General features: G+C 51.8%; 6 protein-coding genes across 19 annotated transcripts; 3 read left to right on the top strand and 3 right to left on the bottom strand.

Moving 5' to 3' along the window:
* Positions 1-18,843: 18,843 nt before the first annotated feature.
* Rpl29 (ribosomal protein L29) lies at positions 18,844-20,947 on the top strand. The gene is made up of 4 exons (XM_087905509.1): positions 18,844-18,860; positions 18,972-19,016; positions 19,750-19,814; positions 20,487-20,947. The coding sequence occupies exons 2-4, from the start codon at positions 18,980-18,982 to the stop codon at positions 20,829-20,831; spliced, it is 447 nt and encodes a 148-aa protein (XP_087761635.1). The 5' UTR covers positions 18,844-18,860; positions 18,972-18,979; the 3' UTR covers positions 20,832-20,947.
* A 1,325-nt stretch (positions 20,948-22,272) lies between these two features.
* Positions 22,273-27,840, bottom strand: Acy1 (aminoacylase 1). Of its 2 annotated transcripts, none has more exons than XM_048417353.3 (15): positions 27,643-27,840; positions 27,149-27,257; positions 26,461-26,525; positions 26,261-26,365; positions 25,686-25,780; positions 25,323-25,399; positions 25,146-25,235; positions 25,001-25,057; positions 24,354-24,427; positions 24,223-24,272; positions 23,941-24,085; positions 23,789-23,857; positions 22,779-22,858; positions 22,616-22,676; positions 22,273-22,529 (listed from the first exon to the last, which is right to left on the bottom strand). In XM_048417353.3, the coding sequence occupies exons 2-15, from the start codon at positions 27,240-27,242 to the stop codon at positions 22,365-22,367; spliced, it is 1,227 nt and encodes a 408-aa protein (XP_048273310.1). In that variant the 5' UTR covers positions 27,243-27,257; positions 27,643-27,840; the 3' UTR covers positions 22,273-22,364. The 2 variants fall into 2 exon arrangements, with proteins under 2 accessions (XP_048273310.1, XP_048273309.1); XM_048417352.3 differs by having other exon boundaries at positions 27,149-27,253; positions 27,643-27,839.
* Positions 27,841-29,171: 1,331 nt separating this feature from the next.
* On the bottom strand, positions 29,172-39,828 carry Abhd14a (abhydrolase domain containing 14A). 8 transcript variants are annotated; one of them, XM_087905514.1, is made up of 6 exons: positions 39,690-39,828; positions 36,129-36,329; positions 33,960-34,173; positions 33,700-33,815; positions 29,686-29,921; positions 29,172-29,515 (listed from the first exon to the last, which is right to left on the bottom strand). In XM_087905514.1, exons 3-6 carry the CDS (start codon positions 34,151-34,153, stop codon positions 29,333-29,335), a joined length of 729 nt encoding a protein of 242 aa, XP_087761640.1. In that variant the 5' UTR covers positions 34,154-34,173; positions 36,129-36,329; positions 39,690-39,828; the 3' UTR covers positions 29,172-29,332. The 8 variants fall into 8 exon arrangements, with proteins under 8 accessions (XP_087761640.1, XP_087761639.1, XP_087761637.1 ...); XM_087905513.1 differs by having other exon boundaries at positions 36,129-36,376; positions 39,690-39,820; XM_087905511.1 differs by lacking the exon at positions 39,690-39,828 and adding an exon at positions 38,488-38,636.
* Abhd14b (abhydrolase domain containing 14B) lies at positions 39,288-44,104 on the top strand. Of its 5 annotated transcripts, none has more exons than XM_085689677.1 (5): positions 39,288-39,306; positions 39,599-39,638; positions 40,968-41,195; positions 42,378-42,619; positions 42,966-44,104. In XM_085689677.1, exons 3-5 carry the CDS (start codon positions 40,985-40,987, stop codon positions 43,143-43,145), a joined length of 633 nt encoding a protein of 210 aa, XP_085545803.1. In that variant the 5' UTR covers positions 39,288-39,306; positions 39,599-39,638; positions 40,968-40,984; the 3' UTR covers positions 43,146-44,104. The 5 variants fall into 5 exon arrangements, 4 of the variants coding, with proteins under 4 accessions (XP_085545803.1, XP_048273323.1, XP_048273322.1 ...); XR_015001874.2 differs by lacking the exon at positions 39,288-39,306 and having other exon boundaries at positions 39,351-39,638; positions 40,919-41,195; positions 42,966-43,225; positions 43,596-44,104; XM_048417366.3 differs by lacking the exon at positions 39,288-39,306 and having other exon boundaries at positions 39,351-39,638.
* Positions 44,105-44,615: 511 nt separating this feature from the next.
* Positions 44,616-54,795, top strand: Pcbp4 (poly(rC) binding protein 4). Of its 2 annotated transcripts, XM_048417355.3 has the most exons (14): positions 44,616-44,816; positions 45,083-45,191; positions 51,013-51,157; positions 51,292-51,315; positions 51,414-51,446; positions 51,663-51,779; positions 52,007-52,138; positions 52,282-52,410; positions 52,678-52,752; positions 52,913-52,957; positions 53,032-53,095; positions 53,205-53,257; positions 53,344-53,513; positions 53,923-54,795. In XM_048417355.3, exons 3-14 carry the CDS (start codon positions 51,077-51,079, stop codon positions 54,209-54,211), a joined length of 1,212 nt encoding a protein of 403 aa, XP_048273312.1. In that variant the 5' UTR covers positions 44,616-44,816; positions 45,083-45,191; positions 51,013-51,076; the 3' UTR covers positions 54,212-54,795. The 2 variants fall into 2 exon arrangements, with proteins under 2 accessions (XP_048273312.1, XP_048273313.1); XM_048417356.3 differs by lacking the exon at positions 44,616-44,816 and having other exon boundaries at positions 45,012-45,191; positions 54,120-54,795.
* Gpr62 (G protein-coupled receptor 62) lies at positions 54,796-56,873 on the bottom strand. The gene has a single exon (XM_085689668.2). The coding sequence runs from the start codon at positions 56,540-56,542 to the stop codon at positions 55,466-55,468; it is 1,077 nt and encodes a 358-aa protein (XP_085545794.1). The 5' UTR covers positions 56,543-56,873; the 3' UTR covers positions 54,796-55,465.
* Positions 56,874-57,427: the final 554 nt, after the last annotated feature.

Consider the following 57,427-nt stretch of genomic DNA (forward strand, 5'->3'; position numbering starts at 1 on the left):
CCAGAAACTCCCATGTGATGTCACTTTTAGGGTCCAGAGCTAGCAGGGAGCAAAACTGGGAGAAGGGCTGTATAGTGAGAGGGTGAAGGGAGGGAGTCAGACAGAGCCGGACCCAGACAGCATGATGGTTTCAGCGCCAACAAACACCCACCCCAGCTCCATTTCCACCTTCTCCATGCCTCAGCTCACAGCCAGCTGGGCCTAGGTACAGCGTGCCTCTGCCAATCACTGACTCTGCCTGCACTCAGGCAGCCTGCTTCCTGTTGAATCCTCAGCTGACTCACCCAGAATCAGGGGAGGGAAGTTCTCTGGTCTTGTAGGTGGCCCACCAGCGATGGCTACTGTGTATACAAAAGATCTCTGGGCACAGACTCCAGGCGTTGGAGCTGTTCACGAATGATGGCCACTCTGTATTGCCCCATTTTCTAGAAGGAAAAACAGAAGCTGGAGACGTAGGGTAATATCCTGAGGACCATGGCAGGGCTAGGACTGACACTCAGGCTCTCTTGTACATGTGGCGGCATGCTGACCACAGTGACCCCTGCTCTGAGAAAGGCCCAGGGAGGCCCAGCAGCTGAAATCGACAGACTGTCCCACACACGGTTTGTCTGCAGCTCTACCTGGGGCAGCCATTGCTGAACCCTGCCCCACCTCTGCCCACCAGGCCTTCCAGATCAGTTTCTCAGAAGCTATCTTGGGCCCTACTCTTGGCCTAAAGCATCTGCTGGATGTGGCTAGACACACGTCTTGCCTTTGAGGACACTGGACCAGGATGGACAACACCTTCTTGGCTCATTCTCAGAGCCGCACCAAGGTACAGGCTGTTCCTGGAAGGACTATAACACGAGCCGGGCCTGGTGGGGACTGTGCCCATGGCCCACAGGGCCCAAGGCAGTTCTCAGGCGAGTGACTGCAGGCTGCGTTGTGATTTAGGTTCTGCAAAATTGTACCCTGGCAAGTCAAGGCCTGGGCTGCAGGGATGGTATTAGAACCTTACTCTTTGCTCACAAAAGGGGCTAAATGCCACTAAGCCTACCCCTCAGCTTCTTGGAGCATGGCAACTATGGGTATCTCCCTTTCAGTCTCCAGTATCACCTTTTCCAAGTGAGGAGTTGTATACGGCAGGGCCTGAGTATATGGGCTTCAGGAGTGGTTTCTCTCTGCCTGGGCTGTGACCCTGGGAGAAGGGCCATGCCATCCTTAGTCTCCTTCCATGGATCAGGTTGTGAAAACTCAAGAGAGGATGGTCCATAGTCTACAATCACACATACTTCCAATCAAGCTTAGCCTGACCCCCTGAATTGGCAGGTACCCTAGCCACCACCAAGGATACAGAAGGCATAGCCACTGCTAGCAGATGGGCTAGAAGCCCAGAGAACCAGGCGGAGTGACAGGGTAGCCGGGGACCTTGCACTATGGAGAAGGAGGTAGAGGTAACCCCAGGAAGACATCCTGGTTGGACCTATCTCTTTGCCTACTCAGTGGACAGGGATAAGAGCTCTACATTCTTGTGGGGTGATGGCAGAGGCAACAAGACAGTAGCTATTAGCAGACGGCCCTCAGGAATGATGTTGGCTGCACAGACCCACAACTGTCTTGTAATGATCTGAGTCTTGTTCCTGTCACTAGATTATTGACAAGCCGTGGATGCGCCCATCATCCTTTCCAAATGCCTCACTTCTACTGTCAAAGCAGAAGAGATTCCCCAACCGGAAACCCTGTGTCCGCCTCCCACTGGGTGGAGAGCTTGAGGCAGGGAGTCACTGTTCTCTTCCACGGCTTGGCAGCTAGCACGGAGACACTCAATATATGTGTTTGTTAAATGCATGGGTGGATGGCTCCGCCATGGGCTGAATGAATCGATGGTGTGTGTGGCTCCTACAGCTGCTGGAAGAGATTACCACAAATTTAGTGGCTTGAAACAATGCAAATTTATCCTGAAAATGGGTGTCTCCATGGGCTGAATTCTCCCAGGGCTGCAATCAGAGGCTCTCAGGGAATATCCACTTCCGTGCCTTTCCAAGCTTCCCATTTGCTTCGTCTTCTGATCCTATTCCTTCATCTTTAGACTCAGACATGCCAGTCAAATCCTTTCTACACTGTCATCTCCCTGGACCCCTCTTTTGAGGCCCTCTTCTCTTCAAGACCCTCGTGATTACATTAGGCCCACTTGGAAAATCCAAGATAATCTCCCTATTTTGACTCCAGATAATGAGCAGCCCACATTCCAACTGCAACCTTAATCCCCTTTTGCCATTGTTAAGTAACAGTCTGGGTTCTGAGGATTAGGACATCTTTGGGGAGCCATCATTCTGCCGCTCACACGTTAGCTGTGTGGACGTGTGCAGGGTGGGTTGACGGACCAATGGAATGATGGCTGAGTGAGGATGAGCAGCTGGAGACAGGCCGCTTCCTCCTGTCTTCTGCTCTCTGTTCAAGCAGCTAAAGAGCCTTAGGCTGCCGAGGAGCGACCAGGTGATCAGACCCTGCTTCTCTTCCCTTGCATTTTATCTCCCCACCTGACCCTGGCCCCTCAGACAGAGAATTCTAGTCCACCTACTATCCTGACACTCAAAAATGTATACTAGTGACCTACTAGTGAGTGAAAGAATGACTTTGCAGAACATTCAGCTAGGGTAGGGTACTGGGGAGTGCGGTGGTTTAGCTGAGAATGCTCCCCATAGGCTCAGACGTTTGAGCACTTGCTTCCGGGCCGGTGGCACAGCTTGGGGAGGTCGTGCGGCTTTCATTCTCTCTGCTTTAAGCAAGAGCTGAGATAACTCAGGTGGCTGCCCTGCCTCACCACCACCACAGATGCTCCTTCCTCCGGAACTGCAAGCCCAAACAACCGCTTTCTTCTGTAAGCTGTCTTGGTCTGGTTGTAGTGTTTCATGGCAGCAGCAGCAGCAACGTGACCAATACAGTCTGAAGCTGGAGCTCCCCGTGAACGTGAGGGAGTATGCTGAGCTCAGGTCTCAGGACCAACTCAGTTGTGCGGCACTTCGGGCTGGGGTGAAGGAAGTCAATTAACTATGTGTCTCTACCTTGTTTAACCGTTTAAATGTAGTGGGCTTGACATTAAGGAACACCTGTAAGGAGCAGGGGATAACAGTATAACCGACACTTGTCATCCTCCATAGACCTAAACAAAGACAAGGCAGGAGCCTGCCCTGCCGGGCGCAAGCTCCCTAAGGTCTAGGACTAGCTCTGTCTTGCTCACACCTGTGTCTCCCCAGTATTATGAAGGGTTCTTGGCATCTATGGGCCCTGATAAATGTCCATGGATGGAAGCTTCTTGGTGTGCCTCCTTCACCCATCCAGAGTGTCACGAATTGCCATCTGTCACTTCCTGGCCTTTGAATAGGCCTATCGTGTTTATATCAACCCCTCAAACTGTATTTAGTTTTGTTGGGCGCTCTGAACTGAATGTAGCCCCTTGCAATTGACCTGTTTCATCCCCGCTAATATGGTTTGGGATTTACCCATGTGGCTAGGGGAGCTGCAGCTGATTTCGGAATTCAGCCACTGCTATTCCTGGAGTTTCTTCTTTCTGCTTAGGAACAGTGCTGCTAAAAATGTCCCCAGGGCTGGGCTGGGTTACTGTTCTTAGAGTTATCCCTGGTTCCCATTCAGGTAGACATGCACCTCCTCTCCCTTTCCCCGGACCCCTTGTCTGCACTACCTGGCCCAAGCCACGGTGGGTGCTGGGGGTGGGGCAGGAGGGCAGTCTGGGTGGAGACACAGAAGCAGGTACTCCCTCTTATCAGAATCCATACCTAGCCGGGCAGCCTTTTTTCCCAGCACTCAGGAGACAAAGGCAGGTGATCTCTGCAGGTGGAGCGGGAGGCAAGCCTGGTCTACAGAGCTAGCTTCAGGACAGTCAGGGCTACACAAAGAAACCTTGTTTTTTTAAAAAATAATAATAATAATAAAACAAATAAGTATATAAATAAGAAAAAAATCGGTACTCAGGCACTCCACCTCCAGTCCTCCATAAACACATCAGATTTCACTGGTCCTAAGTTCAGAACAGGAGGAAATAGTAAAAGGATACTTGATCTCGGGTGGTGTTGGGTTCAGATGTCCAGCCATCAGGTCAGGTGAGTTCCTCTTCACCAGCTCCAGTGTCCTCAAGAAGTGAGGACAGATAACCTCAGGACTGTCCCCTGGGGCAGTTCCAGAGCACCAGTGAGTGCTGGAGAGCGGATGTTAGCTTGTTGATTTCCTCCCTCATGCTTCAACTCCTTCATTCCAGTCAGCCCTGGAGTGCTTCGGTGACCCATCTCTTTTCCAGACGACTGCCAGACTGGGCTCGCCTTCCAGCCACTTGTGTTCCTTCCCCCTGATCTGTCCCAGTGGACCTGGCATATGGAGCTGGAGATGGCAGCTAAGGACGCACTGAGAGCATCACTCAGGTAGACCAGTCTCAGCAGCCGCCATGTACCACAAAGGTCCCAGTCTCCAGCCATCCCCATCTCCCTTCCACAAACCCCTGCCCTCCCCCACACTCTGCATCATGCTTCTCTAGCTGGAGAACTCCGGGTCTGACAAAGCCCCCACTATCTTGGAAGGGTGACCACAGGGCAGCCCCTTCAGCTGGCACCAAGGTTCGGGCAGTAATCAGGAGCCTGATACATTATAGACAGGTGAGATATGACCTGCACTACGGGGACGGAGTCCAGTGCTTGGTTTCATAGTCGCACCTAATTTTCGGATGAGGATGCTGGCTTCAGTGTCACACACAAGGAACAAGACCTAAGTCCAGATGCACGCCTCTGCCTGATGCTGGTAGGCCTGCATTCCGGGCAGAAAGCCAAGGAAAGAGCAGGGGGGAGGGGGCTCCTGCTTGGAGGGAGGGGGGGAGGGAGGGAGGGGAGGAGGGACGGGGCGGGGGAGAGGGAGAGAGAGATCTTGTCCAGTCTGTGTTATTGGAAAGAGCCCCCATGCCACACCTCAGCCAGGCCAGTCATCCCCCCACCCCCATACAAAAGAGCAGGGGTTAAAGCTGCCTGCCTCTGGCCCTGCACCGGGGAGTAGACCTGGAGGTAGGAGGGAAATGAGAAGGGCTCAGCTCCCTTCTGCAAACTACACCCTTTCCCACCTGCCAGCACTCACTCTTCTCTGCTTCCTTTCAGGGAACCCCCTCCTGGCTGCTGCCACATTCCCTCCAATACCGCCCACGCACCCCCAGGCCCCTCCTCTGCGCCAGGGTGGGAGCCGCAGCGATTCAAGTTATTTTTAGCCAAACTGCCTCCTCCAGGAGATTCAAGTCAAGGGGAAGCCGCCCCCGCGCCTCCAGGAGCTGCTTGCGGAAAGCGACCGATTAAAACCAGTGCTGCACGGGCTGGGTGCCAGGCGGGCAGCAGGCGGTGAGACAGTCCTCCCCCCCACGCTGACTCCGAGTGCTAGTGTACGTTGTTAAGAGTGTGTCGGGGGTCCCCAAATGCCCTTTATTGCCACCCCTCAGCGTCTGGTCTTCAGGCCAACCCATAGGTCCTGCTCCAGCACCCTCCCCTCCCGCGCCCACTCCAAACCACACCCACATCCCTATCCATTTATAAAGCAGGCAATCTCTCCTCCGATCAGAGGAGATTTGGGGGTAGGGCAGGGGAACCTTATTTTGCCTTTCTGGTTTTCTACTCCTTCCTTCCTTCATTCCTTCCTTCCTACCTTCCTTCCTTTTTTCCTTCCTTCCTTTCTTCTTTCCCTTCTTTCCCTCCCTCCTTTCTTCCTTCCTTCCCTCCTTTTTCACCCTCTCCTTGTCTCTCTTCTCTTTCAATAGGGTCTTCTGTAGCCCAGGCTGTATCAGACCTACTGATAAGGCTAGACTCCTTGACTTCTCATCTTCCTGCCCTTAGCTCCCCAGCATTCTGGGGTTACAGGTAAAGGGCTCTAGCAGGCCCGAACATGCCATCGACAGATTTTGCCTTTTACCCTTCTCCCCCATCCCCTCTATCTTGCTAAACTGTTAGATTACATTTCTAAAGCTAGGCAGCAAGGTCTATTCCCTTATTTGGCCACTTCCTCCTCCTGAGGCTGACTACCAATGTCCAGTTATCAAAGTATTGAAGTCCAGCAATCAAAAGCCCCCTTTTGGTCACCCTCACTAACATGACCAATGGAATTAACTAACTCATCCTAATACTGGGTTTCCCCTTTTCCCTTTATAAACTGCCATTTGCCTAGAGGTCAAGTCTGTCTCCTCCCTATCCAGAGGTAGACCTTTGTCCCTCATGGGCAAATATCCCTTCTCCCTCCCTTGTTCCCTTTCCCTTTTCCCTCATCCTCTATCTCCTGTCTTTGTCCCTTATTTCCTCTCTCTGTCCCTTTGGGACAAATAAATCTCCTTTGTGCTGAGCACTTGGTCTTGGGGTGTCTTGTCCCGATACTTTTCCTTTCTTTCAACAGGTACATCGCACCACGTATGGCTCATGTCACCCTTTGAGAAGCAGGCTGCCAAGAGTTACCAAGAGGCAAAGGCCAAAGTGGCAGTCAAACATAAGAAGAGAGTAGCCTTGGGATTAACCATGGCCAGAAAGCACCATAGGTCACTGGGTCAGGATCCTATGGGTGCTTGGAATGAATGGATCTGGAGACCTCACCACAACCCGCCATGGTGGGGTGGGGCTGTCTGCTCAAGCTGACAAGCTACCTGAGAAGGATTCTGGCAATCTTGAGAATATGGAGATGTTCCTAATGAGGGGAATGGGAGAACATTTTAGGGTTGAGGGGGCCCTGGATCTCCTGCTGGTGCCTCAGCTCCCTTCTACCTGGGAGCCATTCCACAAGAAAGGCATCAGCTTCCTTCCTCAAGCTGGCATCAGTGTCCAAGCCCAGATGAGCACCCAGGAAGAATTTGACAGGGGGAAGGCTCAGTTCGCTTTCCTCAACCTCAGTCTTCTGCATCATGGGATTATCGAGAGGTCTTGGTGAGAATTGACAAAGTCAAATCATAGCCAGGCGAAGCTCTCCAGCACCTGTCCCACAGGAAGACTCTTTTCCTTGTCTGACCCTGGGTTAGGGTTGAGCTCAGGAGAAGTATGACCCCACCCCCACCACACACACACAAGGCCAGGTCTCTGGAGTTTCAGAAGCTTCTGAAGTGCGGTGACAGTTCAAGGAGGTCCGGATCAGCTGGGAGAGCTGTGGGACACACTTGGCCCTGGACCTGCTCAGTCCGCTATGTCCTTCCTTCCTGTCTGACCCCACAAGGCCTGCCTTTTCACAAGAGGGTTCCCAGGCCTCTCCTCCATCCCCTGTGGTTCCTTTCTTTTCAACCTCTCCATTCTGGGTGTTGTGTTCCCCAGTCCCCAGCCTCTGCACCACCCTGGGTGGTGGCAGCAGTGACCCTAACGTAACCAATACAAGTTTGGGACTTGAGCTGTGCAAGGACAGTCACCTCACCCATCCGACTGGTGAAGCCTGAAGGTCTCCCCCTGTGTCTATAGCGTCACAGGAATCTCCCAGCCTGTGTGGAGCAGAATGGAGAAGCAAGAAGGGAGGTTTAGCAACCCTTGGGCAGCGTGTCTTACCCAATGTCACCCAGCGAGAAAAAACGTGTGCTGGGATGGGAGCCCAAGGCTCACTGCCACATCCCTTTTGTCAGGGGACACATGAGCTGTTTCGGGGCATTCCCACAGATCCCCAGCTCTTCCTGTAACAGCAAGTAGCCTCTGTGACTAGAGGCAGGCTTAATTCTCCTTTCCCCAGTCCCTGTTGCCTTGGGCTGATGGTGGAGGCAGGGCAGGCTTTCTGGGGACACTGCTTCCCCCTGCTATGTTCCTCCTGTGGCCTTCCTTGCGTGGCATGCCTCAACCCTTTCTTCCCTGCCTAACTTTGCCTCATACTTCCCTCCTACCGCTTGCCTACGTCCTTCTCCCCAGCCTTAGTTTCCCCACCGATAAGCCTGTTGGTCTTGACAAGGGGGACTTGCAAGCCTCAGACTACTGGAAGAGGGTGGGGGACCCAGAGAGTCAGGGCTTGAAGGCTTTGGGCCATGATAGTCCCTCTCATCCATTCAGAGGAATTCTTTGAAAGGTCACGTCATCCTGCCCTCTCTCCCCCTTCAAGAGCCTTCCAGAAGATCCCCAGGGAGGGGCGGTCCTGGGAGGCCGGCAGAGCTTTAACCCCAGGGCTGCTTGGTGAGCAGAGTCCTCCCTTCCCAACCCCCAGGCCTGTCTTTAGCCTAGGCTGGGGTGGGGGGGCAGGCAGGAAGGGAATCCAGGCAAGAAGGGGTTACAGGAGAAAGGGGAACTGGAGGGGGTTGTGGTTGCCAAGGCAACAGCATTGCTGGGGCCAGTGGAGGCTGCCGGGGAGGGAAGAGAGGGGTGTCCCTCTTAGCCCTCTGCTTCATTCTTCCTGTTCTGATGCTCTTTGTGAAGAGTCGCCTTAGCCTCCCTTTGTGTCTGGGGGTGGGAGTGGGGGGCCACTGCAGGGATCCGTTCTGCCTAGCGGTGCTCACCTTCCCTCCCTCCCACCTTCCTATCTGCTGTTCATTTCCTTACTCCCAGCTTTTTGCATCTCACCTGCCGTTCTGTCTTCCCAGACCAGCAACATAGCCCTGACCTGTGCTGACAGGGACCTGTCCCCCTCCCACCCTCCCAGAGACACACATATCTCCTTCCTGGGTCTGCTGAAGGTTGACAAGAGGGCCTGAGTAAGTTACCCCCCCCCCCCCCAGACATTCCAAGCGTCTGTTGGCCAGAGAAGCAAGGGACTTTTATGTCATCTGGATGCTATTGCTGTTGGGATCCTTCATAGTCTCATGGAGGACAAACCATCCCATGTCCCCCTGAATCCTAGTGTGACCATGGACCACAGTACCTTTCCTCGGGGGTGTGGGACCTCTGAAAGGAGCCTGTTTTCCACACTGTGACCCCAGCTACTGTGCTGTCTCCAGAGTCCACCCTCGGCCTCCGTGGCACACAGTCTGGGCTCTGGCAGACTTCCTGTTCGTTCAGTGTGGGGTGCTGCAAACTGAGGTTCAATGAGGGGAAACGCTCTTCCAGTCAGTGGAAGTCAAAATTTAAACCTAAGTGCGCTGGTCTGTCCCTTTAATCGCTGGAAGGCATGGCCTTGGCTGCCTAGTGGTGCCCAGAGTCCCCTTTTCTTCTCTAGGGAACACATCGCAACACCATCCTAGAAGTCGTTAGTCCAGGGTGACCTGACACAAGAACTAACCTAAAACCCAGGGGCCTTATCTGCAGGTTTGTCAGCCGGAAAGGAATGAGAAGCGGCCTCAGCCCAGGTGGCTATAGAATCTTCCCTAGGGAGGGAGCCGAGCAGCCTGCTGTAACTGAACTTTATCTATGGTCCCATGCTGCCCCCTTGTGGACAATTTCACATTCCTCATTTGGGACACATTAGCCCTGAGCAGGCGGGGGGGGGGGGGGGGGGGGGGGGGGGGGGCGGGGGGGGAGGATTTGAGGTAGATGGGAGAGGGGGTGGAATTCAGCGGCCAGGAGCTGCAGGGGTCTGGGATGACCTAGCGATGGACTGGCCTGCACCTTCCCCTTCCGCTGGAACTGACAGATCCCGGGAATGCAGCACTTCTTTCTCTTGCCCAGGAGCTTTGAAATCCAGGTTCTTGACAGAAAGTAAACTTAAGAATTGTATTTTTTGAAAAAAAAATGTACTTTTGGGGCTGCAGGAACGGCTTAGTGGTAACAGTGAGTGCTATTCTTCCAGGGACCCAAGCTGGATTCTCAGGGCCCAAGAACCTAGTGATTCACAGCTACCTGTAATGCTAGCTTCAAGGCATCTGATGCCTCTGGTTAGCACACCCACACAGAGATTCATATGCATTCACATTATTAAAAATAATAAAATAGTTTTGGAGAGGGCTGGAGAGATGGCTCAGTGGTTAAGAGCATTGCCTGCTCTTCCAACGGTCCTGAGTTCAATTCCCGGCAACCATATGATGGCTCACAACCATCTGTAATGAGGTCTGGTGCCCTCTTCTGGCCTGCAGACATACACACAGACAGAATATTGTATACATAATAAATAAATAAATATTTAAAAAAAAAAGACAAGTGCTTAAAAAAAATAGTTTTGGAGAGATGGTTCAGTAGTTAAGAGCCCTGGCTCTTAATTTCCAGAGGTTCTGAGTTCAATTCCCAGAAACCACATAGTGGCTCAAAATAAATTATAATGAAATCTGGTGCCCTCTTCTGGCATGCAGGTAGAACACTGTATACATAATAAATAAATCTTTTTAAAAATTATAAAATAATTCCAGCCCTCAGGAGCAGAGGCAGGCGGATGTCAGCGAGTTGGAGGCTAGACTGGACAGTCAGAACTGTTACACAGAGAAACCTTGTCTCGAAAAACAACAAAAATAATAATAGCAAAATAAAATAATAATAAAATAAGGAGCTGAAGAGCTGGTTCAGTGGTTAAAAGCATTGACTGCTCTTTGAGAGGATATGGATTCAATTCCCAGCACCCACATAGCAGCTCACAACTGTCTGTGACTCCAGTTCCAGGGGACCTAACAGCCTCACACAGACAGACATAAAGGCACAAACTCCAATGCATTAAAAAAAAAAAAAAGCTAGGCAGGGTGGCACACACCTTTAATCCCAGCACTCGGGAGGCAGAGGCAGGAGGATCTCTGTGAGCTCGAGGTCAGCCTGGTCTACAGAGTGAGTTCCAGGACAGGCTCCAAAGCTACAGAGAGAAACCCTGTCTTGAAAAGCCATAAATAAACAAATAGGGTTTTTTTTTTTTTGTTTTTGCTGTTGTTCTTTTTTTGTTTTGTTTTGTTTTTTAGAAAGAATTGTATCTTTTAGCCCTTCATTCCCTGTTCCTGATTTTTTCCTCCAGTCTCAACTGCTGTTTGAACACCCTTTGTATCAGGAAGTCCCTAGCCCTGGGAACAGACAGTGGCTTGGAAACAATTTGGGAGTGGGGGTGGGGTGTCAGGGTCTTTCCTATCCTAAGCTAACTTGGAGTCCCACATGTAGTCAAGGATGACTCTGCAGTTGTGTAGTGTGTGGATTTAATTCTTCAGACATTTATTGGGCTCCCACAGACACCCGGCACCGTGAAAGGTATCACTAACATAACCCCAGCTGCCTCCAACCATGTTACTCTGCCGAGCTGACTCCGCTGAACCCCATTTAGATTGGGATGTGGATCTGGAGAGGCCAAAGACGAATGTGTGGTTCAGATAGTTGACATGCGGATCTTTTTTAAAACTTTATTTATTATGTATACAACATTCTGCCTCCATGTATACCTGCAGGCCAGAAGAGGGCGCCAGATCTCATTACCGATGATTGTGAACCACCATGTGGTTGCCGGGAATCGAACTTAGGACCTCAGGAAGAGCAACCAGTGCTCTTAACCACTGAGCCATCTCTCCAGCCCCCATGCAGATTGTTCAGTCCAAGTTTGTCTTGTCAGTTAGGCTCCCATCCTTCTCCATCCGCATGCAGAACGAGACTGGCTGAGCCATGCTCTGCTAAGTCAGCAAGCGTTCTGCTTGAAGACTCAAAAAGGTGAAATGGTTTAGGCCTCTCCATGGACTAGAGTCAAATCAAAAAACACTTATTCAAAAATAATTCTGGACTTGGTAGCACACTTGAATTGCAGCCCTTGGAAGGCAGAGACAGGTCTGTCTGTGTGAGTTTGAAGCCAGTCTGGTCTAAATACTGAGTTGTAAGCCAGCTAGGGTTACATAGAGAAACCCTGTCTCCAAATCAAACAAACAAAACAAAAAACGAACAAACCCACAAAACAAGACAAAAGTAGAAATGGAAGGATGTTGACATCCTAGAGGACCCTAGAGGAAGGACAAAGGTCTTCATTGCTGTCTTTGTGCCTAATGATCCTTTGGCATTTGGTATTGTTCAGTCACCTCTTCTCAGAATCAATGTAGTTTTTATGTATTTTTTCTTTCTTCAAAAAAAATCTTTTCTAGAGGCTGGAGAAGATGGCTCAGTGGTTAAAAGCATTGCCTGCTCTTCCAAAGGTTCTGAGTTCAATTCCCGGCAACCACATGGTGGCTCACAACCATCTCTAATGAGGTCTGGTGCCCTCTTCTGGCCTGCAGACATACACACATAGACAGAATATTGTATACATAATAAAATAAATAAATATTTTTTAAAAGCCTTTTAAAAAAATCTTTTCTTGATTCGCATCAGTATTTTGCCTGTATGTGCACCTTATGTGTGCCTGGTACCCAACAGAAGTCAGAAGAGGTCATTGGATTCCCCTAAAGCTGGAATTACAGATGGTTGTGAACTACTATATGGGTGCTGGGAACAAAATTCTCTGCAAGAGCAGCCAGTGCTCTTAAACAGCCGAGCCATCTCACTAGAATTGTTACAAAGGATCTTCATGGCATAGAAAAACGTGTACAAATTGCACACATTGTAACAAGATGTAACAAATTGAATGACAGAGAGAGAGAGAGAGAGAGAGAGAGAGAGAGAGAGAGAGAGAGCGAGCGAGCAGCCTGGCCTGGCTGTCTGGTGGCTCCAGGTCATGGATCCCCTTGGACAGGCCTCACTGAGTTATAGTCAGAGAGAAAGGTCTTGACTGTGCCTCCTTCCCGGGCTGGTAGCTGGTCTTTCAAGCCCAGTCTCTTTGTCCCACAGCCCAGGGGTATTGATTGCAGAGCCATCCACCATCTTTGAATCTGCCTTTCCATCAGAGTGTGGCCTTTCCATACTGTTCATTCTACAACTGCCAATTTTTAAAAATGATTTTTTTTATTTTATACACATTGATGTTTTATCTGCATATATATGAGGGCATCAGATCGCCTGGGATTAGAGTTACAGACAGCTGTGAGCTACCATGTGGGTGCTGGGAATTGAACCCGGGTCTTCTGGAAGAACAGCCAGTGCTCTTAACTACTGAGCCATCTCATCAGCCCCCAACATTTACTTTTTAAAGAGCTATTGGAGGAACAACTGCTCACCTGAAAGGTGAGTGTGGATGTGCACATGCCAGAGGGCATAAGTGGGAGCCAGAGACAAGAGTGGGAGCCAGAGGTCAATTTTGGGAAGTTAGTTCTTTCTTTCATCATGGGATATGGGGTTGGACCTTAGGTCACTGGGTTTGGGTTATGAGGGATTTTACCTGCTGGGGCAACTTGCCTGTTCCAGCCTGGTCCCTTTAAAGTTATCACAATTCCCTTTGCTAAACCACACCAAAAATAGTTACCTTTCGTTCCTCTGTTCCAATGTCACCACTCCTGTTGATGCTGGTTTCTGTTTGTGCTGGCTGTTTCAGTGTTCTGTCCTGTTTAAAGAATTAAAACCCAGGAGCTGCTGGTTACTGCTCAGGGCATTCTTTTGTGGCCCAGCAGTAGAAGCTGGCAGCTAGGGGCAAGGGTAAGGTATAGGTGGTACAGGATGTCCTTCTGTCCTGTTTCATGGAAAGATACTATGGGCATTGATGGATGCCTCAATGGTACAGAAGATCTTTGGGTGACTATCCAGGCAGTGAGATGTCTCTGTCAATTCTAGAGTTTTGGAAGTTGCTTACAATGTAGTTCCTGTTTACTTAAGTAATCTATCCATCTGGAGTATTTGATGGGGTTGAAGAAGAGATAATTATAATTATAGTTTTCTGTAGTTATGAGAAAAGATAAAGTAGATATAAATATTGTAGTTGTAATCTTGCTTGATACCTGTTTTTTATATATAATCTTGCTATGTTAAAGTTAAAACCTTTACATTTAGATAGAAAAGGTGAAATGGTGTGGGGAGTCCTTCTGTATATGTTTTTGCTTTTATTGGTTAATGATTAAAGCTGTTTTGGCCAGTGGCTTAGCAGACTAGAGCTAGGCTAGAAAACTAAACTGAATGCTGGGAGAAAGAAGGTGGAGTGAATGAGAATCCATGTAGCCACCACAGGAGATAGATGCCTCCACCAGAGCCCACCGAAACTTTGCCAGTAGGCCACAACCTTGTGGTGATGCACAGATTAATGGAGATGGGTTAGTTTAGGGTATAAGAGCAAGCTAGAAATATGCTTAAGCTATTGGCCAAACAATATTGGAAATAATATAAACTATAATAATAATATAAAACAAACGAGTAGCCTCTGCCATCATATAGGTGCTCCTTTAAAAAAATGTTGAGCCGGGTGGTGGTGACACACACTTTTAATCGCAGCACTCGAGAGGCAGAGGCCAGCTTAATCTATAAAGCAGATGCCAGGACAGTCAGCACTGTTACATAGAGAATCCCTGTCTCAAAAAAATGAAAAATAAACAAAGAAACAAACAAATATTGATTAAAACAACAACAAACAAACAAAAAAGGGCTGGGCAGTGGCAGAACACTTTTTAATCCAAGCACTCAGAGGCAGAGGCAGGCAGATCTCTTAGTTCAAGGCTAGCCTGGTCTACAGAGTTCCAGGACAGTCAGAGTTACATAGAGAAACTATCTTGAAAAAACAAAATGAAACAAACAGGCAAGCAACAAAACAAAATAAAACAAAACATAGCTGTTGATGTCCAGGTATGATGGCACATACTTTTAACCTCTTAGCACTTGGTAGATAGAGGCAGATGAATTTCTATGAATCTGAAGTCAGCCTGTTCAACATAGTGAATTCTAGGACATCCAGGATTACATAGAGAGACTCTGTCTCAAAAAATTAAATAAATTAATTAAAAGTATTTATTTAATGCATATTGGTGTGTTGCCTGCATGTAAGTATGTGTGTGTACTACATGAGTGCAGTACCTGCTGAGACCAGAATTCGATTCCTGGGTATCAGATCCCCTGGGACTGAAGTTACAGATGGTTCTGAGACAAAATGTGGGTCTGCGGAATTGAACTCAGGTCCTCTGGAAGAGTAGCAATCATCTCTCTAGCACCTATTTGGTTTTTCGTTTGTTTCTTTTGTGTTGATTGATAGGGTTGGGTCATGGATGTCTTTATGCATGGCATATGACCTTTTCCATGATGTATTTGTTCTTCATTATATGCATATCCCATCATGCATAGGCATAAGATAAGAAATAGGAGTGTTCCCTAAAAATCCACTTAGAGGACATCGTTTACCGTATTGCTTGTGCCTTCAAAACTAGCTCATTCATTGCCTCTAGTACTAGAACATGTTTCCAGATGTTTTTACCACAAAAGAGGAGTTACTGAGTTTAGTTTAGTGAGAAGTGTATGTGTAACTGATGCGGGTTAAGTGCTCGCCTAGTGTACACGTTGCTCTGGATCCTGATCCCCAGCACTGTATAAGATCAGATATGGAGGCTCATTCTGAAATGTTAGCATTCAGGAGGCAGAGGCAGGAGTATCAGACATTTAAGGTCGCCCTTAGCTACGTATCAAGTTTGAGGCCAGCCTGAAACACTTAAGGCCCATGAGATGAGATGGTTCCGTGGATAAAGGCACTTGGCACCATGCCCGACAACCTGAATTTGTTCCCCAGGATCCGCATGATGGGAAGGAGAGAACTGATTCCTGTAAGTTGTCCTCTTTCTTCCATATGCGTGACTTGCCATATTTTTTTTCTCTCTCTCTCTCTGTCTCTCCTCTCCCCCTCTCTCTTTCTCAATTATATTGGCTCAGTGCTTAAGAGCACCGGATGCTCTCCCAGAGTGGCTCGCAGCAGCCTTCTGTAAAGAGATCTGGCGTCCTCTTCTGGTCTGTAGGCATACATGCAGAGAGAATATTGCATAAATAATAAATAAGTCTTTTTTAAAAAGTTACATCAGGACCTGGAGAGATGGCTCAGTGGTTAAGAGCTTTGCCTGCTCTTCCAAAGGTCCTGAGTTCAATTCCCAGCAACCTGCAGGGATACATGCAGGCAGAACACTGTATAATAATAATAATAATAATAATAATAATAATAATAATAATATTACATCGGTTAAAGAGATGACTTGGTGGGTACTCAGTGTTCTTCCAGAGGACCCAAATTCAATTCCCAATTTTGGCCTCCCTGGGAGTCAGACATGCACATGATACAAACATACATACAAAATATTCATATACATAAACCAACACAATTTAAAAACAGGTCTCACTACAATATGGGGTCTGAACTGTACAACAAAGAAGCAAAGGGCCACTGAGTCACTGGGAAGCAACACTTACCTGATTTTGGTCTCTCCCTCTCTCTCTGTTTCTCCCCCTGGTACAGGGAGTGAATTTAGGGCCTCCTATATATTATACAAATGTACCATGTTACCATAGTTATATTACCACTGTAAGGAAAAGTATCATCTCAGGACCCCCAAGATCAAGTTCTCAGCACAAAAAAGATTTATTTGTCCCAGAAGACCAGAGGGCAGGGATAAGGGACAAAGACAGGAGATAGAGGAAGAAGGGGAAGGGACAAGAAAAAGGGGGCAGGGGTATTTGTCCCAGAGGGACAAAGTACTGCTTCTGGATAGAGGGGAGGCAGATGTGGTACACAGGCAAATGACAGTTTATAAAGGTAAAGAAAGGATGAAACCACGTGTTAGGATGAGGTGGTTAATTTTAATTGGACATGCTAACTAGGTGAACCAAAGGGGGCTTTTGATTGCTGGACTTCAATACTTTGATAGCTGGATCTTGATAGTCAGTCTCAGAAGGATCTGGCCAAATAAATGAATAGACCTTGGATGTAATCTAATGGCTTTAAGCAAGACAGAGAGAATGGGAGAAGGGCAAGGCCTGCCAGAGCCACACACTCAAGTGGCTAGTGTCCCTTCAACCTCCATAACTTGTCCTGTCTTTAACTCCCCCCCTCCCCCAGACAGGGTTTCTCTGTGTAACAGCCCTAGCTCTCCTGAAACTAGCTCTGTAGACTGGGCTGGCCTCGAACTCACAAAGATCCACCTGCCTCTACCTCCTGAGTGCTGGGATTAAAGGCGTGGGCCACCACCGACCAGCTAGCTTTAAAATGTTTAACTTTGTTTTCTTTAAAAAATAATTTGTTGGGGGCTGGAGAGATGGCTCAGTGGTTAAGAGCATTGCCTGCTCTTCCAAAGGTCCTGAGTTCAATTTCCAGCAACCACATGGTGGCTCACAACCATCTGTAATGGGGTCTGGTGCCCTCTTCTGGCCTGGAAATAAACACACAGACAGAATATTGTATACATAATAAATAAATATTTAAAAAAAATAATTTGTTGCTGGGCGGTGGTGGTGCGTGCCTTTAATCCCAGCACTCAGGAGGCAGAGGCAGGCGGATCTCTGTGAGTTCGAGGCCAGCCTGGTTTACAAGAGCTAGTTCCAGGACAGACTCCAAAGCTACAGAGAAACCCTGTCTTGAAAAAAAAAATTTTTTTTTTGTTAATTACTATAGTTGAGAGTCTGTATGTGGGTGTTTAAGGCAATCAGAGGATAACTTCCAGAAGGCTGGTCTACCCTTCCACAATCTGACCGGGGTCCCTTCGAATTCAGACTTGAGCAGCAAGCATTCCTACCTGCTGAGCTATCTACCTCACTAGCACGTTGTTTTTGCATTTAGAGACAAGGTAGAACGCTCCCCAGCCTGGTCTCAGCTATATAGTTGAAGATGACCTCAAACTCCTGATCCTCCTGCTTCTGCCTCAGACTTAGACCCTAGGTGCTGGGTGGATGTGAGAAAAAAAAATTATTTTTGAGACAGGGTCTTTCTACATAGCCCTGGTTGTTCTGGAACTCACTACGTAGACCAGACAGGCTGTCCTTGAACCCACAGAATCTGCCTGCCTCTTCTTCCTGAGTGCTGGGATTAAAGACATAAACCAACAAGCACGGCAGGATATTTTCTTTTTTTTTGAGGCAAAAATCTAGCTGAGTTACTCGGGCAGACGTCAAAACTTGCAATTCCCCAGCCTCCAAGTGGCTGCTAGTACAAGCCTATATCACCTTACCTAGCTTCATCCCACATCTAATGCATCTATCTACAAAGAAACCACAAAACTGCCTCTTGTCCTGATCTGTAATCGGCACCACCATGCACCTAGACTTTTGAACCAGACTTGGCCTATCGTTGCCTCTTTTTCCTCCCTCATCTTCTGCACCCCAAGTTCAGTCTATTCTCTTTCCTAGTTTATTTCTCAGCAGTTGCAGGCACCCTTGTGTGGTGTCTGCACAAATCTCACAGCTCTTTCTCCTCTTTCCAGCCCTCTTCACTTTACACAGGGTACACACAGGAGCCAAGTGAGGTTTTTAAGAACACAGATTCGTCGCTCCCTAACATCCATCCCTCAAAGACTCCCTTGGCTTTTGGGTCTTTTATTGAAGAGTAGCCCCCAGAGCAAAGCAGGCACTGGAGGAAGAGAAGGAAGGCTGGCTCGCCTCGTGGTCCATGCCTGACCCGCGCTCTTAACTCCAGGAGCAGAAAACCGCAGCTGAAGAATGAAGAGTTACAGTTCAGTAGGCTACAGAGCAAGAAAGACCCCTTCAAAAAGAGAGGGGAGGAGGAGAGAGAAATCCGTGACGCTAAGAGGGCGGGGCCAGGCTCAAAGTGTGCAGGATCTACGATTGAGCCCTTCCTTTCCGGTCGCGGAACCTTTCTACCCCACCAGCACTAAGGGAAGCTTTTCCGTCTGTTCTTCCGGCGGTGTCGGCCCTATTTCCCGTGCTGCACCGCGGCCTTTCTCTTTCTCTTCCGGTCGCAGGCGTTTCGGGAGCCGCCGGTTACCGTGAGTGTTGGCCGATCGGCATCCGATGCCATCCGTGACTCGTGGGCGGCAGGGCGCGGGAAGGACAGGGCGGCCCGCTGCGGGGCTGTGGGGCATAGAAGCTGCGGGGCGGGAGTGGCGTTCGGTCGTCCTCAGGGAATAGATAGTAGGGAAAGCCGCCACGGGGGCCGGCAAAGTTCACTTCCGGACCTCTTTGCCCGCGTTTGAGAGGCAGAGTCGCGTTCGGTGACTGATGCGAGGCCGGTGAATGTCGGTGAGAAGCGTCTGCTGCAGCCCTAGTCTGGTTTCTCCATGTTTCAGCAGCTCAAGGTGACAGGTGGCCGGGTCTGAGTAGCCCCAGCCCTCATCTTAGTCTCTCCTGCAGGTCCAGCCATGGCCAAGTCCAAGAACCACACCACACACAACCAGTGTAAGTTCCTTGGGCTCCAGCCGGTGCCTGTACCATAGCAAATGTTGGTCTACACAGCGAAAGGGAGGATGTGATTCCCTTCCGGTGAGCCTGAAGCCGGTAGGGTGTTAGCGAGTCGGTTTTTGTTTGGTTTTCGAGACCGGGTTTCTGTGTAGTTTTGGAACCTGTCCTGGAACTAGCTCTGTAGACCAGGCTGGCCTCGAACTCACAGAGATCCGCCTGCCTCTGCCTTCAGAGTGTTGGGATTAAAGGCGTGCGCCACCACCGCCTAGCCCTTGTTAGCCAGTTTTGAGATTACAAATTAGCCAGTTTTTAGATTACAAATTTGGGGAGCCAGAAACCCGTTTAAGATGTCAACAGTGCAGAGGGAGGCAGATCTCTGAGTTCAAGGCCAGCCTGATCTACAAAGAGCTAGTTCCAGAATAGGCTCCAAAGCTGCAGAGAAACCCTGTCACAAAAGATGCTTTGCACTTGGTCCCTAGTGTTTTCCCAAAACTCAAAAGGACGATGCCTGCTGTGACGTGAGGTCGGTGATTCTCAACCTTTCTAATCCTACGACCCTTTAATACAGTTAGTGTGTCATAAAATTATTTTCGTTGCTACTTCATAACTAATTTTGCTACTGTTAGGAATCGTAAACAAGGGTCGCGACCCACAGGTTGAGAACCATTGTTAGGTGGTCTTAGTAGATGGTACCTCCTTTTTTGATCTGTGGATATTTATCACCCTACAGCCCGGAAATGGCACAGAAATGGCATCAAGAAACCGCGGTCACAAAGATACGAATCTCTCAAGGGGGTGAGTGTATTTGCTGGATCATGAAATATCCCTTGACTCCGGGTCCACAGTCTAGGGCCTGTTGTAGTTTGTTTTTTCTTTTCTTGGGTTCACCCTCTTTCTGCTCTTAAGTGGCCTTTGGCTTAATGTTTTCCAGTACCTTTTGATCCTTTCTCTCCCTTGCCAGAATCCTGACATAGCTTTCCTTGACCTTCCCTACCCTGGTGTAACTTGCTCCCCAGAAAAAAAGAACTTGCCTTGCTCAGCAGAAGCCTTCAAGGGAGGGAGGGATTTTGTGGACTGGGTACCTTGTGGTTTGTCTCTTGTGCCCTGGCTGGTTCTTTGCACTTGATCCTGCCTAGTACTAGACTGTGGGCCACTCCGCTGAGTGCACATGGGTCCTGGGGGTTAGCAGAGCCTGCATCTGGTCTGCTCTTTGTCTGAGGTCTTGCTCTTAAGTGAATCTCATGGTCTTGATATTTAATTGACTCCCTCCACTGAGGTGGGGAGGGTGACCTAGGGGATTTCAGAAACCATGTAGCTAGATTCTTCATAGACTTTGATGCTCTCCAACCCTCTCATGGTCAAGGTTAACTTGATATGCTTTCAGTGTCACTTACTCTTGTGGATAGGGGCTCCGCAAGATGACTGGGGACTGGATATGTTACCACATGTGTCTTTTCTGTGTTCCAGGTCGACCCCAAGTTCCTGAGGAACATGCGCTTTGCCAAGAAGCACAACAAGAAAGGCCTGAAGAAGATGCAGGCGAATAATGCAAAGGCCATGAGTGCCCGAGCAGAGGCCATCAAGGCCCTGGTGAAGCCCAAGGTGGTGAAGCCCAAGGTGCCAAAGGGCCCCACCCGCAAACTCACCCGGCTCGCATTGATTGCTCACCCCAAGCTTGGGAAGCGGATTAGAAGCTATATGGCCAGGGGTCGTAGGCTCCAAAAAACAAAACCCAAGGTTCAAGCCAAGGCAGAGGCCTCAGCTGCAGCTCAGGCTCCCAAAGGTGCCCAGGCCCCTGTGAAGGCCCCATAAAAAAGGTCTCAGTCTGCCAATGTGAAGACAGATGGACTGGTGTGAATATCTACACAGTATTTGCAGATGATCAGGACCTTATGCTGTTTTTACAAATAAACTTGAGGCAAGATCTATTAACCTGTGTCTGTTGTCATGGGACTAGGGCAGAATTGCTACCCTTGCTGGAGTAGAGGAAGATTGCAGATTTGGATGAAACGGGGGTTATGGACTGGAGTCAGAAAACAGCCTGGACTACAAGAGAGGGGATTAGTAAATGGAATGGTTGGTAATTCAGAGATCCAAGGCATCTAGACTGCTCCATAAGCTGAGGGGACGGAAGAAACCTTAGACGCCTTGTTTGGGTAGGGAAAGCATGCTCTGGCATAGAGCTGTCATGGGTGCCTGGCTAGCCTCTACTGGCTTGTGCTGGTTCTGGGAAGACGGGTGATGACACCACCTTACATCTGATACCATAGCCCTAGTCTTCTGGCTGGGGGTCACATGGGTCCTGGGGAAATCAAACCAGCTTGGTGGCAAGTCCCAGGCTAACACTAACCCTTCTCTTTACATTTCTTTGTGTAAGGTGTATTGGGTGCCATGGCACTCATGTTGGAATGTAGGCTAGAGGACAACTGGAATCAACTCAGGATGATCAGGCTTGGGCTGAACCAATTTAGAGTAGGTGGCCCTGGCCTTGACAGTTCTGGTTTAACCTCCCAGGGTGCAGGGGCAAATCTAACTGCCAGCTTCAGTAGGGTCTTACTCAGAGCAACCAGTGAGGCTTTCCTGCAGGACAGAGTGGGTCCTTTCCTGAGTACAATTAATGGAAATTGATCCCATGGCTAGGGAGGGCAGGAGGCAGCCTTGCTGTTGTGAGAAAGCCTAGGGGACAGTGCTCTGACTGCAGAGCCACAGCTCCGGTGCAGAATGTCTTGTTTGAACCTTAGTGCAAAGACTGGCAGGGTTCAACGTGTAAGCAGTACAGAGGGCTTGCCCCTTACTATGAGCTGGGGTCATTACCCAAAACACCAGGTAGGTTACAAGCCAGGGTTTGGGTTTTCTATACAAGTAGGTACATAAACTCCATCTCCCCTATCTGTAGTCATGGAATTTAGATGAGTGTTCATTCCTGGATAAAACTTAGGGCTGCCCAACCTGTTTGAGGAAAACCTGGTGATTTCAGGAAAATCCCTGTATCACCTCTCCTGTCCCTCCGCCCCCTCACTTGTGATGGGAACAGTACCTTGACCTTGGAGGTCTGAAGTGTGCTGGTTCAGAGAACTGGGCCTCCAGCTGGGCCCAGATGTGGCTGTGTGCCATACCAAGAGGATATGTTAAGAAAGCAGTTAAGAAAGGGCTCAAAGGCTCAACTTTCCCATCTGTGAAATGGAGCTGAGAAAGCAACAAGACTCCAGAACAACACAAATTTCTACTCCATGACTGTCCACAGTATAAGAACTTCCCATCCAACACCGACTTTATTACTGGGCAGGGCAACCGATCCTTGGCAGTGGCTGGGCTGGAAGTTGCAAGGGTTGGGAGGCATGGGGCTCAGCTTTCACCAGGCAAGGCAGGCACACTAGCAAGTGCAGAGATCAGGCGTGTATATATGTCAACCCCACGGAGAAACACAGCCTCGTGCAGTCGTTCGTTATGGTCATGGAGCAGCACGGGTGTGAGGTTCATGGGCGAAAAGCCCAGCGCTGGGATCCCCACCTGCAGGGGTGATAAGGTGCTGTCAGGAGGAAGGCAGCCTTCAGACCAGTCCACTGCCTGGCATGCCCTGTGAGGGAGTAGCTCACCGCTCGGATATAACGGCTATCAGTGGCAGCAGGAAAGATCTCTGGCTCCAGGGTAAGGTTCCTGCAGGGGAAGAGTCTGGTAAAAGGGGAGGAAGGCGGGGGAAAGGCAGAAGGCGAGGTTCTGGGGATCTGGGTCATGGGGAGAAGGCTGGTCAGTGCTCACATTTCCTTGCAGGCTCCGCTAAAAGCTGCCCACCAGGGATCAGAATCATCAGTGTGTGTCATTCTGGGCTCTGTAAATTTCTGGGGAAGGAAAGGGATGACAGGGTAAGGACCAGGACTTTAGGCTCCACTACCCATAGAATCCTGTGCTTGGTACAGGGCACACCCACCCATCTAACAGGCTTCCAGGTGGCCAGTGTAGCCCAGGTCCTCTTCCAATCCATCTATTTCACACAATCCTTCATATCCTAGCTCACAGGCTTGTTGCTCAGGTGCCCTAGCCCTCAGACTGGCAGAATACATGTCCTCTGAACACAAGGTCCCACTTTCCTGAACCACATGCGTGCATAATCATATAAGCTCATCAGAGTATTTTTTTTCTTCCTTCCTTTCTTCCTCCCTCTCTTCCTCTTTCCTTCCTTTCTTTTTTTCAAGACAGGGTTTCTCTACATAGCCGTGCCTGTTCTGAAAGGACACTGTATAGACCAGACTGGTCTCAAACTCACAGAGATCCTTCTACCTCCGGTCTCCCAATTGCCAGAATTAAGAGTGTGAGCCACCACGCCTTGCCTTTGTTTTGTATTCTAAGACAGGGTCTTAGGCAGCCCTTGCTGGCCTTGAACTCACTATGTGACCAAAGCAGCAGGACTTACTCCTCCCACATTACCTCTGAGTGCTGGGATCATAAGCATATGTCACTTTCCTGCTTTATGAGGCTTCAAGCATGCTAGACACGCACTCTGCCAACTGAACTACATTACAAATAATTCAAAGTACACAAACATTTATGCTCCCCCGCCTTTCATGCTGTAGGGAACATGAGGCAAGACCCTCATCATCCACAATGGTCTCTACAGCTACTCTGGGTAAATAAAGGAAACATCTCTTACAGCCGAGGGGATAGCCAGGTGTATAGAGATGCACCAGGCACACACTCCTATGTTATCATCTTTGGTAAGGCGAGTCTCTAGTGGCCCTGATGCTCCCTCATCATAAGTCCCAAGTCAATACCTGAGCAAACTCAAAGGTGACCCCCTCGCCCGCTTCCTGGCACCAGCTCTGCAGCTGCTTCTCGAAGGCCTGAAGGAAGGGATATGAGCTGAGCCTCTAGGACAGGACTGAGAACCCAGGCTCTCTCCCTCAAACCTGAGTGGAGGCGGCACCTTCATGTCCACATCTGGTGCCACTCGGAAGTCAAAGCTGGCACTCATGGCAGCAGGGACCACATTATAGGCCACACCACCTTCCAGCTTAGTCAGATTCACAGAGGTCACGGCCCCTTCCTTCAGGCGAGGGTTCGCCCGCAGCCTGCATCGGTGCAGGAGGGAGGGGGGAGGCAGAGGGCAGGTGCAGCAGACAATAGAAGGTTGCACAAATCTCCCTCCTGTCTTGCACAGCCTTCCAGAGCCACCCCCACACCCCACCCCCTTCCTAGGCTGCCTTACCTCTGCTTTTCCTTCTCCCGGAATGCCAAGATGGAGCTTATAACCTTATGCTAGGAGAGGATGAGGTGAGACGTGAGAATGGCCCTGGGACAGAGCCTCCCGAATGCCCAGACTCCCCATGGGCCACACACCAACTTCTCTGCTGCTGTATCCTCAATGAAGCGTGAGGCATGGCCCGGCTTCCCAGTGCTAGTAACCCGGATCCCTGGGAGAAACAGAGGTTTCATGAGAAAGCTGGAGACACAGTGAATCCTACAGTGGGCCCAGGTCTTTTCTACATTCTGAACTCTGAGCCCATGGCATAGTACAGGAACCTGGCCCTGGCAACAGCCAAGGGCTTACAACCCTTAGAACCCAGGAAGGAAAGAGCTGGGAGGGAAAAGTCATCAATTTCTAAAGCCCTAGCACTTTCTGAGTTGCCACTTGGTTAGAAGTGGCCCTTGAGGGGTGAGGTGAAGTCATTTCTTAACGAGCTACCAGAAGTAACCACGTGGAGCTGCGTAGTGTTAGGAAAGGGTAGTGTGTCGGGCAGTGGTGGCACATGCAGACGCAGGCAGATCTCTGAGTTCGACGCCAGTCAGCCTGGTCTATAGAGCGAGTTCCAGGATAGGCTCCAAAGCTACAGAGAAACCCTGTCTCTAAAGCCACTCCCCGCCCCCCCCCCGAAAAAGAAAAGGGTGGGCACAGTGGGCTTAAATGCCTTGGCCAGCTGACCTAGGGAATGGCTTTAGCAAAGGAGGCAGTAGAAAGTGATTCCCCAACCCAAGTCCATACTCACACCAAGGGCTCCGTTCACTATAAAAGACAGTGAAGGCATCGGTGGGGTTGGCCAGGCCTGAGGGAAAGAGCAGGTACACAGAGTGGAGTGACTCAGCTTCCCCTTGCAGCCTCCCTACACCTAGGAGGCTGGCCAACCTGCTCACCCTCATCCAGGGCAAAGCCTGCCCGCAGAGCCTGGAACTCAGGCCGCTTCACGAACAGTTCCATCCCTTTGTGACCTCCAACCTCCTCGTCTGTAAATGTCAGGGATGTGATATGAGATGCCTCGCAACACACTTTCCTGCCCCTCCTCATAGATGCCCTCCCCAAGCCACTCCTACCGGGCACAAAGGTCAGGTGGATGGTTCTAGGGAAGCGGTGGCCCTCACTCTTCAGTCTTCTCACAGCCTCCAGGTACCTAAGGGAGCAGAGCCTAAGTGCTAACGGTGTGCGGGGTAGCGCAGCACCAGCGGTGTGCAGGGTAGAGTCTTGTGCCCTCGACACTTCCCTGCCATGTATTTCAGGGACTCCAGAAAACTCCCTGCCCCTTTCTGAGCCTGTTTCCCCATCCATATATGGTCATGGTAGTAATTTCTGCTTTATATAGAAAGTCAAGATGATACTTGTTTGGCTTGGGGGCTTTTCAATCACATCTCTGTTTTCTTGCTGAGCCCAGCAGGGGACTGGGAATGGAGGATACTCACTGGATGCTGACACTTTTCATATCCTGGGCGCCCCTGGCATAGATGTAGCCCTCGGAATCCTTGAAGGCTTCAAAGGGGTCATGATGCCAATGTTCCTGGAGGCAAAGGTGGGAAGAAGGGCCCGCCATTGAATTAAAATGGTGAGAGGATCAGAAGAGGGCTAAAGAAAACAGCTTGTTGATTTCCAGCCCCCATCAGTTTCCGGCCTTCACCCCCTCCCGAGATCCCTTCCTGGACAAAGGCTGCATGTATAGAGCCATGCCATACGAAGGTTAAGAATTAGTGGTGACTGCTGGGCGGTGGTGGTGCATGCCTTTAATCCCAGCACTCAGGAAGGCAGAGGCAAGTGGATCTCTGTGAGTTTGAGGCCAGCCTGGCCTACATAACAAGTTCCAGGACAGTCAGAGCTACATAGTGAGATTCTGTTTCAGGGGTGGGGGTGGGGGAACAAAACCAAAAACCAAAATGACAAAAATGACAAAAGTGGTGGAATCAGCACCATGGGTTCCCGGGGGACACCCTGAACTCTACACTATGCCTGTCCTCTAGGCCTGCCCACGCCCATCTATACATACCTTAAAGACAGGTACCACATCTGTATGGGAGTTTAGCAAGATGGAGGGAAGTGTAGGGTTGGTGCCCGGCCAGGTCAACACAGTGATCACATAGCCAGGAACCACCTGTAAAGAGTGAGGTCAGGAGGCAGGCAGTCAGCACCAGGTGACAAGGTATCCCCAAGCCCACATTCCCACCCTGCTCAGGATCCCAGGCTCACCTCTACTTTCTGACAGCTCAGGCCCAGCTGGTGGGCTCTCTCCTCAAGGAAGGCAATGGCAGCCCCTGGGGAAACAGAGAGCCTTGGCTCTGCTTTTGCTGGTACCCACCAGCCCAGAGATGTACCAACACAATTCCTTATCCCCAAAGACACCTGTATCCGTGTACCCAAGGGACACAATGTTCTTGGCCCTTAAGTGATCCTCTGTGAAGGTCAGATACTATCTTTCTTAAAGACAGCTGCGTCAGAGGTGAAGAGACTCACCCAAAGTCTCTTGGCTTGCAAATCGTAAATTTTACAACAGGATTTGGATCCATGCACAAGATTCCCAGCCACCAAGCCGGATTCCCTAAGGGCTGTGCCTTTTGTTCAGCTTTAGTAGACTGGGAATGAGGTGTCTCTTTGTGGTTGCCCAAGTCTTCCCACTCCACTCTGGCCCTTGAGGAGGTAGAGGAAGCCATTCTTTAACTAGCTGCCAGGAGTAAACATGTGAGCTGCACAGCACGGGGAAAGGATGGTGCACAGTGGGACCGGTTGCTTTGGTCAGTCGATATAGGGATGGCTACAGAAAACGAGGCATCAGAAACGCAGAGTGGGGTGCCATTGGGTGACAGGTGTCGAAAACAGTGTACAGCACCCTCCCAGCCCTTGAGGCCACGTCACAGGCCTTAAGACCCTGCATTCTCACCATAGTCGGGATTGGGCTGCACAGTTCGGATGCGCAGGTACTGGCGGAAGAGCGTCACGGAGGGGTGCTCGGACTCGGGACCCTTGGTGGTCATGGCGTCGCGTGCTGGCTTGGGCAAAGTCAAGTATCTAATTACTCCCCTCTCCCGCCGGTAGCAGCTGGGCCCTGTGGGCTGCACCCGCACTCTGGCCTTTCCAGTGCTGCTCCCACCTCGGCTTGACTCCTCCATTCTGTGCTGTGCTAGCTACTTTCTAAACGTTTCCTCGTTTAATCCCCAAAAGAGTGCTAAGGAAGTAAGTTTGTGCTTTTAGTGCCCACTTGACAAAAGAGAAAGCTGAGGCTCAGAGAGGTTCAGAGACAGCTCAGGAAGTAGGAGAACTTGGTCTGAATGAGACATTCATTGATTCCCTACACCCTCCTCAAAATATTCCTCCCAAAGGCCGGGATTTTATGCCACGGAGCCCCACCTCAACCCCTCCCTAAGGTTTCCCAACCTTGCTCTCTCCAGGTTTCCGTCCGGTGCTCTCCTCTCTCAGGGCCCTCTCGGAACTGTGGCCAGGACTCAGGGTCCACCGAGGTCGCAATCTCAAAACCGCCCGGGTACGCCCACCACGTGGCCAGGGCGGAGTGGAGGGGCGGAGACCGGAGACTGTAGGGGCCGTCCCAGTTCCCGTGGCGGAGTCGGCGCCGTTGTCTCAGCCTGGCTCTGCGTGGGGCCTGCACCGGGTAACTGGAAGCTTGGATCCGGGATCCACCCCCTGGGTCCTCCTCACTGCGGCCAGCTCCGCCCTCCCCACGCCCCGCCCTGGAGCTTGGACCGCAAGCTTAGGGTCGTCCCGCCCCCAAGGGACCCTCCTCCCGCTGCAGCCACCGGATAGGACAAGAAAAGAGGGCGGGGCCTGGCCCTAAAAGTCGCCGCAGCGGCTCTGGGTATTCGTCTGCTCTCTAGGTGTCGGGCTGCAAAATCTACCCTGTCCCCTCTGTCTTCTTTCTGCCCTTTTCTTGCCTCCACTTCTCAGGGAGGCCTTCCCAGATTACCTCACTCCTTGTGTAGTGAGGGTTTTTTTTTTTTTTTTCATCTGCTTTCCCCACCCCGTGAGTTCCAGGATGCAGTGTGCTCAGGGGGTTCTAACCCTGGCCAGGCAGAGTGGGCATCTGGGCAAGGCGCCATAAATGAAAGATAAATGTCTGGGTGGGAGAATGTGTGGCTGTTAAGTATTACGGTGATATAACCATACGTGTGACGTTATGAGTCTGAGGTGGTAGGGATGCCCGCATCATGTGCAATCGTGTGCATCAGGTACAATCATGACACCTGCCAGTATGGGAGATTGGGAAAGAGCACCTTGGCTGACCCCACACCGAACCCTCAGCTCTTCCGCCTCCAGCAGAGAGAGAAACAGAGGCATGACTGTTCCTGTGGCCACCAGCAAGCTGTTTGTAACTGTAGCTGCCCACTTGTGCACCTAGCTGCTCTTTGTACTCCCAGCGTGTTCTGCCCTCTGTTCCAGAAGCCGAGCCAGCTTGGGGAGTGGGGAGGAGCAGAAGACTTCAACCCTGGGACCAAGGGAGCAGGCAGGATCAAAGAGGGGCCATCCCATCCACTTGGGGTTGAAGTCTCTGGCTGCTCAACCCTAACAAGGAAGCAATCGGGTTTGGTGGTTCAACAACACTGTTTTAATTCTTAAACCACATCCTAGCTCCACCTTCTCTGCACTGCTCTCACGCAGTTGGGAAGTCATTTGTATTCCCGAAGCAATCCCCGTGGAACTGCAGACACAGGAACATCTGCCTTTAAGCACCCTTAATCCTATGTTACCAGGTAATCCAACCCCACCATCATTTCCCCTGATACTGTCACCATGCCCATTTCACAGAGGAGAAAACTGAGGCAGAGAAGGAAGTAATGCACTCTCGCTTAGACTCACAGGAGCATCGCCTCCAGTCTCCCGATCCATCCAGAGCAGGCCCAGACTTGCCTCCCACCCTCAACTTCCCCAGGAAACACAATGTCACTCTCCAAACCAGACAAAAGGGCTTTTCTTTATTGTGCCTGTGAAATTAAATCAAAAGTCCTGGCTGGGCTTAATCCTCTGTCCTCAATCCCACTCAGGGCCAGCCTCCTTGGGAGAGGGGAGAGAGGGTCTAGACCCTTCAAGGTTAGTTCTGGGAAGTTGAGTCTGTTCAAGGCAAACGGTCAAGGAATGCAAGAAGGGCGAGGTGGAAGGCTTCCGGATTGTGGAGGTAGCAGGCATGGCCGGCGTTGTGCAGCTTCACCATAGAGTGGTTGGGCAGGTGGTGGAGCTGCTGCAGTGACTCCTGCGCCAAGGTGTGGTCCAGTTCCCCGTACAGGATAAGAGTTGGGGTCTGCAGGGCAAGTTCGGAAGTTGTTGGCTCTGGGTTTCGGTGAGGATCCAGCCTTGCCCCCACACTACCTCCTCTGTCCACCTGCAGGGGCCGCCCCTCTAGGACCATCCCCCACGTGATACAAGCCAGGGAGAGGGTGCCAGCATCTTTGCAGTTCCCTGTCTAAGTACCTTCACAGCCCAGAATTGGTCCTGTGTGTAATTCCGTGTGGAGGTAGGCGCGATGGGCACAAATCCACGTAGCTGGTGGTGTCTTCGCATCAAGAAGGGCAGGGCATAGCTGCCGCTCAGTGAGGGGCTCACCAATACAGCATTCTGCACCTCTAGATCCCGCAGTACCTGCTTCAGCAGCTCCGCTCGCCCTGCCTCTGTGTTCACCTCCGTTGAAGGCGCTGAGTTCCCAAAACCTGGGAACAGCAGCAGTTACTGCCTGAGAGGAGCTAGGACGGGGTTGATTTTTGTTTCTACTTGTTTACTGTAATTTTGCTTCTGTCTTGAACCACAATGTAAGTATCTGATTTGCAGGATATCTGATATGTGACCCCTGTGAAAGGGTCATTCAATCCCCAAAGGGATCCTGACCCACAGGTTGAAAACTGCTGAGGCAGGAATTGTTCAGAACTTTCTGCCCATCACAGTGGGGGAAAGAGATGAGGACCGGTGGCACATAGCACATTCTACCCCAGCCATTTTCAGAAGCAAGTTTTCATACTAAAATCGGCCCATTAGAAATTCAGTTTTCCAGCAGGTGAGATGGCTCAGTGGGCAAAAGCACACGCTGCACAACCCTGGATGACTTGTATCTGATCCCTGGAACCCATGTGGTGAAAGGAGGAAACTGACTCCCATACAGTGTCCTCCGACCTCCACACATGCACTTTGTCCTGTGTGTGCACACACACACGTGTGCACACACACAAATACACACAATATCAACCAACCAACTAAAAGGAAAAACATTGGGCTGGAGAGATGGCTCAGTGGTTAAGAGCACTGACTGCTCTTCCAGAGGTCCTGAGTTCAATTCCCAGCAACCACATGGTGGCTCACAGCCATCTATGAGATCTGGCATTCTCTTCTGGCGTGTGGTCATACATGGAAGGAATGCTGTCTACATAATAAATAAATAAATACATACATAAATAAATAAATAAATAAAAATAATAAATAAATAAGTGGAGAAACATCTTTCAGTCTTTATATTGGCTAAATTTTTAAGCTAATGACAACCAGTGTCAGGAAGGGGTAAAGAATGGACACCGAGGGCTGGAGAGATGGCTCAGAGGTTAAGAGCATTGCCTGCTCTTCCAAAGGTCCTGAGTTCAATTCCCAGCAACCACATGGTGGCTCACAACCATCTGTAATGGGGTCTGGTGCCCTCTTCTGGCCTGTAGGCATACACACAGAGAGAATATTGTATACATAATAAATAAATAAATATTTAAAAAAAAAAAGAATGGACACCGACATGACTGACAGAAGGAGAAATCTATACAGCCTTTCTGAAAGGTAACATAGTATTTGTCAAAAAGCTTCAAAGTGTATCCTTCAATTGTTCTTGATAGCAACTTTAGAGAAACTATTGCTCTTAAATGTTTCTTTTGTTTGTTTGTTTTTTGAGATAGGGTTTTTTTTTTTTTTCCGTAGCTTTGGAGCCTGTCCTGGAACTAGCTCTTGTAGACCAGGTTGGCCTCAAACTCACAGAGATCAGCCTGCCTCTGTCTCCCAAGTGCTGGGATTAAAGGCGTGCTCCCCCACTGTCCAGCGAGATAGGGTTTCTCTGTGTAGCTTTGGATATCCTAGAACTTACTCTGTAGACCAACCAGACTGGCCTTAAACTTAGAGATTCACCTGCCCCTGATTCCCGAGAGCTGGAGGAATGCACCACCATGCCCAGCTTGCCTATACTTAAAGAAACATGTCCAAAGAGGCTTCAGTTAGATATTTGGGTATTTCAGGTGACACCAGCTAAGGAATGAGAATACAAGTCTGTCCATGCCTCCCATGGCCCACACTGAAGCATTAACAGCAGAGGAGGGTTGCAGGACCTGGCTTGCCCCACAAAGTCATGGTGTAGCCAAGAAAATAAAGGTATGTAGAACTTTAAGCTGAGGCCTCTCAGCATTAGTGCTCCCCCTCTACTGGGAACCAGAGACCTAACAACTTCACATGCATGTACTGGAATGTTAGGGATTTTCCATCTCCCTGAGTCCTTGTGAATGTTCTCCAAATAGAACTCAGTTATTAGAATGGGGGCAAGATAACCCTTAGGTGTTGACTCAGTTCCTGATGTTTTGACCCAGTCCCTGGGAAGGGGGCAAAGTGACCCTCAGATGTTTCCTCTTACCTCACCTGATGTGGCAACCGCTCTCCAGCCAATTATTGGTAATAGCCCTTTGAAAAAGCCAATCATAATAGTTAAGGAACAACCCCCCAGACTCTCCCCTTGTTTCTGTGGCTTTTTGCTTTAAAAGTAGCCTGTACCAGCTATTTGGGGTCTTTCTGGCTTCTTGAATGCTGAAAGACCCTGTCACGATAGAATTAATAAAAATCCTGATGCTTTTATATCAACTGCGGTGTGAGAATGGTCTCTTGGGTGACTCCTCCTCAGTAATTGGACTCCAGGGTCCAACAGGTGTAAATATATTCATTAAATAGGCAGGATGCTCATGCTCCCAACCCCCACATCCAATCTGCATGTTGTAAGTCTCTTTCTGTGTCATGGTGTGTGTCTGTCTGTCTATCTGCCTTTCCCTCTAGGTGGGATGAGCCCAGAGCAAGGACTCTACCATTGAATTATATTTCCAAGCCTTTTTTACTTTTTATTTTGAGAAAGGGTCTCTCCTAAAATGCCAGGTTACCCCTGAACTCGCTCTGTAGTCTAGGCAGGCCTTGAATCTGGGAGTCTCCTGCTGCAGCCTCCTGAAATGCATGAAAGTGGGGCTGTCCCTCTCAGTCATTCAGAGAGGGGAGAGAAGTGTTACTGGCTTCTAGGACTTCACTTTTTATTTGTCTTCATGTGGTTTTTTTTGAGACAGGGTTTACAACAGCCCTGACTATCCTGGAACTAGCTTTGTAGACCAGTCTGGCCTCAAACTCAGAGATCAGCCTGGCTCTGCCCCCTGAGTCCTGGGATTAAAGTCATGTGCCACCATACCTGGCAGGACTTTATGTTTTTTTTTTTAAAAAAATATTGAGTTAGCTGGGCAAGGGCCTTTAATCCCAGCATTCAGGAGACAGAGGAATGAGAATCTCTGTGAGTTCAAGGTCAGCCTGGTTACAAAGCAAGTTCCAAGACAGCCAGGACTGTTACATAGAGAAACTCTGTTCCAAAAAACAAACAAAATAATATTGATTTTATTTTTAATTTATATGTGTATCTCTCTCTGCATGTAGGTTTGCACACATGAGTTCAAGTTCCCTCAGAGTCCAAAAGAGGGCACTGCATCCCCCGGAGCTGGAGCTACAGGTTGTTGTGAGCTGCCTGGATTGGGTATTAGGGAACAGAGGCAAGAACAGCTCATGCTCAACTGCTGAGCCATCTCTCGTCCCTGGGCCACTTCCTACCCCCACCCCCACTTTCATTTTTCGTTAGAAGAATGATAGCCTGGGGCTGGAGGTGTAGCTTAGTGGTTGAGCGCCTGCCTAGTATTCTCGAGGCCCTGGGTTCAATCCACGGTACTGGAAACAGCAATAAACCCAGAGTATAGCATAGTCCTTGGGTACAGTTCAAAACGAAGAGTGTGGTGAGGTCGCAGTGAGTGGGTGAAGGGGCTTGCTGCCAGGCCTGACAGCCCTGGATCCCACAGGGTGGAAGAAGAGAAGCAACTCTCTCTCAGGAGTTATCTATTCACTTCTGCAGGTGTGCCTCCCCCCAAGCCACGAAAGTTACATAATCACAAAAAGCACAAAAATCCTCCCAGAGGTTGCTTATGAACAAATCATCTTTCTGTTTCCTCTGTGACATACAATAACGCACACTGCAGTTTTCAAGGCAGGGAATAAAAGCAGGCTCTTATTGTGGTGGCTTCTTGCGACCTCCGACTTGTTTGTCCAGACATGGGGGCCCACACACCCCTGCTTTACCTTAGGGCTTTGCTATCTGTCCAATGCTCCCTTCTGGTGACTGCACCTTTGTTCCTGCTGTAGCCTGCTTTCTCTAAACTTGGATGTGAGGCTACTCACCTGGAAGGTCAATGGCCACAGCCCGGTAGCCCCTCTTGGACAGCAGCTGCAGCGTGCCCAGCTGCTCCCATATGTGGGAATTAAATGCCTTTCCATGGAGAAACACGACTTCCACCCTGCAGACATATGGGGGAAGACAAGGCGTGGGACCTGGGCAGACACCATCCTTTCTTCCCAGGCATCTTTCACTGCCCTCCAGGTTCCTGAGCCCCACGGGTTGGGCTGGGGTCCCTCCATTAAACCCTAGGGTACTCATTTACCTGTGTGCCTGCTGGATTGGCAGCGCCTCCCGGTAAAAGATTTGAGAGTTGCCTCGGGTGAGACCAGCCAGGACTGTGACATTGGGGCCTCTCCAGAGCTGGGAAGTCTTTTCAGGGGGGCCAGGCAGCCCCACATACAGGAGAAGCATAAGCAGCAGGCCTATACCCAGCAGGGCTGCCTGGTACCGGCTCATGAAGGTCTGTATCACACAGCCTAGAGGAGAAAAGGGAAGAGACAGGCTGAGGAAGACCTTTAGCCCTCCTCCCCTTCTTGATCTGGAAGAATATCTTATACCCAGCTACTACTAAGGCCAGGGCAAAGGCTTGGGACACTCCACTCTGCGGAGAAGTGCATGAGACGGCCCTCCGGCACAAGCATGGTTTGTTTGTTTGATTTTGTTTTTTGTTTTTATTGTTTTTTGAGACAGGGTTTCTCTGTAGCTTCGGAGCCTGTCCTGGAACTTGTTCTTGTAGACCAGGCTGGTCTTGAACTCACAGAGATCCGCCTGCCTTTGCCTCCCAAGTGCTGGGATTAAAGGTCCCACCTTTAATCAAAGTCATCACCACTGCCTGACTTTGGCACAGGCATGTTTAATGGCCACCATCATCGCTGCGGGAACTACACCAGCTCTTCTGGCTGTGGCCTTTGTGTTTGATTTTCTACACTCAGCATCCAGAGGCCCCAAGAAAACACAGGGAGCAGATATGACTACAGTTCTCTGGCACGAAGAAATCTAGGCTCACAGGTGAAATTCTCACCACAGCAGAAGAGACCTGGGACCTGGGGCCAGTTTCCAAAATAGCAGGCCCTAGGTGTTCTGGAAGAAAACACAGCACTGGCAGGAGATGGATGAACTGTAGACACAGTGGTGGATGGAGTAGAGGCTGCTGAAAGCCAACGAGCACAGAGAGACCACTGAGCTCATGTCCGGAAATGGTTCTCTTTTCTACAATGACTAGAAAACTGCTAAAAAAAACAGAATGCCTTGCACAATAGGAGGGGATAGTTCAGGGTCACACCAGACATTTTGGGCCAGTTCACAGAGAAAGTTGGGGATAATGCTATGGTCTGAGACACTGGGGGCTAAGAGTGTAGCTGGCCTAGAAAAGGACCAGCTTCTACCCCACCTCTGCCAAATGATCTGCTTCATGAACTCCTCCAGTATGGCACCTTGCTGCGGGAGTACCTTCCGCTGCTTCAGCCAATAGTCGCTGAAGCAGGAGCCCACAGTGTTGCGGGAGCGCAACAATAGCCGCTGAAATACCAGCCCACTGGGGCGTGATATATTTCTCTTTAAAAGAAGAGCGGCAAGCCTCGGCTTGGCCTCTTGGTTCCGGCTCCTACTCCCGGCTCCTGCTCCAGCGACTAGGCTCCCTTCCTGACGGTTTATGGTGTATGTAAGTTTTACCCCCCAAAATAAATACCCCTTTAAAACATAACTGGTGTGGGATTGATTCGCCATTATTGTTAGCCCGTAGGGGGTCTCAAGCAGGGCAGGCAGGTGGTCTTGTTTGAGAATTCCCCTCTGTCACTAGTTGATTTTGGTAACTTGGGATAAGCTCGTCCTGGTACCTGCCCAAGCTTCTTGTGTGGTTTACATAAATACACTACACCTCAGCAGGTGGGGATGGGATGTCCCTGTCGTCATTTATCGGACCTAAGATGAACATGCTTGTCTTGTTTCTGGGACTCTGAACTGATTTCTTTTTTTTTTTTTTTTTTCTTCCCGGGACAGGGTTTCTTTTAGCCCTGGCTGTCCTGGAACTCACTCTGTAGACCTGGCTGGTCTCGAACTTAAGAGATCCACCTATGGGGCTGGAGAGTTGGCTCAGCGGTTAAGAGCACTGACTGCTCTTCCAGAGGTCCTGAGTTCAATTCCCAGCAACCACATGGTGGCTCACAGCCATCTGTAATGAGATCTGGTGCCCTCTTCTGGCCAGCAAGGAGACAGACAGAACACTGTATATATAATAAATAAATAAATCTTTAAAAAAAAGCAACTTAAATATTGTTATTAAAAAAAGAGAGAGATCCACCTGCATCTTCCTCCCAAGTGAGGTCACTAAAGGTGTGTACCACCACCCCCTGGCTCTGGCTGCATATTTACTGAGTGTAAACCCAGTTTGTGGTAGGCCTAGGAGCTGTGGCCTGCACTGGGCCACACTCACCTTTGCTGACTCTGTAGAACTCTTCTGAAGATCTCACTCTCTAGCTCGGAAGTCAGGCAGTGTGGGGGCAGCAGATCCTCCAGTGCTGATGGAAGTCAGAAGCCAGGCGGAGAAAGAGCACGCTCTTCTTCCTAACCTGGAGCAGCCAAGGATGTCTGCCTCCAAAGTAGCTTTAGCTCAGGTTCCCATGAGGTGGAGCATCTGTGAAGGACCTCTCTTAGTGGTCCACCAGGGGCAAACCTGTGCTTCTTTTCAGGGTGAAGGGGTGGGGTTTTATTCATTGCCATGGCAACCCAGGCCGCCCAAGACTAGACAATGTAGGGGTTCTGATGCAGATTGCTCCACAGGTGGGGGAAGGGAGGAATGAGTAAACTGCTTGCCATGGATACTAGAATACCTCTATCGTGTCACACAGATATTTACACACTCACACAAACACAAGAGTCTTGCCTCTGCAAACTTCAAGAAGCTATCCCCTGGGAGCTGGAGAGATGGCTCAGAGGTTAAGAGCACTGACTGTTCTTCAAGAGGTCATGAGTTCAATTCCCAGCTGCCACACGGTGGCTCACAAACATCTATAATGAGATCTGGTGCCCTCTCCTGGTGTGCAGGAGTACATGCAGGCAGAACACTGAATACATAATACATTTTAATAAAGGAAGCTATTCCCCGAATGTACATACAGTAACATCCACACAATCACATGCAATTGTTGTTAACGGTCCCCTCAGAGCTCAAAACTGCAGTGGAGCTCCTCAAACAGGGAGGTAAACAACCAAAAATTAGCTTAAAGAACTCCCTGAAAAAAAAAAAAAAACAACTCCCTGAAACTGACCAGATTCATTAGGCCCCTCCCTACTCAAGTAGACAAGAAAGGGTGGGATTCTTTCTCAGACCAAACAATGCTAAGCTGGGAAGAAGACTCTGAAGAGTTCAGGTGAACAGGCAGGAAGAGTTCAACTGAGTCACTCAGAAAAGACACCTGTTGAGAGGTCTGCAGGGTGTTCCAAATGTTTCCCTGTTTTTGTGAACTGTCACCCGTGTTAGGGTAGGCTTCCTGTAAATAACCCCTTATCCATATTTCTGTTAAGTAACCCCAGTAAAAGTCATTGGCTCAGTGAATCTGTCATGGCTCCCTATCTGGGGTGAGTAGACAAGTATGTCTTCTCCCCAGGAAAAGTTTTGTCACGCAACAGCCAGTTAGCAGGAAGGCAGAGAGACCAACACATGTATTTCAAAACCATATAAAAGACAGGAATGGTGACCTATGGCTTTAATCCCAGCACTCAGGAGACGAGGCAGAAGGATCTCTGTGAGTTTGAGGCCAGCCTTGTCTACATAGGGAGTTCCAGATCAGCTAGGGTTACATAGAGAGACACCCTTTCAAAAAAGAAAAACAAAACAAAACAAAACAAAACAAAACAACCCATACATAGGCACAGAAGTTGGAGAGACTGAGACAGAAGGACTATAGGTTGAGGGCAACTGGACTATTTGGCAAAACTGTCTCAAAGCAAACAAACAAACAAACAAAACCAAACACCCACAACACCACATGCATACCCTCCTCGTAGTGTTAAACAAAATCACACCCAATCTTTAAACCACACATAAACACACAGTCCCAGGCTCAGAGTGCAGCACTCAAGGAGATGGATTCAGGCAAATTTGAAAGCTAGGGCTTTAGAGCAAGACCCTGTCACAAACAAAGAACAAACAAAAACCCAAAACAAAACAAACAAAAAAAAAAACCAGCAACAACGATACAACAAAGACAGAAACAAGCACCCAAACTCAGGAGTACTGGATGGTCAAGACCTACTTGGGCAATGTAGTGAGACCATGAACTAAAATAAATAAGGGACTCAGTAGGTAAAGGCACTTGCTGCCAAGCCTGACAATCCCTGGAACTCACACGCTGAAAGATGAACAGACTCTAGCAAGTTCTCTGACCTCCTCCATGTTCCCAAAGACCCAGGGAAGGACAAGCTAGCTACCTGGCAAGGATCTGGAGGGAGAGGGGGCAGGTATGGGAAGAAACGCACCAGCAGAGGGACACACATAAACCTTCAGAAATACACACAGTCAGATGCAGAGAGAAATACAAAAAAAAAAAAAAAAAAAAAAAAGCATACAAGCAAGGAGGCAGACCAGTGAACACCCGCACCCCATCCACCCCACCCAACCCTCGGCAAAAGAGAAGAGAAACACACGCAGACACTCGCGCGCGCACAGCGCAGGAACCCTGCACATGTGTTGCCCAGCGCTTGAGTCTTCCAATGGACTCTGCCCCAAGCGGTGGGGACAAGGACGGCGATCCCCGGACAACAAGCGGGCCGCCTTCCCGGGAGACACTCACCGAACTAACAGGAGTGACGGTGACGGTGACGAGGCGGGGCCCGGCCGAGGCGGAGCCAACAGTCAAACGGCCTGGCGAGTATGGCACTGCCTCCGCCTTGGTAATCAGCCGGTCAGAGTCGGACTACCCCTGAGCGCTTGCGCAGTACGCAGCTGAAGGCCTTGCCTGGTTACCAAAGGAAGACTTGGGGCGGTGCCCCAAGGCCCCGAGGCCCGCCTCTCCCGGCCCAGATTTTAGGAATTGTTAAGGAAGGGCTTGAGGTTTGAGAGTCTATGGAGACTCACCCGGTTCTTCATTTTTTAAAATTGTTTTGTTTGCAAAATGAAGTTTAGGAAAGGACCAACTGCACGGGGATGTCATAAGGACAGGTCACTCGGAACACCGAGGCCTCCTGGCATCGGGGTCTCCTAGTGTAAATGCCAGATGATGTTATTGTCATGCGGCAGCTCCAGACTTCTGCCTAAACATTTTCTTTACTCGCCCCATTCCCCTGCCGGGTCAGAGCTTTAGTGGGGCCTCTGAGCTCCCGGTCTGCTCAGGACACCAATTACTGTGATCAACATCTGGTCTGCCCCAGGTTCAGGCTTCTGTGTTACAACCAAGCCTCGGGGCAGGGACGCCATGAAGGGTGCAAAAGGTTCACTATTTGTTGATACTTTGCCAAGGCTGACATTAACCAGAATAGCATTAATCATTCTACAGGCTCGGAAAAGACTCCCCTGCCACCTGGCTGAACTTTGGCAGAGCCTTACACGCTGATATGTAGGATGTCAGCTTCATGACAGGTGCACAGCTCGTCCTGGATTGTCCTGACTCGGGGTGAGGGCGGTTTAGGGGGGCGGACAACAGGGATACCAGAAATAGCTTTCCCCCTCATGGCAGGCCACTTCCGTGTGGGGCAGATAGCTGAGAATTTCAAGACCTTCAGCCTGGCTCTTGGGGCACATGGGGGTGGGGACGTGGAAACAGGTTAGGTGGGAGAAGAACCAAGGGTTAAGGTACAGACGAGTCTAGTGGTAGTTTGTGACCAAAAGAGGGCGCCCGGAGCCATCAGGTCTGTCTCCACCTCCTGCCCGGCCCCTCTCCTACTTCTCTCCCCACCCGCCAACAGCGCTCGCCATTCTCCTGCCGAAGACCACGAAAATTTCCAGGTACCACCCTGCACTCTCGACTCTTTCTTTGCGTCTTCACTCAGAACCCACCTGCCCCAAGTCTTCTTATCTCGGCTCTCCAGGACACCTCTCTCTGGGCTGCTCCTCCTTCCCGTGCTTCCTTCAGACAGACCCAGGGATCCGAAATTGTGGGGTACTGTGGACAGACAGACCGCGGGTGACTGCAGCGTCTACCGGTTGGGCTCCAGCGGCCAGCGCGCTGAGAACCCCGCGTCCCTGGCAGTCAGAAACTTCCAAAGTCTTTGCCGACTGGTGCATGTGTTTCTGTCTCTGGAAAATGGGCCTTCATCCCAAACAAACTTGGTCTCACTTCTACCTGTATTTACTGCCAGCTCACCCACTCTACGATAGTGCTAGGCTGGATGATGCTAATCAAGATAGTATTTAACCTCGACTGAGCACTTACTATGTGCCAGGCATGTATCAAGTTTTTTTTTTTTAATGTATAGCTTCATTTAATCCTATCCATTGTCTATGAACTAGTATTGAATAGTCCCATATACCAGTTCTTCCTACCAGCAGATATCTCAACTGCTGGTGCGACCCACCCAGATGCATAGTTTTTCTTTTTCTTTTTTTCTTCTTTCTTTCTTTCTTTCTTTCTTTCTTTCTTTCTTTCTTTCTTTCTTCCTTTCTCTCTTTCTTTTCTCTGAGACATGGTTTCTCTGTGTAGCCCTGCCTATCCTGGAACTCACTATAGACCAGGGTGGCTTTGAGATTTGCCTGTCTCTGCTCCTGAGTGCTGGGACTAAAGGGTTGAGCCACCACTACCCAGCTCACATAGTTTTTTGTTTTTTTGTTTTTCTTTTTTGTATTTTGTTTTTTGAGACAGGGCTTCTCTGTGTAACAGCCCTAGCTGTCCTGGAAGCTAACTCTGCTGGCCTTGAACTCACAGAGATCCACTTGCCTCTGCTGGGATTAAAGGCGTGTGTCACCACCACCTGGCTATTTATTTATTTATTATTATTAGGGTGGGGGTTGAGACAAGGGTTTCACTGTGTAGCCCTACCTGTCCTGGAACTCCCAGAGATTCGCTGCCTTTGTTTCCCAGGTGCTGGGATTAAAGGCATGTGCCACCCTTGTCTGACAGCTTTTCTTAAATTCTTAAGTGACATTCCTAATTCTGCCATTGTTCAGTCAATTGAAGCCCAATATCACATAACGGAGTGGGAGAGGCAGAAATAATAGCTGCTTCCTGACCTTAATTCAGATTCTAGAGACCTGGTGGTCACCTAACTGCCCCCCCCCACTGTCCCCAGGCAGGGTGCTCTTTCACCCACTGCTCATCAGCCTGGCTTTGAACTGCAGGCACATCACCATCGAGCATGGCCAGTGTGGATCAGCATGAGGGCACCATCCAGGTGCAAGGCCAGGGCCTCTTCTTCAGAGAGGCTCGGCCTGGCAGTGGGCAGGTTGCTCGCTTCTCTGTGCTGCTGTTGCATGGCATCCGCTTCTCCTCTGAGACCTGGCAGAACCTGGGTACTCTGCGTAGGCTGGCTGAGGCTGGCTACAGGGCTGTGGCCATTGACTTACCAGGTACTTCTGGGGGTGGGCTCCTGGGCCAGGGCTGGGAAAAACTTAAGGATGGAGAAATGGAAGGATTTAGCTAGGCAGGGCCCTGAACTTGACAGTTAGGCACACAGTGCATGGACCTTTGAACCTTTGTCTAGTCTTGCTTTAGTAGGGTCGATACACTGCCCAGGTGCTTCTCACTGTTATTGAACCTGTGTCTTGGTGTTTCTGGGCTTCACTTCCCTCATCTGTAGTGATAGATACCACACTCCTGCTGGTGACTATCCCTAGTGAGCACAGGATGAGGTTCTCTGGGTGAATGTATCGGCTAATACTTGAGGGCTAGTAACGGGTGCTCGGTTGATTGGGAAGTCCCTTGGCAGAGCCATATTCACAGGCTGATGGAAGCACTGTCATTAAGTCTTCCAGAGCCTTGGGAAGCGAGGCAGGGCCTGATGGATGGCTAAGAACCTGGTCACTTATATGCAAGCAGAGTCCTTGGGCACTGCAGAAGGCAGGAATAGCTTCCAGATTGTCCGTCACAACCTGGATCAGGAGGCCCCACCCATCTTAATGTCTAGTGAGGCATAGCTATCTGCAGGATCTAATCCCCTCACGGGTTAGGGCTACTGGCTGATGTGGTTTCAGGTTTCAAGGGCAGATCTCCAGCCTGGCCAGGCTTGCTTCCAACAGAGGGTTGGGCTGAGCTGCAGGGTAAAGGTCTATAGCTAATGTTATTAAAGGTGGGGACTGACTGGCAGGTCCCAGTATAGAAGCATTCATCTTGGGTTCGATCCTCCAGGAGGGCTAGGTGCCTTCCAAACAGTCAATTAATTTTCACAAGTTTAAATGGCAGGAACGTTCCTAATCCCTTTGCAACAGAGAGGGGAAACTGGACAGCTGAGGAGGGCCGAGAGACCTGACCTATGGTCATCTTTATAGTAAATGGAGACCTGGGACAGAGCTAGCCCTGATAGACTCCAGAGCTTGACTCTTTCCAGGACACTGTTAGTATGAACGCAAACATGGAAAGAAATGTCCCATTCTTGCTACAGATAAAATACAGTAGGCTATGGGTATGAGTGAATGCAGCCCACTGGTGTTACACAAACCTGGGTACACAGAGATCGACCAAGGAGCCTATGCTGGAAGAAAGGATCCTTCTCATGCATTGCCCTTGTCTCTCCTACACCTGAATCCCTGCAGGTCTTGGTCATTCCAAGGAAGCAGCAGCCCCTGCCCCTGTCGGGGAATTGGCCCCTGGCAGCTTCCTAGCAGCTGTGGTGGATGCCTTGGAGCTGGGACCCCCAGTTGTGATCAGTCCATCCTTAAGTGGAATGTATGCCCTGCCCTTCCTCGTGGCCCCTGGGTCCCAGCTCCGGGGTTATGTCCCAGTGGCTCCCATCTGCACAGACAAAATCAGCGCTGCTGACTATGCCAGTGTTAAGGTATCTTTTGCGTGTGTGTAAAGTTGAGATGGTATGTTAGGAGCAAGGTGGGGTCCATCCCCAGGCCTTCCTCAACTGGAGGCTGGGTAACCAACGGGGTTGATTCTGGTGAGATCTGACCACCTAACTCCTTTTGTTTGACTAGTTAGATTACTATGCCAAATCTTGTATAAAACTGTGTACTGGGGAAAATCTTGTATAAAACTATGTCCCCCACCCCCTGGATCAGCTTGTCTCCAGGTGGGCAGGAAGAGACTGTAGTGGTGATGAGGGCTGAAGCTGACCTTTAAAGGCTGGAGCTGGTGTGGCGAGCTCCTTGATTCTTTCTTCCTTTCCTTCCGCTCAGACTCCAGCTCTGATTGTATATGGAGACCAAGACCCCATGGGTTCCTCCAGCTTTCAACACCTGAAGCAGCTGCCCAACCACAGAGTGCTGGTCATGGAGGGTGCGGGGCATCCCTGTTACCTGGACAAGCCTGATGCGTGGCACACAGGGCTGCTGGATTTCCTGCAGGGACTAGCGTGAGACTCAGCCCTGCTGATAGGGGTGGCAGCCTGCCTGCTCTGGGACCTCTCGCTGGCTTCTCCCCGGCTCACCCGCCACAGGTCTGTCTATACATCTGTCTGGGTTCCTGTCACTTCAGCTTTTCTCTTGCAGCCGCAGATCGGATCAAGGAGGTAAAATCAAGTGGGAAGAGCCTCGGTTTCAGGGGAGAAATCTGATTGTGGGTAATCCATGAGCTTCTCCTACAGGCGTCCTTGCTTGGCTCTCACCACTTACGCTTACATTCCCTCCACCTCCTTCTTCAGCTGCTCTGTGGGCCAGACATTCCCTTAACTTCCCTAACAGACATGTATGAATGCTTGTTTAGATTCATCCCACACCCAAATAGAACCCTTCCCTTGGGAGCGCGTGGATCCACATGATTGGACTGATACCCACATTCCTTTTTTTTTTTTTTTATGTTTTTTCCAGACAGGATTTTATTGTGTAGCCTTGGCTGACCTGGAACTTGCTCTGTAGACCAGGCTGGCCTTGAACTCACAGAGAGATCCATCTGCCTCTGCCTCCCAAGTGCTGGGATTAAAAGCGTGCACCACCACCACCACCATTGCATCACAGGCTTGCACAAGTACATGTGCAATTCCCTGTGAAGGTTCCCTGGGAACCTCTTTACGAGCCAGTCTTTGTAAAAGATTCACTTGCCAGATTAAAGATGAGGCCAGCCCTAGATTTCTCTCACCTACACGTTGCAACTGGTCCCAGGCCAGAATTGCTTCCTTCCTCAGAAGGGGAGGTGAACCCCTCTGCCTTTCAAATATACCCGTTTTACTTTCCCCTTTCCTTTTGGGGGCTGCACACCACCCCAGGTCATCAAGCCTGAATCTTCTTAGACAAGCCTGTTTCCTGCTATGAGGTTTGGGGGTGGGGTGGGGAGACCGACTGTATAGGTCCCTGAAATAAAGTGATGCTATTAGACCTCACATGCTTTTGCTGTCTGTCTCAGTCTCAGCCCGGGCCGCTCCTCCCCCCTCCCCCTTGGGACTGCCACTGCGGGCTCCTCCCCCTACTCTGGCGGGACCAGATGGTCCCCCTGCCCTTTGTCCACTAGGCCAGATGGAGGGAAAGGGAGATTGGATTCCCCTCCCCACCCACATAAACCCAGGTGCCAAGAGATTCAGTTTAGGCGGGGAGGTGGAGGTCAGTGGGGCCCACATGAGCCGATTACTGAAAGGGGGAGAATATCTGCTCTGAGATGGGGGAGGGGCGAGCTCAGCACACACACACCCCCGCCACACGCACACACACTCCTATGTCTTCCTAGTAAACGATTTAATGGCGCTCTGTCCCTTACAACCCTTAGTTCAAAAGGAATTTGGCAGTAGACTTGGGGAATCACGGGACAGGGTGCTAAGGGCCACACCGCTCTCTCAGGCCCCTCCTCCAGTCGGGTAACCTGTCCTGGGCGGACTAGGGCCTGGCAGTGAGGAAGCTGTAGGTGGCCCATCTTGTTGGGCTGGACCCCAGAGTGAAGGATGGCGAAGAAGCGAGAGCCCGGGCAGGGTGGAGGGCCGTGGGCCAGAAGCCGGGAGGCGCGGCCCGGGCTGAGATGAAGGCTGTGGCGAGCTGGGCAGAAGCGCCGGGCGGGAAGGACGGGCCCAGGGAGAGCCACACTGGGAGGATCCCCAGGTCCTGGTGAGCCGCAAGGGAAGGGTCGATGGCTCCCTCCCGGAAGCAGCGGCCGCTCGGGACGCCGGACGGCGCGGAGCGGGGCGGGGCGGGGCGGGGCGGGCGGCTGCGGCACTGGGGCTGCTGGGGCGGGCCCGCGGCGCTGTAATCGGATCCGGGAGGGGGCGGGGCGGGGCCGGGCCAGGCGGGCCGGGGGGTGGGGGTGGGGGGGCGCGGAGCCGGGCTCCGGGCCGGCCGGGCTCCGCGCCTGTCAAACCCCTCATTGTTCGCAGCTGATGTCACTCGCAGTTGTGAGCGGCCGCCTTTCCCGGGGACAATGTGGGACTGAGCGGCCCAGCCGCCGCGCCGCCGCTGCCGCCGCCGCAGAACAACCCCAGCGAGGTAAGGCGAGGGCCGGGCGGGGCACCGCGGGCCATGAAGTTTGGGGGTTCGCTGGGGAGGGGGATCCGCTCCTGTGTGCACCGACCGCGATCCTGGGGGAACTGTGAGGAGCACGGTCCCTGTCCATTTCGGCTGAGGCCTGCACAGGTGGGGGGCGTTGGTTTTCCAGGGGAACACCCCACTTCAGGGAGGGATTTTGTGGACCTTAGGTACCAGGTTTGAGGCTCCCATCCTATTCGCTGTTTCTGTCCTTTGAGCTTGCTCTTCGTTCTGAACCTCATGGCCCAGGTTCGGGCTCTACTTCATCTCTGTTCTCATCTGCCATTCTCTGCAGCTCCTGGCTCACACACACCCCTTCCCATTCTCTGCAGTCCTTGGAGGAGCCAGACTCCAGGCCAAGGGGGGGCGGGATGGAGAGCACAAAGTGGTCCCTCATTCCCTGTGGCTCTTCATCTCCAGCTCTTGGCCTGAGTGATGGGGGCGGAGGTGAAGGGGCTCTGCTACCTACTTCAACCTGGCCCTCATGCATGCCTGGCAAGGAGAGGGAGGTGCCCACCTCCTCACTCTCCTAAACCAGGCCCGCCATCTTGAGACCTGTGGCACCCAGGGCCCCGCCCCATCCTGGCACCCAAGGGAATGGTTTTCAAGGGGATGTACCTTGGTCCATTCACACCGCTTCTCTCATGATGTGTGGCTGTGGGTCCCCACCAAGCCCCACCAACAAGGCATGTGTCCCCAGAGACCCTTCTTCCCCTTGTAAAGAGCTCTCAGACCCCAGGCATTGGTCAGGAGTTGGTCTCTGACTCAGGCTGTTCAGGGGGGGTCACCCTGGTGGCCTCAGAGCAAGCACCTGGAGGGGGGATCTATTGTTTCTTCATTTGAGGATATTATCCCTCTAGGTTCTGGAACCCCCTCAACTTTCAAAGCACCCCTATCCCAGCCCCCACCCCCTAGCCTTCATCAGCATGCAGGCTCAGGCTGCCCAAACACAAGGGGATTGTTCTCTTTGCATGCTCAGGGTGGGGGGCTGGGAGCGGGCGGCCCACACACCCTGCCAGGCCCAGGCCGCAAAGAGGCTGGCCTGCCCCACCCTATGGCCCCAGACAGGCTCTGTCCACCCTCCTACTCTCATCCCTGTTCTCCTCTAGCCTCTATCACCGTTACTTAGCTCTTGACCGAAAGGGCTCTGGGCTGTCCAGGTGGACCCATGGGTTCTCCTGGCCTGCCTGTCACATCCTATGCAGCCTTCTAAACAACTCCCTTCCTCCCTAGGCCTCAGGTTCACCTCCTGATTGGTGAGGCTTTTCTTGTTGTGATTGGTTGAACCCACCTCAATGCTGTGAGACCCATCTCACACCACAGCATTTCTACCAGCTCCTCTCCCTGCTAGGGGACCCACTCTAGTCTCTCAGAACTTCAAATTCCTCCCTTCAGCAACATGCCGAGCCGAGCGAGCCCCTAGGCCTGGGAACCCAGCAGGAACAGGCTGAGATGCTGGGCCGGAACTTGGAATTCTGATCAGGCGTGTCCTGATTCTGCCATGTGCTTAAAGCCCCGACACACCAAGGTGTGATGATCTCTAGTGTTCCAGGGCCTGTGAGTCCTAACTCCCCCCTTCCCTGGGGCCAGGTCCTGTTTCAGATTTTCTGTTCTTCTGTAGCAGAAAGATAGGCTCAGAAATGCCCACCGGGCCTCTTTTGACTTGTAGCCGTGTCTTTGGGGGAAGCACAGAGGCCAGAGAAATTTCATTCGAATTGAAAGGTTGGAAGGCTCCATGGAGGAGGAGGCATTTGAGAAGACTTTTGCCAGAGAGTGAAGGGGATAAGTATTTCAAGCTGGAAACGTCAGCTAGGCAACGACTCTGTCTGAAGTTCTAAACCTATTTTGTGGCCTGGGATGAGGCAGAGATGTGACTGGACCTTGGAGGCCTCCGTTGCTGGTGCATCGAGGTCAGGTTTTATCCCTTGGGTCCTGGGGATCCATGGATGGTTGTTAAATAGCAGAGTGAGCATAGTCTTTGGCATGGAGAATGGCAATTTGAGAGCTTTTTTAACTTGGATAGACAGTAGCGCTGAGCAGGGCCTGAGCCTGCCTTGGTTTCCCTCCGCCATGAAGACTCTTGGGTGACTCTAGGGGGTACAGCATTTCTGGCACCCACCAGTTTATCATCTTCTATGTTCCTCTTCCCTGGCACTTTACCAGACAGACTTGAATCAAGGAACCAGAGTCTACAACTGCTCCCCTAGTTTCCATGTCTGCCTCCCCCTCGTGCCCCCTCCCCCCCGTCTCCTCCCTCTTAACTAGGGATGATTGACCATCCTGGGAGGTTGAAGGTTGAGATGGGTCCATGGGTCTGGGGATGCTGGGCAGTTCTGTGGAGACCAGGCTAATCAGCCAGGGTGAACATGCCCAGAGTACAGGATGGATAAGGGAGCCAGGAGGTCTCAAGGCCTCCAACCCCCTCACCAAGGCCTAGTGGCCACCCTCCTGCCACACCCTGCCATGCCTGATGCTTAACCATTCCCTAGCATCATCGGGTGTGGCCAGCCTGACTGTTTTTGGATTAAGGGTTGAAGGAGGCTACTAAGGAGTGTTAAGGTGGGAATGAGATACGAGGTGAAGTTGGAGACTGGATTCCCCCAACCTTCTGCAGCCCAGGTGGGTCCGCAGTCTCTAGTGGTCCAGACACACTGAACAGAGGGAATCCCCCGAGGGGCGGGACAGCCTGCTTGGTTCAACTGGCCCCAGAACCCTCCCCTCCCCGGATTGTTCTTGCACTAGAACAAAGCCAGGGAGGACACTTGATCCCTGCATGTGGCGGGGGGGGGGGGCTGCCTAAGCCCCCCGGCCCTTTGATTGGACAGCTGTCATAGGAGAGAGACAGCTGGGGGGAGGGGCAGGAAGGGGGCAGCCTTGGCTTACACAGCTGTCACCCCCCCCAGCCCCTCCAGTCGGAGTGGCAGGAAGCCAGGTTCAGAAGGAGTAGGCACTTGACTGGGGAGGGGTCCTGGGAAGCAAAAGAAGGAAGGACCGAGGTCAGAGGATTGGTCTGAGAGTGGGATGTTCTGCCAGGGAGCTCTGCTGACCAGAGGGGGCTGGGCACCCTCAGAGGTGAGCTGGAGGTCAGTGTGGCATGATGTGTGGCTGCCACGTGGGTGGCCTAGCAGAGACCTGGGGCCCCACCAGACTGAAGCGGCAAGATACTCCTTAAAACCCCAGTGCAAACAGGGCATCTGGTAATGAATGCCCAGTGGGACTACTTATGCTTAGGACTCTGGGAGAAGGGCCTGGAGGAGGGTCAGGAGCCTCCTTCTTTCCAAAAGATAGGAAAAACTCAAGGGTCTTTCAGAACAGGCTCACGGAGATACCAGCAACCCTCCCTTACCTTGACTCCCCAAACAGTGCAGGTGGGTAAATCCAGGTCCAGGCCAGGAAAGGCCAAGGTCACCTATTGAATTTGGGGCAGTGGGTCTCTGCTGCAGACCTAGGCATCTTCCTAACAAGACTAACAGTTTCGCCCACGGTCCATTTTTCCTGGGATCACAAGAAGTGCTAGGAAGACTGCTTTCAGATCTCCCAGTTTGTCACCCAATTAAGAGTCCACGGAATTCTGGAGCTTAAGATTCTACGGCCCCAGATAAGCCATCAGCGTTTTCCAAACAGGATGAACGTCCACTGACCAGGCAGAGGCTCCCCAGGCCACCGCAGTGTAGATCCCACTTCAGAAAAGGATCAAAAGACCAAGACTAGAACAGCTACAAATGGGCCCCAAATAGAGCCTGGTCCGGTCCTACAGTAGCTTGTTGGCCCCATTCTTCCCACTACACCCTTCTTTCTGTGACCTTGGGCAGGTTACAGACCCTCCTGCGGCGCAAATTCATCTGCTTCTGTCCCTGGTATGTCTGAGCACCCTCTGTAGCCTGGCTCTGAACTGAGCCCTGGGGACACAAGGAGAAGGTGGCAGCTTTGGCTCCTGTTCTAAGGGGCTCCCAGGCTTGGCTGTCCAGGGAGACAGAAACTATGCACGTCATCACAGGCGCTTTGATGGGGGAAGTGCAGGCAGCCAGGGGAATGTCTAGCAAGGGCAGCCAGCGCATGGCTAGCCAGGATGCCCAAAGAACACAGGCCCCGAATCTATTGCTGGTCTCCACCCTGTGGCGAGTTCTATGGCTGAACTCAAATGGAAGAAGTGGACACCTGAGAAAAAACATGTGGAGACAATGCTGCCATCCTGATTGTCCCCATTCAAGGAGGAAAGGAGACTGCTGTTTGGTACAGTGGCTCACTCAGGTATCCAAGAGAAAGCGAGGTTGGGAACTCTCTAACCACTCCATACCCAAACTCTGGCTGGCACAAGACATTCAGAGGAAGGCTTTGGGCAGAGCTCTGAAATCTGGACCCTCATGTCCGGATAGGACAGAGGGCTGACAAAGGTGGCCTGAGTCCTCCGAAGTAGTCCCATTGGGGACCACTTATCCCTTGTCCCAACACCCTTCTAGGCAGAAAGAATTCCTATGGTTAGTGATGTCTGGGTCCAGATTCTCTATTGGCACCAGTTGGTTCCATTGTCCTCCTCAAGTTCTAGTCTCCAGTGAGTTCACCATCAAGGCTGGACCATGGCGGGAGACAGCCGCTGCTGAAGGATTTCTGAGGAGGATTAAGGTTCAGGATTAAGTTGAGGCATGAAAAGGGGTCGGGTGGGGAGGGTTGGCGGCTAAACTAATCCTAGTAGCTAATCTCAGGCTCGGCCTTGCTCCACCAGTTAATGGCCTTGACATTCCTGCAGCCCACCAAATCCTTCTCTATTATCCATTACCCAGTCCCAAGGAGACAGATCCTCTCTGGTGTGTATGAAAATGGAGCCCCAGAGCCGTGTTTCTGGTACAGTCGTGTGTTCTAGGTCTTCGCCCTTCTTGCCTCCTGTGCACAGGGCCATTCTGAGAACATAGGAAAGAGATCAGAAATACCACTGTAGAGAGAGAGCCTACCTTTACCCCATGTCATTGTTGGGCAGATCATGCCTCATGTTGTCTGCAGTGACCTTCTCCTCTGATGACCCCGAGTCATTGGGAACTTGTCTTATGGGCCTCCTGTCCCAAACCTTTGCTAGGCTTTGGCTTCCTCTTTGGCCTCTTCTTCACCATTGTTCAGCCAGCCAGCCAGCCAGCCAGCCAGCCAGCCAGCCCTGGCCTCTGGAAGCAGGTACCTCATATTTAGGGTAAACTTTTCTTTCCTTTTTTGAAGCATGGTCTCGCTACATAGCCAAGGTTACCCTTGAATGAGAGCCTCCTCCCTTGGACTGGGTACATCCTGGGTTTATAGGCCTGTGCTACTGTGCCTGGCCCAGAGTAAGGTCTTATCCTTGATTCCATAGTGGAGGCTCAATCTACAGGGATCTTCCCTTCCAAGTGATGGAGGAAGCCGTCCTGTGGTTCTTCATTAACTCCTCCAGACCACATATATTCTAGACAAGCATTCAACCAGTGAGCTCTAATTCCCTGCCATCTTTCCAAGACTTGGGAGGAAGGGAAATTGGGTGTCTGTTATAAGATTGTCTCATTTTTTAAAACTCCTATAAATTTAGAGGATAGGATTCGGTAATTGTTTTCTAGGTTGGATGACAGAGGCCCAGAAGGCTTCAGTGACCAGGATTACACAGCCAGAAAGAAAGCGCACAAATACACTGGTCAGAAGGACATTTAGAACTCAAGGCCCAGGCTATCTCCCTTCTCTTTGAGTTTGGCTGGCCTGGCCCTGTGGTCCCCATGTAAGAGCAGTGGCAGGGCTCCTCTCAGACTCTCTTTTCTGCTGCCCTGTCCAGAGCCAGCTGAGCCACAGCGTGGACACACTCCCAGGCCGCTGTGGCCCCAGCCCCGCCTGACAGAATGAGCAGTTCAGATGCGGGGCTGGAGGAGGAGCCAGAGCTTAGCATCACCCTCACGCTGCGGATGTTGATGCACGGGAAGGTGAGTGGGTGGGGCTGGCAGAGCCCTGGGGCAGCACATGTCTGGTCTCAGTGCTGCTTCCCTGCCCGAGTGACAGGAGGAGCTGAGCCTGGGACATTCATACCCATCTGAGTCGACTCTTGTTATCTCTACAGGAAGTGGGCAGCATCATTGGGAAGGTAGGTGTCCAGTTCTGCTCTGTATATTCCCCTCAACTTGAGCCTCAGCCCTGGTTAAGGGGTGACTACATAGGAATCTTGGTTTTTGTCTCCCACAGAAGGGAGAGACTGTAAAGAGAATCCGGGAGCAGGTAAAGATGGGGTCAGGGGAGGAGCCCAGGGCCCTGATGTTGAAGGGAAGGGAGGTGGCCATCCTTTCCTCTGAATCATCGCGCCTGGGATAACTGAGTGGCCAGAAGAATGCCAGTTTCTAGTGACTGGGGCTTAGTGAGTGGGGCAGGCAGACAGATCCCTGGCACCACAGTGGGGAGGATGCCTGCTGCCCGGCGCTTGTCCCACACCTGCAGAGCAGCGCCAGGATAACCATCTCTGAGGGCTCCTGCCCTGAGCGGATTACTACCATCACCGGCTCCACAGCCGCCGTCTTCCACGCCGTCTCCATGATTGCCTTCAAGCTGGATGAGGTTCGTGCCTAACTGGGGTGGGAGTCTGAGGGTGGCTGCCTGTGAGAAACCTGACCCTGTCTCCAGATAGTGGCTATGGGGGAGGGAAGGTCAAGTCCAAGGCCATGTTCTCTTGGAGGAGGTCTAGGAAGGAGGCATTCTCCCTATCCCTCTTCAGAAAAGTACTTGAGGGAGGGTGGGGGAGTAGCAGGCGTGTACATGGCCGACTCACTGTCTCTCTGCCCCAGGACCTTTGTGCTGCTCCTGCAAATGGTGGCAGTGTCTCCAGACCTCCAGTGACCTTGCGCCTGGTCATCCCTGCCAGCCAGTGTGGATCACTGATTGGGAAGGCAGGCACCAAAATCAAGGAGATCCGAGAGGTAAGCAGAGAGAGACCACCCATGGGTGTACCCGTGGGCGTATGTCTTCTACCCGTCAAGGGGAGAGGGAACTAGAGCTCCGGGGCTGCCCTTTCTCTTGGCTACTGGAGTCGACAGAAGTGGGTACTATTTTCTATTTGTAGACTACGGGAGCTCAGGTGCAGGTGGCAGGGGACCTGCTCCCCAATTCCACCGAGCGTGCTGTCACTGTGTCTGGGGTGCCTGATGCCATCATCCTGTGTGTGCGCCAGATATGTGCTGTTATTCTGGAGGTACTTCCCAGAGTTAGGGGTGGGATGGGGGATTGGGGGTGGGCAGCCAGGTGGAGGGCAGGAGAGGGCTCCAGGTGCTTGTCACCATCCAGATCTTCTGTCTGTAACATCAGGTGGGGTGGGGCAGGCAGAGCTACAAGCCTGTACTGATTATAAGCTTAGGGCACACTGGGATACATTTTCATGGAAGCCATGGGAATGCCTTAAGGCCACTGGATTCTTGGGGAGACCTGATCTCGACAAAGCTTTTCAATTTGTGTCTTCTAGTCCCCGCCCAAAGGAGCCACCATCCCATATCATCCAAGCCTCTCCCTAGGTACTGTCCTGCTCTCCGCCAACCAGGTGAGGGCAGCATCAGGAGAGGCTAGAAATCTTATTGGAGAAGGGGGATCAAGGTGGAGGAGGGAGTGGACTAGAAAATTGGGGGGGTCTGCGGAGGGCACGGGGAGTGATTATCTGGCCTGTCACAGCAGCTCCCTTTCCGACCGTTTTGCCCCCACAGGGTTTCTCTGTCCAGGGTCAGTATGGAGCAGTGGCCCCTGCAGAGGTGAGTGACCCACAGCCTGAGACACCCCTTCCTGAATTGCCCCCTCTAACCTCTGACCCTGTTCTCTGACCTAGGTCACCAAGCTCCAGCAGCTCTCAGGCCACGCCGTTCCCTTTGCCTCAGCCAGTGTGGTGCCAGGTAAGCAGTTCCCGCTAAAGGACGCAGGAGGGGCTGGGCTTTCCTTGCAGTGGCCGTGGGAGGCCCATAGAGAACAAGAACCATGCTCAGTCCTCTTCTTCTGCCTCAGGACTGGATCCCAGCACACAGACCAGCTCGCAGGAGTTCCTGGTTCCTAATGATGTGAGCAGAAGGTGGGGGGCTGGAGGGTGGTGAAGGGATTCACGGGCCTAGACATTGCTCAGGGTTAAATTGTGCCTTCCCCCTAGCTGATTGGCTGTGTGATCGGACGCCAGGGCAGCAAGATCAGCGAGATCCGGCAGATGTCAGGGGCACATATTAAGATTGGGAACCAAGCAGAGGGTGCTGGGGAGCGGCATGTGACCATCACTGGCTCACCCGTCTCCATTGCCCTGGCTCAGTACCTCATCACTGCCTGGTGAGCATGGGGCAGGCAGTGGGAGAGCATGGGTGGGAAGGAAGGGATAACCTCCTGTCTCTCTGGACCAATCCCCTGCTGCTCCTCAGCCCCTCTCTTTTTTCTGTGGTATTATTCTACCTAAGTCATTCATGTTGCCTCATTTACTACTCCTGTATCCACTCCTCATGTCCTGTCTCCCCACTGTTGGTTTTTCCTGGGTCCTTCCTAGTTTTCTTCTTACCCCAAGTTATATCTGCTTGTATTTTCTACCCTCCCTGCCTTTGTACCTTTCCTATTCTTGCCCGAAACACACCCACCCCATACCACTGTTCTCCAATCTATTCCCCTCCCATCTTTTGGCTAACCTCATGGCCCCTGTCTCATCCCCACCTTTCCCTTCATCTCCCCTCTGTGTCCCTCTCTCCAGTCTAGAGACGGCCAAGTCTACCTCTGGGGGGACACCTGGCTCAGCCCCCGCAGACCTGCCCACCCCTTTCTCGCCACCCCTGACGGCCCTGCCCACAGCTCCCCCAGGCCTGCTGGGCACACCTTATGCCATCTCCCTCTCCAACTTCATCGGCCTCAAGCCTGTGCCCTTCTTGGCTCTACCACCTGCTTCCCCAGGGCCACCGCCGGGCTTGGCGGCCTACACTGCCAAGATGGCAGCGGCCAATGGGAGCAAGAAAGCTGAACGGCAGAAATTCTCCCCCTACTGAGGCCGGCTGAGGCCCAGGCCGGGGCAGGCAGGACCGCCAGCAGGGGCTGCCTCCACGTCCTTCCTGCCCAAGGAGACTCTACCATGGGGTCTCAAGCGCCAGTAATGCCAGACGCATGGATGCACCCCCTACCCTGCTCCATCTTTGGAGTTCCTCCTCAGAGAGGGGACAGTTTCTGGCCCTGGGTTCTAGGAGCTATGGCAGCCCCAGAGCAGGGGCTCCACCCCTTCAGACCTATGCTTGGATGCCGGGAATGGCCAGGGCCTCTCTAGTGCCCTGAGGTGGGAGGCTGCTCATGCCCTCCATCCCTTTGGGCCTTTGGCCTACTGCCCCAGTGGGAACTGGAGGAGAGTGAGAGGTGGCTGGGGCCAAGCTTCTCTTCATCCCCTGCAGATTCTGCTGCTTCCACTGATACCCTTTTGACTGGAATAGACTGGCTGGGCTTGTCAGGGGGCAACCCAAAGAGAGGGCTCTGCCTATTGCCGGGGGTGTGGCCTGGGGCAGGGGCCCAGGTCTCAGCAGCAGATTCTCTGTACAGTTTTTTCAATCCCTGTTTTTGAATAAATATTCTCAGCGACCAGAAAGCCATGAAATAATACTGCTGTTGGGGTGACAAAACTTCCAGGGGAAGGGTGTAGCCGGAACCCCGAAGAACCACAATCTGTGAATCCAGCCCCAGTTGATCCACAGCCCCTTCCACACGTCACTTCTGGGGTAAAATCACAGGACCCTTTCAGGGGTCATGTGTTCAGTCTCCTGTCTTCAGCACCAAACCAGTCATACTGTTTGCTGAGCCATCTGAGTAATGAGTTTGAGTACAATTGTCCGACGTCTCCGTGGCACAGATGGCAGGGATAGCTTCTGAATGTCTCTCCACTGGTTCCTCCTGCTGTGGCTGTAACCCGGACCCTCATCCTTTGGCTGTGAGCTCTTAGAACCCTCCTCTCTGTGACCATGCCTGTATTTCTCCCCTCTGGGCCAGGGAGTATCCATGAATTTAAAAAGCCTACACTGGAGGGGTCCTTAGGAGATGGCACAGGGTACAGATGGGAAAACCGAGTCCTCAGGAAAGAAACACAGGTAATATTGGGCTCAGAATCAGGTTCCTGAGAAACCTCACTAGACTAAGTTAAGTTCCACCCTCTCTCGCGTTTCAGAGTCAGCAGTCTGGGCAGAGTACCTGCCACGACCTGTGCAGGGGGTAGATGTGGCCCTCTGGTCCCATCTTCCTTTCTCCAGTGCAAGAGAAATCTCTCAAGTGGCTTCTGGCACACTTGAGGTCTGTCCTGCCAGTTCTGGGTTCCGTTCTGGTGCCTCGGAAGGGCCCAGGGCAGGGTCCTTGCGAAGCCCCTGGAGGCGCTGAAGGAGTGTCCGTGGGTGCCAGGCCTGCGGCATGCGGACTTTCGGGGGCCTAGGCAGCGCCCGGCGAGTGAGGCGGCCCAGTGCCAAGCGCACAGGGCGCTGCAGCAGGCCATAGAGGAAGGGGTGAGCCGCGAAGGCGGAGTAGGCTACCCAGGTAACAGCCGCCTCGGCTGCTGCAGCGCGCGCCGCGGGTGCCAAGCACGCGCAGCCATAAGGCAGCCAGCAGGCTGCAAACTGGCCCAAGGCCAGGGCTGGGGCCAGGGCCGCCTTGCCCCCGGGTAGACGTGGCCGGAGGGATGGCAAGAAGGAGAGGCGGCTGTCCAGAGAGTCGGAGCGGAGCCGGGTTCCTCGCGGGGGTTGGAGAGCTGCGCGCCGCGCCACCAGGAAGATGCTACCGTAGGCGGCCAGCAACAGCAGGGCAGGCAGCGCGAAGGCCAGCAGCGCCCAGAGCGGCCGGAAGGGCCCGAGTCCTCCGGCCAGGACGGAGCAGCGAGCCGGAGCCGGTGGTGGCGCGGGAGGTGGCCCGAGCAAGGAGAGCGCTCCCAGGAGCGCGGCCGCCGCCCACACGGCGGTGAGCACTAGCGCTGGCGCCGGGCGCGCGCCTGGCCGTAGCGGGTGCACTATGAGACGGTAGCGCGCCAGGCCGAGCGCAGCCACGCCGAGCGTGCAGGCTGGGAGCAGAGCGGCCGAGAGGAAGCGTGCCGCCCGGCATGATGAGGGGTCCAGGGGCACACTGCCCAGCCCGGGCGGCCCGGCCAGCAGGCCCAGAGGCATGATGGAGGCGGCTGCCAGCAGGTCCACAACGCACAGGTGCGCCAGGTAGAAGGCATCTTGCAGCCCGGGAGTGCGCAGCACCACCACGAGCAGCGTGCCATTGCCCAGCACGGCCCCCACCTCTACGAGAATCGCCAGGATCAACCCCACCGAGCCCACGAGTTCGGTGGCGCTTATCCCCGTGTTGTTAGCCATCTGAGCGCTCAGGCTTCTCTGGGGTTGCTATGGGGAGAGCGAAATGGAGCCTCCAGCTCCAGGAGTCCCATAACCTGTCCCATGCTCCTCAGGACCCCTCACCTCGTAGGCTGCCCAGGAGGTGACTCCGACGCCCAGGCTGCGATCTTCTTCTGGGTTTTGGTAGGCCCTATGGGTGGATGCAAGGCTGAGCCTGGCTCGGCTTTCTCCCCCTGCCCTAACCCAGCTCCAGCAACTCAGACTTTGCGGAGATGGTACCGGCTGTCACTCTGATGCTGTCCTTTGGAGATACACACAGCTAGTAAGGGAGGGGCAGGGCCTGGCGCCAGCCTCCTTGGTCCTAGCAGCTGCCAGCTGGAGACTAGAGGCTCTTCTGTGAAACTGCCCAAGGATACAGCTTACTGAACCTAGACCCTTCCCTGCTTTGTGCGGGGGAGGGGGGCGCATGGACAGCAGTACTTTTCTCAAGGAATCAGTCAGGAAAACTTTTTAGGTTTGTTTGGACCACCCGCTTCCCCCGCCCAGGAGTTCTGAGGGAAGGAGAAAAAAAATCTCAGGGCATGGCACGGAGCGACTGCTCAGTCAGTTTACCTTACATCTCACCTTGTGGAGTGGACGTGAGGAGGCCTTAGCAAAAAACGGATGCTTGGTTGGTCTAGCACTTTCTCTGCTGGCAAGCCAGCTCTCTTCTAAAAAGCACCCCGTGCGTGCTTCAGGAAACTACCTCTTCCCAGCCTCAGAACGTGCGGCTGGAGTAAATAAGCTCTGCAAATGAAAGTCAGTCCTGCCTGGCGGTGGTGGCGCACACCTTTAATCCCAGCGCTCGGGAGGTAGAGGCAGGCGGATCTCCGTGTGTTCCAAGTCAGCCTGGTCTACAAAGTGAGT

The sequence above is a fragment of the Myodes glareolus genome, chromosome 4 (assembly GCF_982192425.1).
Source record: "Myodes glareolus chromosome 4, mMyoGla1.1, whole genome shotgun sequence".
Taxonomy (NCBI): Eukaryota; Metazoa; Chordata; class Mammalia; order Rodentia; family Cricetidae; genus Myodes; species Myodes glareolus.

What these genes read in the sequence shown, in the direction of transcription:
- Gpr62 (XM_085689668.2), bottom strand. Translation starts at nt 56,542, where the DNA reads ATGGCTAACAACACGGGGATAAGCGCCACCGAACTCGTGGGCTCGGTG.
- Abhd14a (XM_087905514.1), bottom strand. Translation starts at nt 34,153, where the DNA reads ATGAGCCGGTACCAGGCAGCCCTGCTGGGTATAGGCCTGCTGCTTATG. An exon ending in TGTGGCCATTGACCTTCCAG is followed by an intron (nt 29,922 to 33,699) that starts GTGAGTAGCCTC and finishes TGCTGTTCCCAG; the next exon opens with GTTTTGGGAACTCAGCGCCT. An exon ending in ACCAATTCTGGGCTGTGAAG is followed by an intron (nt 29,516 to 29,685) that starts GTACTTAGACAG and finishes CTTGCCCTGCAG; the next exon opens with ACCCCAACTCTTATCCTGTA.
- Pcbp4 (XM_048417355.3), top strand. Translation starts at nt 51,077, where the DNA reads ATGAGCAGTTCAGATGCGGGGCTGGAGGAGGAGCCAGAGCTTAGCATC. An exon ending in TAAAGAGAATCCGGGAGCAG is followed by an intron (nt 51,447 to 51,662) that starts GTAAAGATGGGG and finishes CCACACCTGCAG; the next exon opens with AGCAGCGCCAGGATAACCAT. An exon ending in CAGTACCTCATCACTGCCTG is followed by an intron (nt 53,514 to 53,922) that starts GTGAGCATGGGG and finishes CCCTCTCTCCAG; the next exon opens with TCTAGAGACGGCCAAGTCTA.
- Rpl29 (XM_087905509.1), top strand. Translation starts at nt 18,980, where the DNA reads ATGGCCAAGTCCAAGAACCACACCACACACAACCAGT. An exon ending in CCACACCACACACAACCAGT is followed by an intron (nt 19,017 to 19,749) that starts GTAAGTTCCTTG and finishes ATCACCCTACAG; the next exon opens with CCCGGAAATGGCACAGAAAT. An exon ending in GATACGAATCTCTCAAGGGG is followed by an intron (nt 19,815 to 20,486) that starts GTGAGTGTATTT and finishes TCTGTGTTCCAG; the next exon opens with GTCGACCCCAAGTTCCTGAG.
- Abhd14b (XM_085689677.1), top strand. Translation starts at nt 40,985, where the DNA reads ATGGCCAGTGTGGATCAGCATGAGGGCACCATCCAGGTGCAAGGCCAG. An exon ending in TGTGGCCATTGACTTACCAG is followed by an intron (nt 41,196 to 42,377) that starts GTACTTCTGGGG and finishes GAATCCCTGCAG; the next exon opens with GTCTTGGTCATTCCAAGGAA. An exon ending in CTGACTATGCCAGTGTTAAG is followed by an intron (nt 42,620 to 42,965) that starts GTATCTTTTGCG and finishes CCTTCCGCTCAG; the next exon opens with ACTCCAGCTCTGATTGTATA.
- Acy1 (XM_048417353.3), bottom strand. Translation starts at nt 27,242, where the DNA reads ATGACCACCAAGGGTCCCGAGTCCGAGCACCCCTCCGTGACGCTCTTC. An exon ending in CACCAGATGTGGACATGAAG is followed by an intron (nt 23,858 to 23,940) that starts GTGCCGCCTCCA and finishes CCCTTCCTTCAG; the next exon opens with GCCTTCGAGAAGCAGCTGCA. An exon ending in AGCGGAGCCTGCAAGGAAAT is followed by an intron (nt 22,677 to 22,778) that starts GTGAGCACTGAC and finishes CTTCCCCTGCAG; the next exon opens with GAACCTTACCCTGGAGCCAG.